The sequence below is a fragment of the Lipophrys pholis genome, assembly GCF_963383615.2.
Source record: "Lipophrys pholis genome assembly, chromosome: 13".
Lineage (NCBI taxonomy): Eukaryota > Metazoa > Chordata > Actinopteri > Blenniiformes > Blenniidae > Lipophrys > Lipophrys pholis.
Genome location: NC_137632.1, coordinates 14123028 through 14193419, shown reverse-complemented (window position 1 = coordinate 14193419; position 70392 = coordinate 14123028). Strand labels below are relative to the sequence as shown.

Genomic DNA, 70392 nt, shown 5'->3' with positions numbered 1-70392 from the left:
ATTTATGAAGTAGAATCTAATGTTGATATTTGAGGGGGGGAGAAAAATGAAATGATAAAGTGGAAGAATTCTCCATATCATTTGCAGGGCTATGAACCCATTTTTGGTAAATGTGACTACACAGCGAGCTGCTTGTCTGACGGCATTGATATACATATATTGACACTCAACTATTGTGGTGCTTTTCTTAAGGTAGAGAGCATCGCATAACCGTATCGGCTCCCAATTCTGACACAGGACGTCATCCCCTCCTGTGCAAGAAGTCAACATACTGTAGCATTAGTCAATTTAAACATGTTTTTCTGTAACGTGCTTCTTCTCATTGTCATCAGTTTGTATTTATAATGATGGTCAGCAGGCGTGAAAGTAAAACCTGGTCACACTGGAAATCACTAATGCAGGATGGGCTTTTATTTAATTAACAGCATTGGCCAAATATATTTCAAAGATATTCTGAAGCGTATTTGGATTTCAGTTGCGCTGAATTGAAAACACCTTTTTTTGCAGAAATCCCTAAATTAAAGTAACTGTTGGTACTTCTGTGTGGAAGATTTAGAGGGAACATCTATACTAAATCAACTCTAACATATCTTTTTAGGTTTCTGTTTTGTAGTTTCCTGTTGAGGTTGATCTCATGGTAAATTCAGTGTGAAGTTCCATGCTCGTGTAGAATGTATGTGTGGAGAGATTTTTTTAAATTTTTTGTTCAATTCTCCGGGTGAATTCGGCAACACCCAGTTGTCAAGACTTTAAGTAGATACAATTAATTTGTTGTGACTGTCGACAATTTTTTTCTAAAATAACATGGGGTAACAATGTACAATCATGGACATTGCAGAGTATTTTTCATCAGTTTCTACAAGATTTCAGATTATTGGACAATCATGAAACGTCATGATGTCTTCAAGGCAAAGAGTTTCCGTGCCTTTAGAAAGTGTTTTTTTTTTTTTTTTTTGCGGGGGCAGATATGGTTTATTCATCCTGTTAAAAATCAAGAATGTTATTTTTGTTTTCATTTAAGAAAAAACACTCAAGCATATTGAAATTAAAACAATAGTTTGACCATATCTAGATCGCTGTCATCAATTCTCAACCACTCAGTTACTAACTCGATGAGTCCATCTATTAATATTTTCCAGTCCCCCAAGCCGATGTGACAGGTAGTTTACACTTTGCTGTAAGCCAATGTACATAATGCTGGTAAAAGTTGTTTCTGGCGCCATTGTTGTACAAATAGAACCAATTATTTTTCTAAGATGCTGTAAAACTTGACGTCTCCTCAGTGAAAGAGACTTTGGGTGATAATATGACCACAGGGTTTTTTTTTTTTTCCTGAATAGATGTAAGACAAACCCCCAGTGCATACCTTCTGTTAGGAAATTGCATTGTGCTTTGGAAAACCTCACCGGTCAAACAAAACCAGGTCTCAGTCTACCTACGGACCTTAGGCACGTGTACAAAAGTGAAATACTATCAATGCTGCTCGAATCTTTGCCAAGCACCTGTTTGGCAGACGGATTACATTTCAATTCATTGTTTTTCATTATGTTAAAGTGCATGGTGTTAAAATAGGACTGTAATGTTTCAATGTGCTGGTTGCAGTGATGTTACCTGTTTGTACATTCTGCCGGGGTTTTTTTTGTTTTGTTTTTTGTAAGAAAAAAATAAAAAACCTTTACCAAACATAGAATTAGCATTGATTTTACTCTCAAGCAAACTTGATTAATAAGCTCTTAAGGCCTCGGTACATCTCATTGTATAGGCTTTACAAATGCGGTAAATTGTGGCCTGTCTTCTGCAACAACACCCATACAAATGAATGCTTCAAGTAGTATCTTGTAATGGATTTTCTCCCTCCTCTTTTGTCTATTTTGTGTGAAGGACCTTGCCATTGTCCGCTGATGAACATACAGTACGTTGGACCGGGGCCATTAATCTGTGGACATTCACGTAAAGAAGTCTTGACCTTTCAGATGTCTTTGCTTTGTTAAAGTAAAATTACTCTCTGAAGAGGATACAGAACAAAGAGCCTGAGGTTTAAAGGAGATGAATGGAGAATATTGACTGTCACAAATGCGAATGTTATATGGTCATCATTAAATCACCAATTCAATTTGTATATAGTTTGTTTTACTTTAGCGAATGTGATATATGCAGGTATCAAAAATACTTGTTTCTACATACAGTAGATTGCATCCATTCATTTAATAAACCTGCCTCTTTTCAGACTGGGTTCGAGGCCAGAGGATTTAGAGCCAGAATATATATATATCCATTGGTTTTGTGATCAAAAAACATCAGTAATAAATAAGCTTTGTCATGACTTTACAGTATTTGACAATGGGAACAATCATGCAGGGGTTTTCCAATAAGGACATCAGCATGAAAACTATTTAGCTAAAAACTGAATTGAAGATTATTTAAGTGAGTTGGATTTTCTCAGAAGCACAAGAATAAATACATTTTAGTTGATTCTCCCAAAAGTGGCACAAAACTGTTGGTTGTGAGTCCCAAACCCTCCCAATAGTGAACCCTGGTAATCACCACTGAAGACCCGCTTCTTTCACAGATCAACCAATAAGTGCAGAGTAGAACATAACTAACTGTACACTGACTGTAATGGTCCTGCTTCTGCTGGCCTCCTGGAAGAACCACAGGTTCAAGCCACGCAGGATTTGGTTAAATGTGACAATATCTTAAGTCAATCATAAGACCCATGAGTCAAAAGCAGCCCGCGACAGGCTCCAATCCGGCCCAGGAAAAAAACAAGCAAATTATAAACATTGCAAAGGAACCGTCACGTTTTTATTACACAGTTTTCGTAGGCATGCAAGAGGCTTTGAACATTTCACTATATATTGCAACAGAAAGTATCACACTGCTGGTTTTGTTAAAGTGTTATGTTACTATTTCACTAAACCCTTGTTTACTGGAGCATGAACACATGATTAATGCATCGACAGTAGAACCACACAACATCAGCTTCACTGTATCATTGCTGTGTGCTTGCTTGCATCTTTTGTTTTTAGCTGGTTTGCTGTGATATCATGCAATTACTTTGCTACACGGGCAAAGCTTACTTCATATCTTTCCCCATTTAGTAGTTATTAAACTTCAGCTGAACTTGACGAGTCAATCAGCCATTGGGTAGTATCAACTAGAAACTAGAAAACATGTTTTAACTTTTGAGAAAAGAACTAATAATAACTGTTGAATTGTTCATACTCACTAACTTGCATGACACTGACTGATTTAAACACAGTCTAACAATACATTAGGTTTAGACTGTCTGATTCAGATGGAGATGGATACCATTGTAATAATGTGTAACATTAATATGAAGCCAGAATTGGCAGATTATTTAGAAATTAGTTTGTGCCCGATAACTTCACCATAAAAGTCACTAGACCCTGTGCATTGTTTAAAGATGAATATGCACTTGTACAGGGGATATATCTAGGCCCACTGTTTTGTCTTTTAATTTTATGGATCAAGTATCTGCTCAATGTTGCTTTTTATTCTAGCTCAGACAACCATTCATCTTCTATACTGCTTTATCCCACTTAGAGGAAGACTACTCGACTCGCCAAATAAAAAAAATAAAAATAAATCTCAGGAAACAGTCTGTTAAACATTGCCCCAGAATATATTGTCTATATGCTGGAGTACGAGGCATTTTGCAGCGTGCGGTCCTCTGCAGGTTAATATTTTACTTCCTTGCTCTGTTTTCATCTGAACATATCCCTTTAACTTGTTGAAGCCTTCACATTCAACTAAGTCAAATTGTCTTTGCCTTTATGGTCTGGTTATTTACTCAGACATGACAAAACGAGTTTCACTGGGTTAACAGTGGGATAGTGACCGACAGCAGCAGTAGTTTTTCAGTGGAAGCTAATAACCAAATGCCGGAGAGAAAAGTGCTCGTACGTTGCTCTATTGGATTGATTGGAGTAATATTTCTGGCCTCTCTGGAGTTGACCCAGACATGAATATGTAAATCAAACTCAGTGAGAAAACTAATAGCTATCTTTCCCCAAATTTCAAAATTCCATTTTAGCATACAACTCTACTGAGTTGTTTGGACGTATACTCTCTTGTGACAAACTTAAAAAAACTGCAGTTGGTTTATATGGCGTCTGATTAGAGTAGAAAAGCAGTTTCCATTCAACAATAACGGTTCAACAGCCCCATTTAAACAGGGAAAAACAATTCCCTGTTTAAATTGAGCACACTCTTAGTGCATGTATACTGTACATTTTCCTTTCCTTCACAAAGCATTTAGGTGAATATTTCTGCAAACCATGTGAGATAGCCACCGCAGAAGTATTAACAGTTGTTGCAGAGCAGACAACACGCCACGGCTCACCACACTCTCAGCAGGGGGACCCGTGGGGGACCGACTGTGGTTTCAGTCCAGCTCATACCTGTAAGAAGCCAAACCCAGGCTGGTTAACTGGGCCTGTGAGGATAAGATAGTGGGTTTGTGGACAGGCCAAAGGGACTCCATTAACGGGTGAGATGGTTTAAAATAATAGCCCTAATGGAAGTCTTATCTGTGGCTATTTGCGGCTTGCTGTTGCACTTTGAAGGTACAACATGCTCAGATTGGAGGCCGTACACTTCGCAGCTATTTAAAGTGGAGACTCAGGGACTATCGAATAAATCTGTGACTTTGTCTAGTGACCTTCAACAATGTTACATCTTTTCCTACTCCCTGATTTTAAACATTTATATATCTAAGTCTGTTCTGTTCTGATGGATTCCAGATGTCTATTTTTTCACAGTACGCTAAAATGACACATATTGTTATTTGGTCTTTATGCATTACAAAAGGCAGCATACAAAAAGCTATAGAAGCTTCTGTTGTGTTGCTTTATGTGAGAGTAACAGGATGGCGTGGCATCAGCGTGGCAGGTCTGTGGTCGAGAAACACTTGCTATGAACAAAAGGTCTGAAAATAAAGGCCAAAGGTAAGAGTGATTGCTCAGATAATTTAGAATCTGATTTTAGCTTGACATTTTCCCTGTCTGCAGCTTGGTAACATGCATGCTGTGTCAATAGCTAAATGGTGTATAGTAATATGTATTTATAGTTGGGTTTTTTTCACTATTTATTTACAGTCACAATCGTTAGAGTGGTTTTCAAGGTGTGACTAATCCGGGGGTTTTCAGAGAGCCACAGGAGGGCAGAGAAGCAGGAACTATTTGGGAGCCAGGGTATGGCTTTTTTTTTTTCTTTAGAAGATGTCAGGATAAATATAAATAAATGGAGGGTAAAACTATTATTAGTTTAGATAAAACACACATTTTTAGATCCAAATTTATTGTAAGCATGATGGTGAATGTTATATTAAAATAAGACACATTTGCAACAGTTACAGCCTATACATAAAGACTTACCAGATATTTCAAATTGATAGCATCTAAGTAGCAGGAGGGGAAATATGTTGTAATTTGAAAAATATGAATAAGATGAAGAGTTTTGACCTCGATAAATGCTGTTGCTGTATTCCTCAAACAGAAGCCTTTTCCCCCTATTCTTCTTCAGTGAAGCTTTAATGCAAGTGAACATCCCAAGCAATTGAACACTTTACATACACATCACAGTTTGATAAGTGATTGTCTCTCTTACCTGCTTCCAATAGAGCATCATGAGAAGAAAGTCTTAACACTTTCGTGCCCCGACTTCCAACATAGTACTGTACATTTTCTGTCCTATTTCTTCGAGTGTCTCTGGTGAGCCTGATTGTGTGCTGGTCTGCCTGTCTCTTCAAGCTCTATATGTGGGGTTCCTTCAACTAAGCGAATCCAATAATGGATTGAGGCAAACGGGGGGGAAGAGAGAGCGGGGTTGGGGTGCGGTGGTGGTGGTGGTGGGGTGGGGGGGGATAATCAACCCTCTGGATGTGCCTTTCCTTCTCACTTGAGACCAAAGGAGAAATCCTGCACTTAATTGTTGAGGGGACCTGAAGTTCCAGAGCGCCTGCATTGAAAAGCAGCTTTAATTAGACGTGGTTTGAAGCCAATATCTCTGAGGGGGTCAGATGCACTACCACAAGAGGCACACACACACACACACACACACACACACACACACACACACACACATACACACACACACACACACATACACAGAGAATGTTGTACAGTACCTGTGTGTAAATGTAGCGAGCGCGCCATGGGATTCAACTTAGACATTTGTGATGTATGCTTGCAATCTCATGAGTAATTTTTTTATTGATTTTTAGGGAGGAAGTGGCTATAACAAGCTTCTCCTATGTGATAATCTCCTTTTAGCGACGAAAGCAGTGATTAGGAGGAGGGGCCCTGCTGCTTTCAGCAGTAATTGTGTAGTAATCAATCATCAATCTCCAGGAGCTGTTCTACAAAGCACTCCTGTTCAGATGCTATTTTTGACTACAGCAACAAATAATAAGGCCTTGCTTCTGATGGGGTTAGAAAAACAGACATAGTTCACTATAACAATAATCCCGTTGGCCTACAAGTGTATTCATTAATGATTATACACTGTGAATCTATGACTGGTTGACAATAAGGGCCATCATCATCGCGATGTAAAATCAATTTTCTTTTGTCTTTTTTGTGGTTACAAGTTTATGTATTTTTTTGTTACCCAACAGCAGCTTTAATGTCATTTGATCACCAGATTTCAGTTTCAATTTCATATGTCCTCTTTGATATGGCCTCCTATTTTGACCCAGTTGACTTGGAATCACTGCTGTAGAGAAGCTGCTCTACTTCACATCACATACCAAGCCGAGTAATGCCCCCGTATACACAGAGTGTGTTTCAGATCATTTAAAACCCCAACATTTGCAGGGAGACAATCGTAGCACGTGTCTTTTATGTGAAGGTGATTGTTTGCTCAGAGTTGAATAAAAAAACAAATAAATAAATAAATCAATATTGTAGCAGCAAATCACATTACAGTGAATTTTGAGTGAGGACGTTGCAAATTTGTGGGGGGCATACAAGAGCGGATCTGTCGAAGCAAACATCAAAGCCGAGGCGGTTCTTCCTGCTCCGTCTCTGATTGTGGAGATTAGAAAGGAAGATGGAAAATTAGAGAAGATTGTCTGACGTGATTGGCTGATGTTCCTGAAGAATGACCTCAAGTGCTATCCTAGTTGATTCAGACAGGGGGACAAATGCAGCCAGTGTCCTACATTGGTCTGATTAGATTAATAAATCAATTCCATCCCCACCCGCCCATCAGGTTTTGGCCAGGCTATTTTTAAGAAATGGGTTACAGAGGATCATCAAAGAATTTCTGATCTTTGACTAACATACGCTTGACTTAGGTTACATGCAGTAAACTGGTTGGAGGAGGTAATGGAAGAAAGTATTAGCTAGGAATGATGAAAAAAACTTTGTGCAAACAAAATGTGCAGGATTTAAAAAAAAAAAAAAAAAGATCCTCTCATTATTAAATGGAGGCTAATCTGCATATATTCCAATTTGGGGCACGGTGTTATACATCAGCTGCCTCCTGGTGTGTGACAAGTACAAGCCCGGACCTTAACCTCTTTTCTTGTCTTGAGCTGTCACAGACAAAGCAAGTGTGTGTAGCAGAATCCAAGAAGTGTTTCTGTGTGGCTGAAGATGTTTGAATAATTGCTCAAATGTGGGCTTCTATAGAACTCCCTTATGGCCGATCATTTCCAGGCACATGCTTGAATAGCTCTTCTTGTCACCCCATAGTAGATTGTGCAACTGTGACTGTGAACGAGTGATCCTGAAATAAATCCAAGTGGATCCGAATCGCGTGAAAATACACTGCTTTAGGAAGCTAAACAAATTTCATGAGACAAAAATGCATTCCTGTAATCAGGACTGTTACATAGGAATTACAGTTGTATCACTTAAAGACCCTGAAAACATCAATCAAATTCTAGCTGTGAGCAATAGAGCTCCCACACGAACACTCCATTTTCTCATGATGTTTTTTTTTTTTTTTCTATTCAGAGCTTCTCTCACTGGTTTGAAGTAGGCAGGGCGAACATAAAAAATGGTGTCACATGCTGTACCTCCCATAATGTGTCAACATCTGAATGACAATGAAACAAACAACCTCCGGTGTACTGTTATGAAATGAGTGAGATTCAAATTCTAAAACTTAACACTTAATTTGCCTGATTTATTTGCTTTCTCCACAAGTACTCGCAGGACAAACACTTTTGACAAAAGTTGGTTAAAAAGTTCTGTTTCGGTGTGTGGATGCAGCAATTAAAAATTCTCAGCTCATGGTGCTGGCTGACTGACTCTTGGACAGTCCAAACTAATAGTCTTATTTTTGCTCAGCAAATATGTGAATAGTCTCTTCCTCTTAATGAGGTCCAGGATGCATGGGCTGGATGACCCGTGTCCCACTACACTCATTATAAAAGTCTTGCACAAGCTGTAACTAATGTTCACCTGGCAATTATGATGACCTGGTGACTGATGGGGAAATCTTTTCCTGTCTGTCTCCCTCAAGAGGGCTGAATCACAGCGCCTCGCAGACAGTGCTTGGAGGCATCTCAACTTTACACTGTGCTGCCATGCAGCCATTCATTTGGAAACGGTTATGTCAGCCCTCAGTGCTGTTTTTAGAAGCCACCATTTGTACAGTTGGGCTTGCTGGGCTTTGACTGGACTTGGAATTATATGTGGTAAACCACAGGGAGCAAGAGGAGGGGAGGTCAGTTTCTTCTGTAACCAGGCTGAAATAACAGCATATTGATCGCTCTTAGGCTCAGACACTCGATCCAGAAATAGTTAACAACGAGGACAAACATTCACAGTTTATTTAGGCTCAAACAATGCTGCTTTGTAAACATGGAGGAAATGTTTTTTCAGTGAATATATCTGTAATATATATTGTCTTCTGATTTCTGTGGACTCCCGAGGATAAAAATACATTGATTAACATTATACAGTATACCTCCTGCTTCCTCAGCCAAAATGCAACCTGCAGTGATCACTGATTTCTTAATGATGTGATAATTGTGCTTTTAGCGGGAGAGAAATACTTCACCAAAAATGCTGATTTATCACAGTAAGCAGCGCAAAATCCAAAGGAGGAAAGAGAGAGGAAGAGGCATGAACTGTTTGTTCGAGAGGTTGTGGTATGCTGTTCATCCTGCCTCGTGTGTTTGAGAGACAACGTGTGAGTCTGGGTAACTATGGTGTGGGTGTATTCCTCCGTGGCCATGATCTTGGTAATATGATGAGTGAATTCTGGTTGCAGCTTTTTTTTTTTGTCCCCCCCTGAGATCCAATACAGTTTGCTTTGAGTGTCAGCTGCTTCCCTACAGAACGTGTTACCCTGTTAAGGTCTCAAGTGTGTGGCATTCACTGAATAAAATGTGTGCAGTCACCCATGGGATGAAAGGGGGGGGGGGGGGGGGGGGGGGGGGGTCATCAGTGGCTCATATAGCAGGTGACCCAGAACAATCACCAGTAAGGGAAGGAGCAGATGTTTTGAAAAAGAAATTAGGAGAACTGTAATATTTGTTCGGAATTATGAAACTGAGGGTGTGTCTTTGCAGCCTCTTTGCAACAGAGATAAAGGTGTAAATACCGCTTATAAAATGTTGAACTGTTTGAACCATTTTGTAACTATTCCCAGACCTGATCTAAGTCGAGTTGTAAATGGTGCGTTTTTGTGTAATTATCTGAAAAGTCATCGTTGCATCTCTGCAGTTTCACATGTTTGATCACTTGGAAGACAAAAAAAAAAAAAAAAACTGTCAAATCAGGCGAACCCTTCTTCTCTCCTCCTCCAAATTGCCTGTCTTTGTAGTACCACTAGGCAACAGTGAGTGCATCACTGGAAACGTGGAAGTGCGCAGGAGCCGAGCAGGGAAAACGACGGGAAAGAAGAATCTCAGCAGCCAAAAGAGTATCTGGTGGATTTTTACCACTAAACCATGAGAATCCAGCCGACGTTCGTCTGAAGAGACGGGGAAAGGTGCCCGAAAAGAACCTGGCAATCTGCGTCGATGCGCGCAGCCGAAAATGACGACAGTGGGACAGTGATTCTCTTCTCTCTCCTCCTGCTCGTCATTTTCTACAGTTATATGCTCGGATGCAATTTATCTCCTATGTCTACAGATCACAAAGGAGGGACTGGAAACCAAATCGTCTCTAACGCAGCGGCGAGTGCGCACAGAGAGATTTCATCCTGGAGTCTGTTCCCAGCGAATGATTACGCAGAGATCTCTGCATTTTATGGACCGCTGACGGATTTTAAACTTTCCCATGAAAACTTACTCCGTGAGTACAGGTCGACATAGCCCCAACCTTCACGGGCGATGAGTAATCCACGACGCAGCAACTAATAAACCTGTAAATCCTGGACTGCGTCTGGCGCGTTTGGATACCTTATCCTGTGCGTCGCCTATTCTTTTTTTTTTTTTTTATGGCTTCCATCTTTAGGGTTTGTGAAATACTCCGACATTATTGATATTTAATGGCTGTAGAGTGTAGCAACAGTAGTGTGTGGCGAAAGAGAACTGTACAAGTCTAACTGGGGCGAAGACATCGCACTTTTATCGCCTTAAGAGGACAGATTGCGCACGGACACCGACGACTGCAGCAACTACAAGCCACACTTTTTTTTTTTGTATTTTTTTTTTTTTTAAGATTTAAAAAAACAAACATTGAATCGTTTGCTATTTCTTTCGCTGCTGTCCTCGTAGTATGTCTGCACTTCGAAAGAAATTTGGGGACGATTACCAGGTAGTGACCACCTCATCTAGCGGGTCTGGATTCAATCAGCCTCCCCCGGAGAAAAAGAAGAAGAGGCAGAGGTTCGTGGACAAGAACGGGCGATGTAACGTCCAGCATGGGAACCTGGGTGGTGAAACCAGCAGATACCTCTCAGACTTGTTCACAACACTCGTAGATTTGAAATGGCGCTGGAATCTATTTATTTTCATCCTCACCTACACAGTGGCTTGGCTCTTCATGGCCTCCATGTGGTGGCTCATCGCCTACATCAGAGGAGACCTCAACAAAGCCCACAATGATAAGTACACTCCATGTGTGGCCAATGTCTACAACTTTCCCTCAGCGTTCCTCTTCTTCATAGAGACCGAGGCCACGATAGGATATGGCTACAGATACATTACAGACAAATGCCCAGAGGGGATCATTCTCTTTCTTTTCCAGTCGATCCTCGGATCGATCGTCGATGCATTTCTGATCGGCTGCATGTTTATCAAGATGTCTCAGCCCAAGAAAAGGGCCGAGACGCTGATGTTTAGTGAACACGCTGCGATTTCTATGCGTGATGGGAAACTAACTCTCATGTTCAGGGTCGGAAACCTGCGTAACAGCCATATGGTCTCTGCACAGATCCGCTGCAAATTGCTGAAAGTAAGTGGCTACTTTAAGTCGGGATGTATCCTGTGTCTATTTCACATCACCACTTGTTTGTCATGGCCTGGATCAGATATTTGTTCTAAAGAAACTGACACTAAAAAAAAGGCCTACACACTGACATTTAAGCACACTCCAGATTGTGCATAAGACAATGAAGCTTATTAATCAATGGTTTGTTTATTTTTCAAACATTTCCGAGGTGTAAAGGATACAGTGATGACAGATATCACAGAGAAGGCTGGCATTTCCTTGTCGTCCACCTCACCCACCCCACAACTTTTAAACATACACAAAACCATTTTAACATCCAGGAGTATTGCATAAATCTTACAGATATTAGAAGATTGTTTATCGTTGCTTTTCATTAAAGCACGCCTACCTGTTGTGTCTTATTTCCATCTCCTGATGCAGTAGGTGAGTATGAGCCCACCACAATTATTCAAAAATGAAAACCAGATTATTTGATTTGGTTGTTGTCAAAAATCTACACATTACAACTCAGTGGTACATCGTAATCATGCTGAGATGGATGTTCCTCCACTATAGATGTGTCTTTAGACTAAATTTATGGGAATTAAAGTAAAAAAAACCCATTTCTCATAGACTGATGATTGAAACTGATCGCAAAAAAGTGTGAGAATCCCACAGAAATGCTGTTGATAAGCAGAAAATATCTTGCTCCTTTCCCCTCCCCTTCTAAACATCTCTGTCTCTTTCTGTATGCTTCTTCAGTCTCGTCAGACGCCCGAAGGCGAGTTTCTTCCACTGGATCAGTTGGAGTTGGACGTGGGTTTCAGCACCGGGGCAGACCAGCTCTTTCTCGTCTCACCACTCACGATCTGCCATGTGATTGACACCAAAAGCCCCTTCTACGACCTCTCCCAGAGGTCCATGCAAACAGAGCAGTTTGAAATAGTGGTGATACTTGAAGGAATAGTGGAGACCACAGGTGAGTGGCAACAAGCAGTCACGTTTGATGGGCTGGTCTGGTTAAAATGAGAGCATGGAGTCTGTTTGCCTACATGCAGTGACTCCAGGCACTGTGTAAAAGAAGATGTACTGTTTAGGTTTCATGAGGCTGCGCGTGCATAACTCCACAACAAATTTGATGATATTGAGGGTTTTTTTTTCCAAGGTATTTATAGCTGACATCCAAAAGGACTCAGTATTGATCCGTTGATTGCATTTCATTGATTAATATGAGGGAGACAAACACACAAAGCTGCTAATAGCAGGAGAGGTTGGTATTTATAAATTAGATTTGATTAATTTTGTGCTGCGGGCACAGGGCGAAAGAAGTTTTACATTGTGCATTTAATAACCTTCTGTGGAGAAATCAGGGAGGGCTTCAAATGACCTATGAGAGTTGAACACTTAAACTTCACCTCGTCACAGTTAGGATATATATTTAGATTTTTTTTTTCTTCTTTTCCTCATCTGAAACGAATGCTTTTCCTCCGTCTTTGTGCCTGAACAGCACTTACCTCATGGCTGCTGTTCTCAGAGGGGGTAATAATTTGCTTTCTATGGTCCCTTTGGAATTAGGGAACTCCGTTTCCACAAGATGAGCAATGCCCCAAGTAAAATTCTCCACTGTGGTCATTTTAAATTCAAGCCTTTATTTGACACACTTGATATAGTGGTGCAGGGAGAGTTCCATCAGTGCTACAGACTGAATAGTGGAGCAATTGTAATGGGCTGGTTCAGAGAAAAACAGCATATGGAGATGTGACAGGGAGGCTTACAGGCTTAGACTGCAGATGGTAATTAGTGAAGACCTTCAATTCCTTATAGATAATTATGATAGTAATTTATTGTGGTTCTATTAAACTTTAATTGCTGCTGAGATTTGACACCTGACCCTGTCGCTCCGAGCGTGCAACATTTGTACAGTTTCATTTTGAGGAGAGTAGACATTTTCTCAAAAGTGGCGTACATTATTAAATTATGGTAATATGTCACAGTATGTGGCATCTGTACAGTACCAGAACAGTTTCTATCACGATTAGTTCGGCTCATTGTCAACTGGGATGATAAGCAGTGAACACAGGCTGTAACAATGGTCTAAATTTGCCTTGTGTGTGTTTTTTTTAATTGTCAGAATATTTGGATATATACGTGTGTGCTGTATTTTCAGTTAATTAGCACAAACCTGCCTGTTTACATGTAGGTTAGAGGAGAACATTTATTTATCATTATAGGATTAGTAGATATTTTTAGGATTACAGTCTCACAGAAGCATGTGTCATCATGTCATTCTTGGCGATTTTTTTATTTATTTTTTTCAAATGGGATGCTCATATTTGCACTTCACAGAAATGTCTTCTTTGAGGAGCAGTTGTTTATGTCAAGTTGGCAGGAAGGCTGATGTAGAAACAATCTATAGTTAAAAATTGATGTACAGTGAAAGTCTAAATCCTTAGACGCTTTCATTTCTGGCCAATGTAACTCTGTTTCCATGGCAACCTCTCCTTGAGTATTCAGGATTGCAGCACTGCACCTAAACTTAGGTTGTTTTTTTTTTTTTTTCTTCCTATGGTATGGGAAGCATAGCACTCTTTCAGTAAAAATCATGCAAATATGTGATGCTGAACATGAAATGAAATGTCTGTGTTGACAGCATAAACTGGGATTAGGGAGGATCTCTTCTGAAATGTGAAAAGCACACGGAGGCGTTACTGTACTGTGGAGCTGTAACGGGCAGCCCAGGTGATACGGGAGAGAAAGAATAAGATGAAACATTTATGAGAGCTGGTGGTTACAAGTGAAAAACTGCCCAACTACCCACATCTATTTTTTCAAGTCTTTTATTTTTAATTTTGTAATGTGTGAACACAGTGTCTGGAGCGCAAGTTAAAGGCGAGCTTAGAGCTTCCTCGTCACCGCATCGATGGCCTTCCAGTGACAGAATAACGCTCACAACAGGACACAGTTTATGACACAGTAACCTTTCATTGCCCCAAGATCGTCCAAAACTATTGGGCCCGTTCTCTTCATGCACAAGAGAAGAAAGCGAGAGCGTGAACACATTTTGGAGTTGCTCAATTTCAACCTCTTCGCTGTATAAAAAGAGCATGAGTTTATCGTTGTTCCTTTTGAAATCGAGCCCGAGGTCTTTTTGATCAGCACCTCAACATGAAGCACCTTCCAAGAGAGACATGTAGGATGTCTGGCAGCAGCAGATTCTCTTCTGGAGTAATACCAGCTGTGGCTTTGTGGTATTCAGTGAGTTCCTCGCGCATCTGTGGGATGATGCCGAGTTTCTCAAAATAAATTGTCTTTACGTCAGGTTGCAGTTAAATGTACTGTACTTGTTGGCTAAGCTAGCTGGGGGGGGGGGGGGGGGGGGGGGGGGGGGGGGGGGCATTAACGAGAAGCCCATTGCAACGACTTTTAGATGAGTTAACAGCACTAACAAGAGTAATGTCTCACACAGTCACAATCAATATGTGCAACACACACACCACATCATTCCCTGACAGGCGCTTTAACAGTCTCGCTGTTTACAGAGTAAATGTGTGTGTCGGGTTCTGTGCGTGCGAGCTCCATCCTCCGCGTTAATTTGCTGATGTGGATCTCAGCACAATAATACCAGTCTCAGTTACTTCTGTGTTATTTGAGCACTGCAAGTCTGACAGGTGTTTGGATCAAGACAGAGGAATTTATTCCATCGAGAGGCAATAACAAGTAATGATTGCTACCTGGACACTGGTTGTCTCTCCATGGTGCGAAATCCAACTCCTAATAAACACAAGTGGTTCTTTTAGCGGAATGATAAAATGTATACTCTCATTGACATAGGATAACTCTCCAATCTCTGAATTCAGGCACTATTATTATATCTTTCCCATTTTGTGTTCTAATTCTCTACATTTTGCATTGTGAGCTATTTGACAATAAACCTTTTGAGATTGAGCCTCTGGAAGGCTTTTATATCCGCGAAGTTACAAAATACTGCAATATGCTGGTTACAATGACAGCAATTCACTGTTTCATAATCCTGCTATTACTCCTTTGGAATGTTATACTGCTTATTTGATTGGCCTGCCACAGGCAAATTATCTTCTTTGTTATACACTTACATTCTTGATGTATTGTATAACATGCTAAATTACATGGACAACCAGCGATATCAATGAGTTCTTCACATTACTGGTTTTGCTTCGTCTTAGAATTAGAACAGTTAGGATAAATTAAAGTGTTTCGCAGACATGACACACAACAGCATTTATTGCAAAAATAATGTCTGGATCATTGCCAATATGTTGAATAAAATAAATATAAATTGAAATGATTGTAAATCTACTGCAATGATCATACTTGTGAAAATAAATAGGATGAACGGCTTTAACTTGTGTAGCACTTTTTCATTGCTTCAACAGTCCCCAAAGTGCTTTACATTGTTAGTCACATTCACCCATTCACACACGCACTGACACACTGGTGACGGCCGCTGCCATGCACGGCGTCGCAGCCATATGGAAGCTCAGTTTTTGTGTTCCGGCACAGAGACTTTCACAGGCTGCTCAGTTATAGCAGCTCTTTATTGTTCAATTTATTAGCCGTCACACTATGCGATGTAGATTTCACAAACTTGGGTGCAAGTTAGTTTGACTGCATGATGTCTGTCTCCACTGAAACTGGGACACATTTCAATACACGAGAATAACTATCTTATTTTGTTTGTCATCTACGTACACATGCTTCAGGGAATAAATCAATAAATGAAGCAAACCGAGAATCGAGCAGTTGTCGTAGTGTTGTAGTAGTGTTTTTTTTCCTCCTCAGGAATCTGCAAACAAACTTTTTTTCTTCCTTTCTATTGGTGGTTAGTTGCTCTGACTCGTAGCAGCAGTCACGCTGTCATTCCCAGTCTTTCATCTGAAACATGCAAAATCGCACAGTATAGAGGCGCCTCTCTATAAATGCTGTGGGATGACTTCTACCAAAAGTCCACAGGCGAATTGTTTGATTAGATTGCTCTCCCCTGTATGCATTCGTTCTAAAGTATGTGCTTGCAGCCCCTTTATGGTTGTGTTTAGTGCACTCACAGCAGTTGTCTTGGTTTAATGCTGAGGTATGCAGTTTCTGTTTAATCGGAGCAAAAAGCCAAAAACTTCATGGAAGTTTAGTTCAACATCTGTCAGTTGGACCCATGTCATATCTGTTTTTCTGTTGTTTCTTTGTGCTGAGCTATGTACTCAGTGCTTCAGTTGTAGTCAGGGTTTTAGAAGGTCATCTTTATCTGTTGAAGTAAATCAGCTATACCAGATTCATTTATGTTAAAGTTTTCAGTCGTTGAATCTCCTATTGTTTCAGTTAAAACCTTAAAATTAATTTGATTTTTCCCAACTTCTAAAACATTCTTTTCCACTGGTGTTAATAATCCTATTGTCCACGTGTTCCTACTAGAAAGCCAACGTTTCCTCAGGCCTACTGGGTTTTGTGAAGATTAGAGTTCTTGATTTTAGCAGCATGCAGGTTTCACCTTTTGCACTAAGTTCCTCGTTTTATCTCATAAATCAATTCCTGTTCACAACAAATAAATTGGTATTCTGGTCCTTTAAAACATCGTATTTCTGGGTGATTTAATTAAACTACTCACCTGTTGATGCAACTTTGACATAACCAATATTTTTGTCTGTCTTGATAGTCACATTAAACAGAAAGTTGCACGATGATTGGTAATAATATGCATTGAACTGGTGAAGCTCATCCGGTTCTCATATCTGGATTCCAGCTGTTGCCTATAGTCATGCTATACTGTAGAATTTAGGAAGTAACGTGAAAGAAAAGAGACAACAAAATGGTTTCACCGACAGGAAATCCAGGAATCATAGTCGTGTTCGAACTGAAGCCAAAACACCCCTTTTTTATTATAAAAACACTTTTTGTTGGTGGTAAAATAATCAATATGAGCACAGCTTTGTGATTTTCATCAGATTAAGTGACTTAAAACATTTTTTATGGACAGAATTTTGACTTTGTTCAACATACTTTGGATGAAGGCCAGATACACCCTGGACAAACTGGCAAACAACTTAAACACCCATTCAGACTGACGGGCCATTTTTGGAATCACCAATATAGTACCCGGAGTGGAACCCACACGCAGGGAGAACATGCAAACGTCACACAGAAGGGCCCCTAAGCCTTCCCCCGACTCACACGTCAGCTGTGAGACCAGCGTGTTGACCACCATGGAGGCAGCTCACCTAAAAGAAGTCCTGGTGTTTCTTGGTGGGAAATTGCCAAAATGTTTGCTGTCGTGCATCTTGTATCAAACTACGATGCACTGATATTATTTTTGCACTTTGGGTCATTTTTACTGTTTAAGCTGCAGAATGAAGGATGACCTGTCTTTGACTCGCTGGCTGATTCAGAATTACTACATGCAGTCTCAAAATATATCAGAAGTTTAGATAAGTGTTCCATTAACACCAGCAGAGCTGCTCAACACTATGAAAGCTTAAATACCAAGCCAGAGGCAATCTGTTCATTAGTGGAGCTGATTCTTGAGAGCCCAAAATAAACTGTAGCTGCCAGTAGCAGACGTTTCGATTCCTCCAGTCATGGAACTAATCAGTGTATTGTAACTAAATTAATTTTATGATTTACACAACACTCCTGTCTAAATGCCATCATGTCTATTTTCTGAAAATCCAATATGCATGTATGTAATTTCAGAACGTGCACTTTTCGCATTACAGACACAATAAGCCAAAAAGATAAACAAGCTGATGGTTTATTTGATGTGAAACTCATTTCATTACAGAAGTGAAAGAAAATCTGTCAGCACATTAATTTGCCCCTGAAAGTGTGTATAGTGTTTTTGGCCCTAACACGGTGCCGAGCACGACATTAAAATCTTTACAGTCTCTGAAAAGTGTTTTTAAATTCACTCATCAGATATGAAAAGCAATGATTCATGAGCAGAGAGTGTATCGTCAGTAATAAACCCTTTATCTGTGCAGAGAGATGAGACTTTCATGCAAATGTGTGGCGTGTGATCATGACACTTGCTGTGAGATTTACAAACTGCTGCAGATAAGTCACGTTTAGAAATGTTTCCAAGCACAATTGCCTTGCTTTTGGGGGATTTACATGAACAAAAAAAACTTGCTCCATAAAACACTCAGCTGTGCTAAAATTCATGGAGCCATTTGTAGTTGCTCAGTGAGTTTTCAGTTAGACTTTACGTCACTCTTCCGGTGGCGTGGCACATTTGTACCGCAGGCAAACACATTGTGCTTACTGAGCTTACTAATAATCTGCATGTTGAACACCAAAGTCACATTTCATCACTTGACATTATTACGGGGCAAATGATGGGTAAAATATCAAAAACACTCCCTTCCCTTCGATTAAGTCATGCATTGATTTTGATTGTTTTCACATTTTCCCTTCAGCCCCCTCTTCTTCATGCTGCTGCAAGGCTTTCTTATGAATTACTGTTATAGAATGAAAAATAGAATATCCCAGCTATCTCCTCATTTTAAAATGTGTGTAGGTGGCAGGGGTGGCTGCATATAGACAAGATCAGCTATTAATGTTTATTCATGTGTTTCCATGTGCATAATGTAGTGTGTTATTGGAGAAAACAGCTTTGAATAATGAAGTGCCTACCTGTTTGCCAAATACATGAAATTGCACAGAGTGTCTTCTAAATGAAGTCTGTGTTTGGGCTGATCTTTCATTGCTCAGAGTATCTGTAGTAAATGTTTAGATTTGCATGTACACACATAGACATATCATTAAAATTCATGAAGAAATGTTTGACTCTGTAATTAAAGATTCAACCATGAAGTGATTGGACCACTTAGTTTCGGTAAATAATATCTACTTACCTGATATGCTTTATATAAAGTCAAATGCGTTGTAATAGTTTCATCATAGCTTTGGCTAATTTCTTCTGAAATGAACACAATAAAGTGAATTGTGTACCAAATGGAATTAGACATTGTTATCGCTCTGATGTAGACTGGTAGTAAAGCCAGTCCCCATAATTAATTGGAAGCATTTATTGCTACTGATTAGCACAGTAGCCAATGTCATGGCTCGATCTGTGTTTTATCATCAGCAGCAGTAATTGAAATGAAAATTGAGAGTGTTCTGTTCTGCCAGAGGCCTGATGGTTTCAGTCACAAGGCCAAGGGGTCACAGCTCTGGAGGCATGGGGTCACCTGACGTCATTAACTCCACAGCTTAGGTAAACACCGGCGTAAGTGAAGCCAGGAAATGAGCCAGCTGCGAGGGGGGAAAAAAAAGTGAAGAAGCCAGCCATAATTCATCTCGAGCCATTACGCTGATGAGAACTTGTCGTCTCGCCTCAGCGTCGTGCTCCTTTCTCCAGCCCTGTGGGTCAAAGGGTGAGAGTGGGTTCAGAGAGGAAGGTAAATCTACAGCTCAGGTGAGAGCAGGAGTTTCCAATAAAACCTAATGTACTCAGGGTGAGGGATCAGGAGAGACGTGGTCTTCCCCGCTGAACTGAGGCGTGAAGCTGGATACCGCACAGTTCTCTTCTTAAAATACATTTCATGCCACATGTTCATTTCACTGTATTAACGCTATCTTCCTCAGCTACATGCCTTGGTGCCGTGAATAATTCAGTGGAATATACATAGATAATGTTTAATGTCACGAACTGGTGGCAGCACACATAAAGACAGAATAAGAATAGAGTAGTTAAAAGATACATTGATATGTAGTGTTTCTTATTACATTCTGTCAACGTCACCACTACACGCCTTAGATTTGTCGTTTCTATTACAGTTACATAAGGATTAATTCGCTCTACTTGAGCCATTCATTCATTTGAGCTGCATTTTACGTATGAAGGTTGCTGTAGATGTAAAGTTATAATTAACATTGTACATTTTTCATGCTTGAGTAGATTTGAGATAGCCGGCTAATACGGGAATTGCAGAAAATCGCAAAAAAGAATAGCAAATTCTCTTTATAAATTTAATGCAAAGCATCACTTCACAATCACCATGCAAAAGTACGAACTCACAATTCATGAATCTGATAGAGAGGTGCCAGTTCAACTAATCTTTAATGCTCGATTATGGCAGTGTTGTTTCATTGATAGTGTAATATTCAAATATGTTCGTTAAAGGATGACATCCTCCTTCAAGTTCAGTTCAGAGACAATTAAGCATCTCTTACACTATTTCAAAAGCATCCTTCAGGCTTGTTAAAATCTCCGGCTTGTTTCCATCAGGTATATATTATCATTTCGATCATCTTCCCAAACCTTGTTCTTGTTAATTCATTACGTGCCTTTGTGAAGGATGTTTTTATTCATATTTGGCCCGACTCCATAGATTCAAATACGGCTGTGCACACAGGGAGCTCGGTTTTACCTGCATGTTGTCTCAAGTAACAATTAAATTAGCTTTACTGATTTCACAGAAAAACAAACACGATTTTTCAAAGATTACGTGTTTGAGTTTTAACTCTTATGTGTACTGTACATACAGTAATTGCACTGGGGATGAACTCCACATAATGGGCATTGCAGTAAAGCAGCTATGACATCCTGGATTCATTATCCCTTTCAGATGAACTTGCTGGCTTCCCAAGGGGGAGCATGGTAATTGTGTCTTCAGGGATTTGTCAAGTCCCTGTTGGATAGCAATAAATCACTGGTTGAGGAGGAATTGTGGCAGGCCTGGGATAAACCTGCTCGAATAAAGCACCAATGTCGTTTTTTTTTTTTTTTTTTCTTGTCTTGTTAAACAGAATTAGAAATAACTGACCAGGTCTCAGTGGCCCATCATGTCATGAGAAGAACACCTCTTTGGTGATTAGGAGCACAAGCTGAGGACCTCATCCCAACTCTGATAACAATAGAGGATGAGCTCCATGAGAGAACATTGGATGGCCACAGCTGCGATAATGTTGTGCATGCCTGTTTAAGAGGTTCTCACCCCGAAGAAGGTTGTGATGCACTTCTAGTGTTGGTCACCGGCTGCATTGATTGGTGGAGGCTTGGCTGTCCCTGAAGTGCAGCTGAATCAATCCGTAGCGCAGAGCCACATGAACCTGTTGTTCTCTGGGCTTGTCTTCTTGCGAGGCCTTCCTCTGGGATGTCTCTTTCTTTTTCCGTCACTCAGGCATGCTTGAATTTACCGGATTAATCTGCTTTCTATCTCAAGTGACAAACTTGAAAAAAAAACACCAAAAAAACCCACACACAAAAAGCAATAGTCAAGCACTGTCAAAATTTGAGATCACTCAGGGGGTAAAACTCCTTTTATGGTCAGCCCCTTTTCCAGCTGCAGCTCCTCTTCATGAAGGAGGAGATCTAATAGCCGCGATCAATACTAGACAAGGGCTTTCACTCGGTCTGTCTGTTTTGTGGAAAGAAAATGATTTTCTGATCATTTTTAGCACTCAACATACAGTGTAATGAGGATGCATTTTTCTAACTCTCAGTCAGTGTGGACACGCATACGTAGAATGATTTTTTTCTACGTGACCAATAAGGTTTGTTTGGCCTGAAGGAAATCCATTGATTGGCATTTTGCTCAACTGATTCCCTTAACGACAGTATTCAGCACAGCCTTCACTTGGTAATATGTGCTCTCCCGGCTGTGTTAATGGCCCACAGCCATATGTTCCTCTAGCCTGCCCGACACCCCACCTTGTGTGGAGATGGTTGGCAGCCCTGCTCCTATTCCCTCTCCTTCCTTCCCTTTCCAACAGCCTCCACACTCAAGCAATTGCCTCAGCATCCAGGCTCTCCCCTCCCCCACAGCAGTGCACTTCCCCTGCCTTTTCCCTCTATCATCTCCCTTCATGTTCTCATTGCTCAGCCCGTGTTGCACGAGTGGAATGAAATCTCTGTGCCGCAAACAACTGGAAGCCACCTTCACCCGCGGATCACGCGCGGATAAAGTGCCTAATGGGGGGGGAGGGGACTGATTTCCATCTTTGACAAGTCAAACTGTGAAAAACAGGTCACTGAATGCTTCTGGATTTTTCTACACTTTACCACTTGATGGTGGTCACCATAGAAACAGATCATGAGGACTTGTGGCCACAATAGCAGTATCTGTTTAAAAATGTTTTTTTTTTTAATTGTACTAAAGATACAAGTTTTTTTTTTGTTTTTTTTACAGAAAAGAAGTGAAAATCAGTTTTTATAAGCCAAATTTATTCAGACCTCTTAAGCAAACTTCTCTCTGCTCAGGAGCCTGAGCCTGCATGCCACCTTGTAAACGATCCTAAAAAGAAAGCAATGGCATTATTGCTCCCCCGTTTAAAAAAAAAAATGAAGAACTGGACAGTTGTCTTGATTTTGTCCACATACCTCATTCTCATAATTTGGTGTTGCGGCAGAGTCCTTTCAAAGATTTCCTTGGCTGCGGCGAGTGCCCCACAATGAAACCGGCGCTCGGATAAGAGGCTGAATCTTGGACAGGGTTGTGTGACGGCACCGCGTGTATATAACGTCTACATTCTCATGCTTGTTTTTGCTAGCATTTTTCTCATACATAACACTTGAGCTGTTTTCACAGCCGTGATAGACTGTCAGGGGACTTTTGCTGTGTGTGTGCGTGTGTGTGTGTGTGTGTGTGTGTGTGTGTGTGTGTGTGTGTGTGTGTGTGTGTGTGTGTGTGTGTGTGTGTGTGTGCGTGTGCGTGTGCGTGTGCGTGTGCGTGTGCGTGTGCGTGTGTGCGTGACTGAGTGAAAGGGAGAGCCAGACAGAGACTTACCTTGGAATAAGGAGTTTATCTGTGATTTTGTCACTGAATATGAGGTTGCAAAGCGACTCTTTGACACCCACCTTCCTTTTTTCAGTGACTCGCACTGTGAGAGTTCATCTGGAGAAGTCATTTGAATAAGCCTTCATTTCCACATAGCTGTGAATTTTGAGTACCATTTGCTTGTTGCCCGTGGGTTGTTTAATCATACAATGGCTCTGATTTATTTATCCGAAAATCTCGACGGAGTCTCCTCCCGGATGATTTGATGGAGCTGAAATAAGTGGGTTTGTCCCACCACTGTGCTCTGTCCTCACTGTGTCAAGTGCAGATCTGTAACTGAGGATCTGACTGAGCCAGGCACCAAACGGATAAGATCCCGTAGCTTCTTCAAACCTGGATAAGTTCCTCATAGACAGCCAAGTCTGTGAATACCACTTGTGTGTGTGTGTGTGTGTGTGTGTGTGTGTGTGTGTGTGTGTGTGTGTGTGTGTGTGTGTGTGTGTGTGTGTGTGTGTGTGTGTGTGTGTGTGTGTGTGTGTGTGTGTGTGTGTGTGTGTGCGCGTTCGTTTCACCTACTATCAAGAAACACTGGCAGGCTGCCGCCGAGTTTACTGTGCTTTTTCAATTCCAGCCACCAAAGAATCCATTTTATCTTTGCTGTCACTCCGTTTCACTTTGTTAGACCAGAGAAGCAGCTCGCTCTGTCTTATCAAGAGAAGTGTGTTTATTTAGAGCCCCAAGCTGAGATGGCTTTTGGGCATCTAAATCTCAAAGTTTATTCTTGACACAACTTCCTGCTTCTTTGATTTTTTTAGTCCACAGACTGTTGTGTATGCCGTACAGTGTGGACAGAGTGCGGGCGCATGTCAGGTGTGTGAAGTCATTTCCAAAGTTTGTTTCATTTCCTTATATTTGAAGAATACCTGGAGACTCACTATCAGTCACGGCTGTTGTTTACATGACCAGGAAAGATCAAAATGTCACTAATTTGCAAACACTGATGAGCAAAATGTTTTTTTTCCTTTCTCAATCCCAGGTTCAACCCCGCTGAAATGTACTTTTTTTTTGTATCTGTCTTGAATTTGTGGATTCAGCAGCGGATTATTCTAATGCCATTCATGCTGTCACATGAATATTGCATATCTGGTGAGCTCGGCTCCCACAAAGAAGTGTTGGGAGAGCTTCTGATGGGATTTTACACTTTTGCCGGATTAAGATAGACATTGGTTGGTCAGAGAAGATAATACGTCCCACAACCTGTATGTACATGTAAACATTTCTGAGAAATGGAACCTCATTAAAGGAGACATATCGTGCTTTTAAATCCTTCCTTTTTACATATAAATCATACAGTTGTGGTCTATACAACGCGAAACTGCAATGCTTGGGTCTGAATTCCTCATTATTAGAGCTCCACAGGCCCCTTTTCAACCCCTTTTCTGATGTGCTTCTGAGAGCAACTCGTTTTGGGGCGGTCTCTTCAAATGCAAATGAGACACTTCATACCCCGCCTCCTCTCCAGGTTGCAGAGGTGACACTCGGTTCAACGTCACCCTGTTCGGCCATCTTTGTAGTTTGATAGAACAGATACAATTATCTAGCGGCGCAGAAACTTTATATTCACACATTATTTACAAAATGTCAACAACGGAAGATTTGTCCATCCAGCCATACATGTTGGAGCCAGAGTCGGACCCGGCGGAGCGAGATGAAAATGACGATGATGCACCTACAGAACAACGTCTTCATATGGATGTAACGCAATGGTGTGTTTCTATATTTACACTAACTTCTCCATCCATGCCCACTACTACAATACTGCCTGTATTACAACGACTATTTAACACAGAAGTTACATTATAATCTAAAACGAGCACACAGCGCTAACATATGAAGACGGTGCAACTGCTAATGCTAACAAAACAATGACAGGGACGTCTTATCATCACACTTTTTAGCGTTATATACAGCTTACCGAAGTGCTCTGTTCGTCGTCTCCATAGATAGAAGGAACTGACCGCTCAATCAGACCAAGTCTTTCGGCAAATCCTTCTTTATACTGGCGGAGGTTGCTGAAGCAGTCGTCCTTAAAGTGATTCGCGCACACAAAAATGACCTTACCCACAGATGTGGGTACATTTCTGTGAAAAATAAAACTCAACCAGGCACTTCGAAAAGGTTCTGATGCTGGGAGACGGTGTAACGAAACTTGTGGGTGACTACATCCAACAACCGAACATTTCGACTTATCCTCTCGTAACTTCGGTTGGACTACAAAATCGCAGCGAGAAACAAAAATGGCGGATTGCTCGAAATGTCGATGTCCTAATTTGGCAGTTCCGCTGAGAATACTGTGACGTCATTGTTCAAAAAACGTAATAGAGAATAGAAAAATCGAAACCGATCGCAAAATATGACCAAAACAGAATATAAAGATATCAACGGAGCACCTGAAGAGACTACTTTGAACTTTTCTGTACTTCTAAACACTCTAAATATACAACAAAATGCATTTAAGGGCTAAAAAAGTGGATTTAGCATGATATGTCCCCTTTAAGTAACTTTTATTTGCTACACTTAGTATGTTGTGTTTATCTGACAGCTTGAGTTTGTGTGTAAAAATGGGAAAAAGCAGTTAGTTGAGTGTCATTTCATGTACCTTTATATTCTTAGAAATAAATATGCCAATGAAAATATAATGTAAACAATCAGTAACATGCATGAGAAATTTTATCAAAGACTTTGGTGTTTAATTACAATAATAAAAGAAAAATATCTACATTGTATTATGTGACCATTTGATTATAAGAATAATAAATTGTTACTCCTTTTTACCACATTTGCAGCAATGCATGCCACATTCATAGTTAGTTTGAAAACTATGCTATTTGTTACTCAAAACAGCAATAAATTGTTTTAAAAAAAATAATTGAGCCACTGAACGAGCAAAAAATAAATCAAATATTGACATATTTTCACATGAAGATATTTTTATCGAGTCTGTGAACCAACATTTGGCTTAGTATGTCTTCACAAATCAAAGGAATATTAATATTGGTTTCGATGCTGGTTTCTGGCCTCCTGAGAAGTCTAAGCCTGCTATTTACTGTCGTTTTAGGTTTAAAACTCTTTAGCTGCTTAATGTTTCACTTCATTCTCCATCTAATTACTAACTGCCTATTTTTTTGGGAGCCAGGCAGGTTCTGTCCGGCACTTTGTGTTTAAAAGCGATGTTGATGAGAGTAGCGGTGAATTCAAACAATGAGATATTGAAATATACTACAACACTACAGAAAGCTGAGGAAAATGGAACTAAGACTTTTTCGTTAGTGTCTTACCCTAAAAGCAACTCTTCATGCATTGTTTATACAAATGTAGTACATGTTTGCCTGTGATATTTTTGCCCATGGTATCAGACAGCTGCTCCGACATGACTAAAGGATGCCTTGCACCACTCACACCAGTAGTGTCAAACTCTTTTTAGTTGAGGGGCCACATGCAGCCTCATTCGATCTGGATTGGGTTAACATGATGGCAGAGTAACGCGCACGTAATTACATATTCAAATGTTTCTTTTTGTCTTAATGTAACAAAGTGGATTTTTCTTTTTAAATCTTTTCAAGAAACAAATCGAAAGATATTTTTTGAAAAATTTGTGTAAATTAAACATTATGGCATTTATTACAATGCCACCTGGGGCTAAATACAGTAAAATGTAAAAAAAAACAACAACAACCCTGTCCTCTATTTGATACTATTATTTTCTCTTTTAATTTCATTAGATCCAAAAATGCGACAATTGACTTGACTTGTTTTGGTTATCTAAATCTGCTGGAGGATCTGAACGCCTCTGTGCCACAATGTTTCTCCGCAGGCTAATGTTGGCAAAAGCCTGTTGGTACTCAGGGAGCGTGATTTGTGCAGCCTTCAGCATGCATGTGTTCACAAATTCACACTCACAGTATGGCTTTGTGGTTGATGCGGCATCGTGAGCAGAGAGGTTTGGTTTTAGGGCTGTATGATCTTTAGACTCGGGTCTGCATTATGTCTGGCGCTCTGAACACTATACTGCAATCCCGAGTGATTCAGTCAAAAACAATAGTAGCTTTTAAAAAAAGATTAATGACAACATCTTTCATCTAACATTTCACACGTTGTAGTGTCATCCTGCGGGAATCGAACAGACCGGCCAGCCGGCCAGCGGGCCATGACAAGCTGAAGGACTGATAGCAGATAATTTGATTTTCTATCTATTACCATATACTGATAAAAAACATCAACAGCAATGGTAGTGTTATGATTTCCTAATTTGTTACAACAATTTCAGCACAGGCATATTTTTTTTGTTCACTCCTGGATGTAGATAAAAACATCAAGTATGTTTTTTCTCCTCATGAAGCACACAGGCTTTTTTGTAAAATGACCAGAAAATGATTTCAAATTATTTTATAGCAGGGGTGTGTTGCACAATCTCCTTTAGTACGACTCCTCGTTGAGAAAGGCCACTCCGCTGAAGATTTGAGATGTACTGATATTGCCCTATACTGAGTCACAGAGGGGAACCGATAACCATTTACTGAAATTAGAAGTGTAATAGATCCACAAAGTTACACATTTCGCTCCTAATGGGCTGAATGAGGAATCGCCTCCTCACAGATTCAAATGATGTTTTCCCCTCTTGGCTTCTCCTCCCTCCCTTTTCCTAATGGAGCAGCTTATGCATTTCTTTATTTCTTTATTTCGACCTGAAGGATGAATGAAGCTGCTTTTGTGTTGATTCGCTCTTGCTGTGTTAATTCAGGCGGAGTGGCTAGAAAGAAATAATTCAGTCAACAATTAATCCGAATCATTTTATTTTCCTTAACCACTTTGGGTTTTTTTTTGATTCAGTGTCAGAGATTTATCAGAAATGCCTACTTCAGTATTCAAGAGTCTGATTGGCATTTTAAGATAGCTCATATCTACAAATATCACAACACTCTAATGAAAGAAAATCAGCAAATGTTAATGTGATTTGTTGATTTTTGTCTTTGTTCATTAATTGGATTAATTGGCTGATTAGGATTTATTACCTGGCAAGGTGTAAAGGTACTGTACATGTAAAATGAACATACAAACACCAGTGAGAGCCGAATAAATATACACAAAATCATGAAAAAAAATAGAGCGACCCAGGACTGATGTGATAAAATGATAAAAAATGAGCAAAAATAGCATCACAACATATTCGGCTATTTCATTTTGAATAATAGAAAAATCTCCAAAACATTGACTCTTTTCACTTTATAAAAAAAAACAGAAGCAATAAATACCTGAATATTGGAATTGACTCTCTTCTGCTGGGACCAGGAGGAAACAAAAATCACAAACCGTATTTCTTTGTCAACAAGCAGAGATGATAAATGAGATTAGAGTCCGTGCGGCTGTACGCGGGACATCCTGCTGATCAAGTGGATAAGGAATCAAATCATTATGTTCCAGCTCCAGCATCTTATGCTGCATTCATGTGTCAACCAGCTGGGATAGTTACGGGTCAGGAAGGTCCAGTTTCCCAGTTCAAATGATAAAAACAATCAGCAAGGCCACCTTGTAACAACTAAAAATGTACTAATGGTAATATCATGCCAATAGTGTGATAAGGTATTTGATCCACTGTTGTGATAGTATTTTGGACAATAGTGTAATAAATTATTACATGATAGAAGCAGCATTAATGACATACAAACAGTAACGTAAAAATACTTAAATAGGGCTGCGTTTCTTGTAACTAATAGCTTTTTGTGAAGTTTGCTTATCATAATAGATGGGATAGTCGTCATACTCATTCATTGAGTATACTGTACATACTCTACTACACTCTCTCAATCATGATTATAAAAACTTTTCTTGCAACATTAGTGGCTTTATTCAGAATGGCAAAAAATATTAGATTATTGATTGTAACACACCTCAGTAGTGACTATACCTGCTGTCTGAGTTTAGAGAACAGGCAAACAAGCTCATCCTTACATGCATCAACCATGAAGTAAATAAAATGAAACTTTGCGGGTGAAACTAAGTGTCATAAGTTTTGCATGTGAGTGAAAATGAGAAGAAAAGAACTTATTTGTGTTTGGGGCCAGTGGATTTATCAATGTTCACCTGCTTCTGGCTCCTGGAATTCTGCAGGACTTCCCAGTTTCCCAGTTGGAAGCTACCAGTCTGACCATATTCACACGCATTCTGGACACTGCGAAACGAGAACTTTCCCTTCACCCAGTTAATCATCAATGCATCAATACGGTGTACTCAAAACAGAGAGAACACACCTCTGCTGCTCCTCTCGAGGTCGCCACAGAGGATCATGTGACGTGGAACAAGTTGTATACCTTTCCTGACACAACCTGACGGTTAAGAGCCTTGCTGAAGGACTCACAGTGAGCAGTCTGCAGCAGGCGTTTGTCCACTAGCTTGCTTCCCTCCAGGCCGCCACTGCCTTCAAGAACGGCAATAGATTTAGTAAATTATCGGTATTACACAAGGTGTGTACATGAGATTGTCTGAATTTGTCTTCGGGCCTCCTGTTTCCCTCCTTTCCTTTCATTAACGGATGTCACCAACACATCTGAGATGCTCTGACAACAGAGGTGTTTTTCTTCTGACTGCTGTGATATTCTACTGTTGTTCTCAACAGCATGCGCACGCACGCACTCACGCACGCACGCACGCACGCACGCACGCACGCACGCACGCACAAGACTGTTTGTTAGTAGGGTTTGTTTACGATCCTCTTGCTTTGTGTTCACTTATGGCTTTAATGCTCGCAGGATCTCGGATGGTTCACCACGAACAGAAAACAATGCAGTGTACTGTAAGAGTGATGGATGATAGAGGAGGAAAAAAATTGCTCTGCACTTTATTAAAGATGACAGTGGTAATTTGAGCTGTGGGCTCCGCTGATGAGACGTCACCAAAATGTATGATTTATTTTCTCTCTTGGCCGAAAAAAGAATGCACTTTGAGCCTCGTCTTTTAGCTTTGCAGGAGGTCGAATTTCAGTGACAGTAAAACCACTTTGGTCTGGAGCCGCACAGACGAACCGACCCCATCCTCAGTGGCAAATCCACTCAAAGCTGTTTGGATGGAGGTTGTGTTTTTTTTTCCTTCTTCTGTGATGATCTTACAGACAGACTTTTGTTTTTGTGTTTTGTCACTGTTACTTTTGACCAGACTCAGCAGAGGAAAAGGTTTATGGCTCTCGCATGCACACATTCCGACAGTTTTGTTTCCATAGAAACACTGAGTCTTGGGCAGGCGTGTATTTTTGAGTTACATAAGGGTTTGCCAGTAATACGACATACAATCTGATATGGGTATTCTCATTCGACTGGATTTCTATTTTTAGGAATAATACATAGTAACTGTAGAAAATATAACAACTGTGGGTCAAATTTTCTTGCCGCTCCAGTTTTGGGCTCTTTATGAGCACTGTGTAATGGGATCTGAATGGTTTGTGTGTCGAACTGTCAAAATGTTTCAGTTTATCTAACAGGTTTAGATTTGAACCCATATCTGAGCCGTGCTGTAGCCTTGCTGAAAGTCGAGGTGCACAGTTCATCGCTGTTGCCGTGTCTGTTACACTGTGTGCCATATGAATGTGGGCGTTGCAAAACAGCAGGTCTTTCACAGCACAATTGTACATATGGGGTGCAACCGTGTCTATAATTACACGTGACTCCAACATCAATCTTTGAATAATGTATTCAAATTAAATCTATATTAATGGCCATGCTTAAGTCTAGTGCCATTGTTACTTTTTGATGTCTGATTAGAACGTCCACATCATAGAGATCCTTTTTTGTCTTCGGTGGGCTGGGTGCCTTGGGAGGAGGGTGTAGCAGGTTGAACAGGGATTCATCCTCGGGCCTGCAGAGTTCACGGATTTCCAGAGATCTCGCACAAACTCCTACACCATCTGCACAACCAATAGAGCATTATTAATAGAGATAAGATGAAGCTATTTAGGTGTGGTGTATTAATACGTCTACCCTTTCCCACTAGCCTTTTCATTTCACTTCGTTACGTTGTTGTTATCATGCACCAGTTAAGTTGGTATTGATATTTTAGTCCAGTTTACACAGCACAGATATCCAGTTCGTAGTGAAGCATCGATCGTACTGTTCAATAACGCAGGTTCACATGATTCCTTGTACTGGCCAAGTAGCTGGTCTAAAACTTAAAGAGAAGGCATTTTACGCTTTCATTTTCACTGAATCTATTGATGTTGGCTTGTTGATGGTGACTGTGTTTTGGCTGGCGGCAGTTTAACAGGATCACTATGCAATAAGATTTCATTCACGCTTAACTCTCAATCACTTTGGCCCTGAAGTTCTCATTAGCTTTGCCCACTTTGTTCACTGCTGCACACTTCCATGTGCCTGAAGGCTTTGGGACTTGGACGCAATAGCGCAGAAGTAATACTTTGAATACCCTAAACGCACTTGATGTTCAGTCTCTTGCACATCTGTGATTGTGTACAGGGCTGTTATCAGTGAATTATTTTATGACCTTGGGAATCGGGGGGGGGGGGGGGGGGGGGGGGGGGGGGGGGAGTCACAGATGCCTCTTGTTTCGATGATGACATCCTCAGCAGCAGTGTCTCACTGTGAATGAGCGCTTATTTTAGTTTGGACCCAAATGTCAATGGTAGAAAAATATCAAGCCAGTAATTAAAACATGTGTTAATAACCGCCTGCAGTCACTGATTTCCTAAAGGATTTTTAACAAGTTTTAGCATGAGTGTCCCGGTTTTCCCTCCTTATAAAATGGCACTTCTGTGCTGAAATGATCTATTAAGAAATGTAGTAGTGATGTAAACCTCCTTTCATCCAATCATCTGCTCTCCAGCCTTATCCATTTTCAGATCAGAGGATTCAGGAGGTGATGTCTGGGTGAGGCCTGGGTACACCCTGAACAGATCGTCAGTCCATCACAGGGCAAACACAGGCAGACAATCTCACTCACATGCACACCTTCTGTCAATAGAGTCACCAATAACCTCAAACACATGTTTTTGTACGTACAGGCGGAACACGTCAAGACTAACCAGGCACATTTCTGTTAGGAGGTGGGAGTGCTAACAATGTACTTCATGTACTCACTCCCTCATGAAGTGCGAAATTAAAACTGAGTTTTAAGCTGAACGTTAACTGTGCAGACATGGATAAGCAGAGCAGTTTGATTCGCTGCTGCTGAATAATGGTGATGAGTAATCGCTAATAAGCATCCAATAAGTTTGCATGAGAAAGAATGTTTCATGTTATTTAATTCAAAACTCGTGGTTTTGCTAATTCCAATAATTTGTTCCTGAGGATGGGAGGTTAGTTTTAAAGCATGGTATTTAATCCCCACAGTGAGAGAACAATTATTCCAAATGTAAGATACTCTGCTGTCACTTGCCACATTTGCAAAGGGTGGTTGAGAGTGCACACATAAACCCAGCGCACTCGACAGCGGGCTGTTTTCTTTTCCTTCTTAACATTCAATAGACAGAATTTACCCCATTGAACCAAATCAAAGCATCGGTTATGGGTTAGGAATGTTAAAACCGCAGATTGTCTTGACAGTTTGTGTGTATTGGATTAAATTCAATTCATTTTATTGTGTTAGAAAAAGATTTAAATTTTGGTGAAAGCTAGACCTCCTGAAGCTTTTTCCTGCGGCCATTATTTCTGTGAGTTCTCCTCTCCGGCAGTTTTGATTATCTTAATCCTCTATCTTTTGTAGCTACGAGTCTAGCTTAAGGCGTGGACTGAACTGTTAAGCAGCATAAGAGGTGATGTGAGGAAGACCTTGTTTCCACTACAAGCAGTTTTTTTTTTTTTCCCTTTAAATCTTGAATTATGCCAGATAGAGATTTCTGGTTTCAAGGCAAAGGAGCAAAAAACAACAACAAACAAACAAACTAAATAAAGCTCAGACAAATCAGAGAAGATTCATTTGAGTGTTTAAATATGTGATGAATGGATGGGCAGGTCTTCATAAAATGTAAAATCCTAATAAATTGAGCCTTTTATGATTGAATATTTAGTCATTCTCATAAAACACAAACAGCCACACTTTTAATTATTTTTCAAGTTGTGCTGGAAATTGCTCATAAACTATTGCTCATAAGCGATTGTTCATAAACAATTGCTCATAAACATAGCATTTACTGAGCGGAAATTAATTCCGTTTTGTTTTTTTTCACTTGTGGGGCTGGCTTTGTAACACAATAAATGCTTATTTACTGAGGTAGTTTTGTTTGCTTTGTCATGCAAAAATGGTGAGAGTCCTGGTGAATAACATATTACTAATTCCTATGGAACAGTGCCAAGTGAATAATTAATGCAGTTCTCTGGTGTTTAATAGCAGAGTCGTTTAACATTTCGTCTTTACACATTAGCCTCCACTGTATTGATCTAAAGCAAGCCAATTAGTCGTAAGCTTTTGAAGCTCAAAGTGATTTTTTGTGTTTCTGTTGACAGGGATGACCTGCCAAGCGAGGACATCATACACTGAGGACGAGGTTCTGTGGGGACACCGCTTCTTCCCGGTCATCTCCTTAGAGGAAGGCTTCTTTAAGGTGGACTACTCTCAGTTTCATGCCACTTTTGAGGTGCCCACTCCGCCGTACAGCGTGAAGGAACAAGAGGAGGCCTTGCTCCTCTCCTCGCCCCTCATGGCTCCGTCCCTGTGCAACAGCGGCGAGAAGAACAGCTCCCTGGACTGCCTGGAGACCCTGGAGGACAATGACAGCACCACCAAGCTGCCCACCAAGCTCCAGAAGATCACAGGTCGGGACGGCCTGCCCAAGAAGCTGCTGAGGATGAGCTCCACCACCTCAGAGATGACTTACAGCTTTGGAGACCTGCCGATGAAGTTGCAGCGAATCAGCTCGGTACCTGGTGTCTCTGATGACAAGGGGGCTGGTAAGGCCTCCAAGATCAGCACAGAGCCCATGAGTAAGTCAGTGGCGGACTTACCGCCCAAGCTGCAGCGACTGGCTGGGGGAGGAGGAGGCAGGATGGACGGACACCTGCCACCTAAACTTAGAAAGATGAATTCAGATCGCTTTACATAAAGCGAGCAGCATATTTTAACTTGTGCCATCCACCTTTGTTCCCCTTCCTGAAATCCTTGTACTATTGCTAATTTATTAATGGACAATATTCTTATAATAAAAGGAACGTAGGATTTGTGCACAAGTACCTTATATGACATAGGGTGATGGAGTTGAGCACATTTATCCCTGGACGTAAGTGTACATGCTGAAATGATGAAAGACCTCTGATTTTGATTTTATTTTATTTACTTTTTTCCTTCTTTTTTAAGGACGATGTACAATTAGCACAATCTGGCATGTAAGAAACAGCGCATGTAGAACAGAATCTCAATAATTTCTGGCATGACATTTACTAATATCTTATTTTACAAAAAGAATTTCATTAGTGGATTTACAGACAGTGGAAAAATTGCACAAAGCCATATGATTTACATCATGGAAAACCTACATTACATGGTTCTAATTTGTGGTGACGAAAGGCACATACGTTTGTTTTGAGTTGATTGCTTTTGTTGTTTAATGTAAAATTGTGGCAATGTTATGTTGATTGCATGCTCCTCTTATTGACTTAGCTATACAAAGGTAATAGACAAAGATGTTTAGCCTTAACTATATTACCTTGTTTCCATTTTCATGTTTGTTCACAACTGTATTTTTGGTATTTCATATATAGACTATTTTACCATGTACAATTTTATGACTTTATTAGATGATCAAATGCAGAATATGTTGCTGGACGATGCATTTTACAGATAAAAATGCATCATTAGCATCATATGACCTATCTGCCTGGGCACAATGCTATAGGTGATTTTCACTTGCTTATTAAAGTAACACTTAAGTTGAAAGACTCTATACTCGTACTTGATAAGCACAAAACAATCATTATATACAGTAATACCCTGTGATATTAGAAAGCGTTTATGGGCATTTTGTCTTAAATTAACTGCTTAGAGCAGTAGTTTAGTACTGTGCAATCACTTTGTTCCAGTATACAACAGAAAGACAATTTACACTAGGCCTGTGTGGTCATAAATGACGCTCCATAATAATTTCAACTTAGGTGTTACTGGATAGAGTTGGTGGGCCTGTAAGAAAATCATAACCTTTGTTTTAAGGGCCCATAATATCCCTCCTCTGTGATGAAAGCAATAATATTATAATGACTATAATCTTTATATAGCCACAGGGTCTACCACAGCCCCATTCGTTCTGTTTACTGAATCCATGCCATAAAATCTGGTTTTCTCGAAATGCATCAAAGACATTGTATGATACCCAATCTCTTCAGGAATAAAGATCTGACGTACCTGTTTAGTATCTTGCTACTTTGACCAGCTGTAATGCATGCTTTGAGCAATCAGTCAATCAATGATTACCAATATGCTCATTACAGGAGGTGGCCAGAATGATGGAGGACCAGCAGCACTCCTCCCTTTCTGAACAGAGCTCACCTGTGCAGCTGCATCGACTTTAATTTTATCAACATCGACCCAACGCTAAGCACATTGAATCTCACTGCTAATACCACGTCTGATTGTCTCATATTAAAGGACTGCGTTGACATTTTGGGAAATGTGGCAGTGCATCTAGGTTACTGAAATCTCCTTCATACTGGGTTCTGTCCACTGGTGATCGATGTCCAATGTACCCGAGCTTTGATTTTTCCTCAAGCTGAGCAAAGTTAGCATTATTCTGGTTTTCCAGCTCTAATCTGCAGCTTTATGTTTAGCAAGCAGTCTCCAGTCTCTTTCAAATGCCAACATGCAGTATATGCAATTCTTCTCAGATCACATCACTCCAAATCCATCACAGATCTACCATTTATTGGACAAGTGACTGTATCTTGGTAACTCTTGCATCATTTTATGTTTACTTCTAAACTATGAAAGATTTAAGGAAACACTAGAATTATGTGCTAATCATTGAAAAAGCTATTACTTTAGTTGTATTTATTATAGTCGCAAAAAGACACTGGTATTTCCCCCCATTGCTTTTACTTCTCCTATTCCCCGGTAGTGCACCTGATTGACGCATTTATCATAGAATTATTTGGAAATATGAAATATGGTGCATGGATATCAGAACTTTGCACATAAAATTGCAAATGGAAGAGTGTTTTATTCATATTCAATATAAGATACTGAACCATATTCAGTGCAATTTATTTCAGAAAAACACTTTGCATTGTTGAGCAGCTGAACAATGCAATAATGGATATTCAATCTTTCAATATTAACAGTGAATGTTTTTTTATTTTGTTCAGTTTCACATGTCTTTGCAGGAGATTTGCCTGATATGATGTACTGACTTCATTGTTTTAAACTGTAGTATTTAAAAAAAAAAAACTAACAGGAATATATTCTGCAGCTTAAATTGTATTTAATAACACACTTACAGAGTATTTAAAATTAATATCTGATACAAATTAGGTTGAAATGATGTTTGCTCCAATAATCCAGAGATTTTTGGTAATTCTCTCAGGATCTTGGCTCATCATTGGGCCTCATTGTGTTTGTAAATGCAAAAGAGAACATTTACTCTATTCACAAAAAGTTGGGGATATTGAAATTTGGGTGAATTTAAAGGATGAACCTAAAATACACGATGACCTTTTCAGGTGAACTTCATGTGACCTTTTCTACATTTTTGAATGCAAATGTCCAACTGTTCAATGTCTGAGTGATTTTTGCACAACTTGCTCTTCTCTGACTAAAGAACTTGACGGCAAAATTCAACAAACAGGTGTTTGATCCATGAATCGACCATTACATGTCCTGGTTTATTTAGAATTGGAATTTAAACAGTCGTCCTCATCCTACTGTTCACATTTTGACATCATGACACCAAGGCCACACCAAGAGACTGGAAGAGTCACTGAAAGACATACAAGTGGACGTCCTTTGGGCACAATCCTCACTGATAACCACTTCATTGTAAACAGAGTCCTGCAGAATCAGATGATGAATGCCACTCAACTGCAGCCACACTTAATTGAGGTGAGAGGCACCAAGTGTCACGTCAGAACATTGGAAACTATTTGTATCAGCATTGTCTTCCTGCTATATAACCTGCAAGGGTACCTGAACACATCACCCTGTACAAGTGTCATTGTCTTGTCTTGAGCCAGGGAACCTTTATGCTGGACGAGTGACCAGTGGGCCTCAGTACTGTTCTCTGATAAAAGTCCATTCACCTTGAGCCGAAATTATGGCCGCCAACGATGTTGGAGACGTAAAGGAGAGCGCTATGCATCAGCCATTGTTGTGACCAGATGAGCCTTTGCTGGTGGTGTTACAGTGTGGGCAGTCATGTCTAGTCAATACAGAACTGCCTTACACTTTGTGAATGGCACAGTGAAAAGCCCATGCTACCTGAATAACATCATTAATCCAGTCACTGTCCCCCAGCCTGGACAACACAGGCTTAATTTCGATGACCAGAGAGTGGGATGCCTCAGCAGACAATAAGTCAACTTGTGAACAGCATGAGACGTTGTCACGCTGTAATTGATACTCAAGGGCACAAGATAAGTCATTGAGACATTTACATTTTATGTTGCCGTATATCCACCACTGTTGTTGGCTTTTGTTTAAAAAGATTTGTTTAAGATGAGGAAACTCCCATGCATGCTTCTACTGAGATGCTCTACTTTCATGATATACAATAATATCACTGTAGTATGAACTTCATACGTTTTCCAAGTATTTCACCCGAAAGCCAAATACTCCAAACTTTTTGTGAGCAGTGTATGTGTATATTTTTGATCTGATCTGCAGACATAGACAGCCCTGTTAAAAAGTGCAAACATTCCAGATTTTTGTGCCGAATTAATACTGAACATGTGCCACGGCAGATAACTGGACCACAGCCCTGTCGAATATCTGAGGGGCACAGATGCAAATCGTGTTTGAGATGATCCTTTTACATTTAGTGCCACATTCTGCTGAGCTTTTTCCCTCACCCAGAAATTGAAGGATAATATTTTAAAGATAGATGGTACTTTGGTACATTTCTCTTGTCTTATGGACAACACGTGCAGGCCTGCAAATTGATGTGATCTGTTTCTAAATGTGGACAAGGACTGAGTCAGATAAATGATCCCACTTCGACACAGAGTCAGTGTCACTGCGAGAAGTCTTTTCTTCTGGAGCTTTCATTGTTTGATCAGATGCCATGTAATCACTGGTGCTGTTCACATTTCACAGTGCACCCTTTGTCGCTGATATATACGCAATGAATTATGATCGTATATCATGAGCTACATTTTAAGTACTTGTGGAGATAAAGCCAATGCCATTACTGTAGGTATAAGGAGGAGTTGGGTTAATTCTGTCTTTATCCCAAGATAACCTTTTCCTCTGAGTCTCTCCAATAAACCCATGGGATGAATTGGAATATCAAAACTGCTGATGACATTATCCTCTCACTCCTTGGAGACGGGTTACAAATCCCTTTAGGCTGGCTGAAATTGGCACTTGATCTGCCAGAAAACAAACACCCTTTATTGTGTAAGCAGGTATTTATATATAATTTATTTTTATTTGAGTTTTCAGTATTGTTCCTTCACAGAAATAGCATCCAAATAATTTTTTTTTGACACAGGCATACTTGGAAGATGTGGGTGGACTGCAGTGTGAACCACCAAAATGGTTATTCAACTGTAAGAAATTGTGAAAAAAAATAAATAAGTAAATAAAATGAGCCATATTTTGATCATTTCCAACCATTTTTGACACAAATTCAACCTCCAACAAAGAATACATCTGGCATCACTTAGTAATTACAGGACATGTTAAGCACAAGTATCCTCTGGCAGCATTTTCAATTTCACTTCTTACTTTCTATTGAACACAAAGGCTTTTCTCAACGATGCCACAAATATTAAAACAGTTATCCCAGTTAGAAAACTACCAATTTATTTCTGCTTTGTTAAGGAGACAATGAGCGTAAACCCTCATTGAACATTCAAAGTTAAATATGGCACGCTGACTGGCTGTTTGAACACTTCTCTCACTTCTCAAGCCACGTCACTATGTGCCAGAGACAAGATGGAACGATATATGACACATCAACTATGAAGACTGGTGCAACATAAGACTGAACTGCTGGTGGCTTTGCACTGCTTCACACACTTAGAAAATGATGCGAATATTCTCAAGTCAGTATGATTGCTTGTTGTATTTCCCTTTCCCTTCCCTCATAACCAAACATAAGAGTTTTTATTACTGGACTCAAGACTGTGTAGGACAATGATTTATGATATTGCAATATTGCAATCATCTGGCTGAATGAAATGCATTTCGTTAAGCCTTGACAGTCGATGGTTCCTGCTAAAAGTTTTTAATTTTACCACTGACTTGAACATAATCTTAGCATAATAGCCTAAAAACATTACACAAATAATGTTTGACCTGACAGAGAAGCCTCGATGAAAGAGAAGTCTCACTATGAAATCCTATCATGGACAATTTGCAGCAGAAAGACAACATCTAGTCTCGACTTATCTTAGAAATTTAAACGAGAGCAGCATTGGAGAACAGGAGGGAGACATTGAAAGTCTGGTAGTTGAGCGAGGATTTGTTTGTTAATTGCATGGTCAATGGAAGGCTTTTGATTCAACTTAGGTTCCACATTGGGGACTTGTTTTTTTTTTTTAAATATAGAAGCACAAGTATAATTTTTTCTGTAACTTCCAATGTTCAGAGACAATGGCACCTAGGATTTTTCTTAGGAGGAATTATTGAAAATGTGGCTTCAGAAATAATGGATTGATGATTAATTCACATTGTGGATGTAATCTTTGATTTTAAACATAGCAAAGCAGATGGCATGATGTGCATTCAAATATCGGTAAGATTTCATACTTGAATAAAATATGCACGAAACGTAGAAATCCTCCAAAATACTACTTCATTACATTTAGCTTATGTCAGTACTTGTAATTCATTGCTTTCACCCTATATGGTGGAGGTATTGTGATGGCACAGCCGAGGGTAATGACATACTGGCTCTATGGGAAGTAAAAAGCTAATGCCAGGCACTAAAAGTACAAGGTTCCAAAAAAAGCTAAATACGCAACAATACAGCTGTGACTAAAGCTCGTGTTCCATCATTTATTAAAGGCTTTTCTGTTTTTTAAGCATCCAGCACTTTCTCTTTGCTAAGCTTTGCTAAGCTCTGTGAACACAGTTAATCATAGCCAAGGAAACACAACTTGAAGCAGACAGGCGGTCAGGCTTTGGAGTTCTTCACACATTGTGCATGGGGGCGTAATTAAAGTGATACTCTGCTGTGGGGTGTGTTTTAACCCTCTCAACAACCAACTAATGTTGGTGGTTTAAACCTGATTAGACTCTACAAAATGTGTTGCTTATTGTTTTCTTTAAAATGTAAATAGCCTGCACTTCCTCTCTGTGCCACTTGTCATCGAGTACACGTGACGCAGCCAAGTGTTACATTAGAATAAATCCGACCCTACATTTTTGTCGTACTGTGTTAGTCAAGTTCTAACTCAGTCCGACAATACTAATACAGCAGTGAGTCTTTTTATGTCTGTGTGTCACACTCTGCTGAACCTTCTGACCGCATTGCCAGACACATCGCAGTGAGAACTTATAATGTGAAGGCTGACAACACTGGGCAGTCAAAGTGTCCAAAACCCACTGTTGCATCCAGTTCTACACACAAAAAAAAAACTGAAGGAATTGTAGTGTAAAGAATATTTTAAAAAAAAACAAGAAAAAACAAACAGATCTTACCTTCTTCTTTCTCACCTCCGTGCGCTGGGTCGCTGAGTGTAGTGAGCGCTCATGTCACAGTGTCAAAGAAACTCCAGCTGCCACACCATTTGTGATGCAGAGGGTGTGCTGGAGGTGGGGATTGTAGACACTGTGGAGGTTTGAGAGGTAATTCTGCCTCACTAACCTCAAGACTTGGTTTTGTAGCTTCTCCTGTTACAATGATTTATTAAAAAAAAAGTACTTATATAAAGTAAAATACAACGTAGTCTTCTCAAAACCTTCTCAAGGTATCGGTGACTTTAAAATATATATTCCAATTCAGTTTATCTGCTCTGATAAGATATGTACGTTCAAACCACATTTTCCAAACAAACAATAGAGTGCATGACAATTACACTGAGGAAATTTGTATTCTTGGGAGTAAACTTATTGGTAGCATGAGTTGAAATGTAAGATAACCTATTGTAATATAAATTGTGCCCCCAAGTACCCCAAAAAACTTCTTAGCTACAGAAATATGACTTTCATTCCCACTTATCACACCAATACTCATGACCCTTGGAAAAGACTTTGATGTTTATTTTGCACATAGTTTCAAAAAAGATTTTGTATCGAAATACAGAAAATTACAGTTGAGGAGAAGGTAAAAACCACCAAAGGCTTGTAGAAGAACTTCCACTAACAAAACTAAGTGGCACAAAAACAAGGAAGACCTGAGACAAGTAAAGAAAAAGAACAGACAAGTAAATAAACAAGCAACAGGTATATATGATATGTATATAAGAATAATTACAAAAATGGGAAAATTAATATATAAAGATGAGTTTGTGAACCAGCTTTTAAATGCAATGTTGTGTTTATCTTGTACTATACTTGTGATTCTCTCCCTGGATACTTGAAATCAGAAACCTGCGTTCTTTTGCATCTTTCAGAAATTCATCAAGTGGCTCAATTTCTCCTCCCCCTCCTGTTTCGGCGGGCTCAGTCCAGGAACCCTGTGTTGTGCGCGCCGGCTCACTATCGTGGCTTTTAATGGGACATTTGATGGAACCGAGCCACAGTTAACCAAATTAGCTTCACCTGTGCTATTCCTGCTCCGACAAGTCAAAGTGTCTACTGCGGAAGCGGTTTATTCCAAGCAGTAAATCTGCTCTGCTTATCTTCATATGCAGCCGGGTGTGTGCCAAGGTAGAACAGAGGGCTCCATGAGCACGCAAACACAAAGCAAAGAAGCCGGGGCTTAGCAAGCGGTCATTGTAGTGATTGAGTTATATTTTGTTTTATTTTTTTTAACGATGCTACACACAGAGTATCATTGGAGGTGTGCTTTTCACGAATCCTCCATTCTGTCAGTAAGAGTGCAAAATGGGTGTTAGAGACTTCAGACCTGCCCCTGTTATCTCTGAGCACACACTGAAAATCCAGCAGATCTTTATTATTCAGCAGCCTGTCAAAATGAGCTCGGCTCTAATGCGAACCTGTTGGATTGGCGGCAAAATTGAGTCCTGTCACACACTTTGGCATGTCAAGTGTTTTCAAGCGGTGATCTGCTCCGGGTTGTCAGATCAGTTTTAAACCCATCCGGCCACAGAGTAAATCAACTTTTCAGGGCCGCCGCAGTCGTTTCCGATTCATCTTTGTTGGCGAGGCACCTGACTCGTGAGCCCTGGGTGTGATTTACTGGGGTGCGGGGTGGGTCAGGAAGCTTAGTGCTCACTCTGGCTCAAGGTGATCGCAATATCTGCTTCATGAAACAAATATGAGGGGTGTTACACTGTTTGCTGTTCAACGTTGCCTTTTGACACCAAACATAAATTGAAGTCAAGTTAATGCAGGAGGCCACCGCTTGTGGGAATGAAATGATAAAATTCTGAGTTTACATTGATATATTCTATGATTTATTCATAGACTTTTATATACTCTTAGTCAGAGGGATATATCAGGTAGCAAGAGAACATTTTGTTCTCAACACTGATGTATTAGACACAGTGAAAATGGGCAAGGGGAACATGTTGCGCAGGTTTGACAGGGGGCAGGCAATATTGTGATGTCTCGACAGCTGAGTCAGAGAATCCCCAAAACTGCAGCTCTTGTGGGGGGCTCCCAGTCTGCAGTGGTCAGTAAATATCATCAAAAGTCACTACACCTCAGACTGCTGCATCTTGGGCAGCAATATCAGGAAGGTGGTCATATTGTTACAGCTATTACATTCAAGAAGATCCCCCAAGATATGGTATAATTCTTTTTATTCACAATTTCTGATCATGTGACTTCACAGCATTTTCCCTTTAGAACTTTATAGTCCATTACAGATCCTCATACATGGGTGTCTTCCTGCGACAGAGCAAAGGGAACAAAAGACCAAACTGACAGGAAGATGAGAGAAGTGCATTACAGACAGCAGAGAAGAGCCAAATTGGTGAGTGGGATGAATTATACATTTGTCTCAATCCTTCCTATCCTGTAAGTTTGCAAAATGACAGTGATCAAAGTTGAGTCTGGAAGGGATGGCATTAAGGGGGAGATTAAAATGGTTAAGAGAGTGTAGAAGAGAACACCAGAGGGGGATAGAGGATATTTCTGTCTCTTGTCAGCTTCTGTCATGACTTGTTTTACATTTACACTTTCCCTCTTTATCCCTCAGCTCCTTCCCTGGCAATACAAATAGGTTTTGATAATTCGATGAGGAAACAGCTGCCGCAGCCTAATGCGGCTGGGATGGAGACCGCGCACTTTCACACACGTCTACACACAGAGAGATCACCCCGGCCCCTAAAGAGTACTGTCAGGAGATTGCAAGAAATATGGAGTGAGAAGTCACTGATATGAAATGTATCGTGCCTTATCCATCATTTTAAGTGTCTTTATATCCCTGTTATGCTTTCATTCCTTCCATTTTATTTAATTTTATTTATTTAGCCAGGAGAACCACATTGAGATTAGTAATCTCTTTTTCAACTGTGTCCTGGAGAGCTGGGGTGGGTGGGTGGTTGGGTGGGGGGGGGGGGGGGGGGGGGGGGGGGGGGGCAGCTGAGGGTCTTGCTCAGGGACCCCCAGTGCATGTTTTTTGGACTGTGGGGGAAACCGGAGTACCCGGAGGAAAACCACACGCACACGGGGAGAACATGCGAACTGCGCCACCGTGCGGTCCATGAACATCACATTGACTAATTTCTGTCACACTTTTTCCAAAGTAAACTGTAAAAATTATTTTCCAAAGCCTAACCATTACAGAATCTAAGCTTAAAACTAATCTACACTTATATTGAATTTTGATTAGTATCTACCAGAACTATAAATGGCAAATGGCAACACCCATAATAATAGAGCAGTGAAAGCTACAGCTACCTTATCCCTGACTAAATAGCATTAGCATGAGCCAAAGGTCTAGGCACTAAACATGTTCCTCATGTTATTATGTTTTTATTTTCTGAGATCCACCTGGATTTGACATCCCTGCCATTGACTCAATCACAACTACTATCTGTTCTAATACAAGCCTCCAATATCGTCCCAACAAGTTCTCATAATGTAAGATCACATATTATGTTTTTGTTCTTTTCCTTGCAAGGAGCCTTGATTTCTGTTGGCATAGTCCAATCTTAGTCACATCAGCCACATCTACTTGTAGCTCTTGTCCAACTTATACATTTCTGAAGATGTTTTCATCTTAAATGTGATGATTTCCTCATAGAAACTCACAATAAGTCCTCACAAAGTGGATAACTCTCCATAATGTGACTAAGCAAAAAAATATAGAATATTTTGCTCCCAACAACAGAACACACACACACACACACACACACACACACACACACACACACACACACACACACACACACAGTCACAACAGATGCCTTGTCTCTGGTGGATTGTATTTGTAAGATAACGGGCTGGTGTGGGCGTCTGCAAAACAGCTCAGTTTGCACCTGAGTCAAAATCCATCTCTGCTTTAGTCGCCAGCAGCGCAGGGAAAAGGAGCTGAGTAGGACACATCACACTGAGCCCACTCTCTCTGTAGAGTACTCAGCCTTTTTGCCTGATGCTGGTTTTGTGTGCGCCTTCCATTTCATGTATGTTTTAAGACTAGTACACAACCGTCACCCTTTTTTGCTGAAAATACTGCTTTTAGCCAACGGAGGATCAGGTTTCTTTTTTTTTGCTGTTAACGTAAGGCAATCCATGAAACTAGGATTCTCAGCAGAAAATGTGTCTGAGGTCATTGGTATAGTCATTTGGTTCTAACAAATAATCCGTGAGCTTTTTGGACAAGAGGAGTAAATTTCTTGATGTGATGTAAGAAAATCTGTCCAATACTGAGACAAACTACCTACCATTACCTCAGTGGCGCGATATAGAAAAAGCTACAAAGCGACCTTATCTAAATAAATGGCCGTGAGGAATGTTTCTGAGGGCTGCTGTGAACAGCTCTCAGAAACGATGACAGGATTCATAAATCCTGCCACCTTTTGTCCATCCATGTGGTGGATGCACGCTTGAGGAAAATGACTCTGCATACTCGAAGGGCACCAAATAATTGTGGTGCTTCAGGCACAGCCAGTATGACTGAAATAAAACAAGTGCTCTCTCACAATCCATGCCTGCTAAAAATAATCCTGATCAGACGAGGGTGGCGGATTCTCGGCTGCATCCTCTGCTCTGTGGCTGTGGAGGCAACTGTTTGATGAGTGTGGAGCTATGAAAAAGACATTGCACGTAACTGTATTCCTCTGTTCCTCTGCAAGCGTGACATACAGTACATGAAGGATTTTCATCTGGCGCACGGTTCCCCAACGAGTCATTTTGTACACATCCCACGTAAATATAAATCTTTATATTTGCAGGGGCAATTTGCGAGCAGTGCTTGCATTGCTCGAGCAAACTATGTGATGTAATCAAGTTAAATGCACACACAAGGATCGGCTGTGTACAGTACTGGTATTTAAGGGAAGTGTTTGAGCACTTCTATCTGTAAATTAGCAATTAATGACGCATTTTAAATTCTTCATAATGAGGGGTTCCCCATGAAACACTTGTTACCTAGCAACCGCAACCAGAACACATTGCATCTGCATGTTTCCAGGACTTCACATGTTTTAATTCTAATATACATTTATTCTGCAGGCTCCAGGTTTGTTTTTTTTATCCACCCTGTAATAAGCAGTTCTTGATTGACAGTTTCTCTCCACATTTCGCTCTGCCGGGGTAATATCCACGGTAGACTGAAGGGTGGTTTCACATGGCTGAGCAAAGTCTCTGCCCTGCTGTTGGTCATTCACTTCATCATTGTCTCTTCACTGCCATTGCAGTGTCTGCGGTGGCAGTGCAATGAATATTTCAGGAGTCGACACTGTGTTCCATTTGTTACTTTGGTTGTAAACAGTGTTGGGCTCTTCCCCAGGTAGTCAGGTGTTTACATGCTGCCAGAAAACTCTATTCACTGTACACAAACACTTGGCTGGCAACTAATGAGCAATTACAACAAATGCTATTTGGCATGGGAGCCCATTTGTTTCACCTGCTTTCTCCTCTGTGATGTATTATTAGCTAGCTATATTTAAAAAAGTGTTTTGTGTTTTACATTTATTGTTATAATATGCAATGACAAGAATACATGTATCCCAAACATGTAATTCCATTGCTAATATGTAAAATATAAACATGAGAATTAAAATCCGATTTGTGTCTCCCCACTATGATTTTTTTAAGTGCACACTCTGTTGACCATTAATAGTCCACTCTGTATGCTTTAAGGTTGAGATGCCAGCTAGTTATAACACTGAGATGTTGGACAGCCATGCATTTATAGGCTATGTGGATTTGCTAGACGTAGCACTGCATGTAATTCATAATGCACTTCACTCCCATGCATTTTTGATGTTATAGAAAAATAGAGCAGGCTTACAGCCCCCACTCTCCTTCACCACAGGAGCCCAGTCTCCCATTGGCGTTCAGCCTCAGGGAGCTGATTGGACTAAATGTTGCAGAATAAAGCACTGTTTCCTTTCCCTCTCAGTCTTCCTTATGTGCCAGGGTCACGTAAGAACAACTGCAACAAAAAAACAAGCTTAATTTTCTTCCCCTGTCATTTTGAAGGACTGGTGAGATCAATAGGGGGACATGAGCAATGATAATTAAGACAGAGATGAGCTGTGGAAGGTAAAGTCACTTTTAAAACATGTGGCTTGTGATGAAGGTGACAAAAGAGTCGGAGGTGTTCCAGGCTAATTGCCCCCCGGGGATAAATCAAAGTTTTTTTCTGATTCTGATCCTAATGAGTTGCTGCATCAGAGCTAAACAAAAGATAATTACATATACACAAGAGGAAAAGAAGAATTCTTTTGTTTACATCTCAGCAGCAAATTGATTGACTGAATGATTGACTTCCCCGCCTATTAAAACAACCCTTGAGAGGAAGTGCAGCTTGTTTTGGAGCTGATTTGCTCAAACTTACGTTTGACCCTTCTCTCCTTTCGGCACACGTCATTATTAGAGAGTGATACTGTAAGTAATAACAGGCAGAAACAGTCTTAATTGGGGTAAAAAGGGGAGCACACTTCCTGCAGGCGATGAAGTCGAATGTGGGTGAGTGTGATAGCTTTCACAGCGTTGCATTTGAAAGCTACATTCAATTATGGACCACTTGTCAGACGGAATAAATCATTCAGCAACGATAATGCATAATGCAGTCAAACAAAACTTTACTGCAAAAAAAAATATTCCCGTGCTGGGGAGATGATGACCACGGTGGTTTGGAGGGTGTTGTCTTACCATCAAATGTCAAAGCATATCAACACTTAGATGAAGAAGATAGTAAACAGAAAGCTGCCCAAGACAAAATAAGACTCAAACAATGAACTATTAGATAGCATTAGTGTTGATACTTGCCACTTCCATGATTTAGACTGCCATTTATGGACACTACAGAGGCATTTTAAAGCAAATTATACACGTTACAAGGTCACACAGGGGTTTTGTTTTCTATCACTGAAATGACAAAAAGAAGGACTGCTTTTAAAGATGTGAGCTGGAGTAGAAAGAAATGGACCTAAGCTTTTGTACATTGAAAATGACAAAGAAATAAGAAACCTCAGAAAGATGTTAGGTGTTGATGGATTGTTAAAATGTAAAGATTCATAGGTAAGCATTTAAAGACAGATCTATCTCAGAAACAAAATTCTATTTCGGTGCACTTCTGTTTTTGTAATGGATTTTACCCCCAGTACTTCCAAGGAAAATACTGCAAAATGCCCTGCCAACTCTTATTTAAACTGACAGGTAGGTCTGAGGGCAACTGTCCCCTCAAGGACAAACATCCGGCATCTGAACCTGGAAAGCTAAGCTGCTGTAAAATACGAATGTCACACACAGCAACAGCTTGTTTACAAAGGTAAACCAAAGATCATCACAACGAGGGGAGTGCAAACGGAAAGGATCCAATCTCATAATGAGAGTGTGTGTGTGTGTGTGTGTGTATGTGTGTGTCTTGGGAATTCACAGACTTTTTATTTCTAATTAATATTCTACGTCAACATTAATTTTAAATCTGTCAAATATTTTTCAAACTTGCCTTTCGCCAGATTATTTCACAAAAATATCACTCAAATACGGAAACTGAAAACTTTGCTCAAAACTCAGCGTCAGAAGTTGTTCGAGAGTTTTCAAAGCTGTTGCTGGCATTGCTGTGTCATCAGTTGAGGGAATTATTCATTCTGGCTCAGCTCAAAATATGCTTACCATCTGCTCCATTTTATTCCAGTGCCCAACGTGTGGCTCATGTTTAATGTATCTGTGCTAATGGCATCATCTGCGTACAGTACAATGGCCGGCTCGACACGAGGATATCAGCGAAAGCAATGAAGGAGGGGACACCTAGGCAGTATGAATAACTTCAAAAAACCTTTTATCTAAATCATTTGCTCCATTGCCTGTGACGCTGACAACACCCGTGAATAATTGTCCTTCAGAAACAAATTAAAGGCCATTACCATCTCGCTGCTTTGCCATTTGAAAGGCCCGTTATCAAACATACATATGACATATTAGTAACATATCAGTACTTTGACGACACTACAGACATATTTATGGCCTATATAAATCCTTTGCGAGGTCAAGTGTGACTCACTCTAATAAGATTATTCCCTTGAGTAAGATACGCTGGACATATGGAAGTGGAATACGTAATGGGCCTTTCAGGCACATTTGCTCATGCATGTACGTGTCATATGCTATATAAAACATGAAGATCAACACATGCACCCACACACACATACTGTACTTTAAGTTCATTTTCAGAGAAACATGTTGAAATTACAAACCAAGCACAAAGCACCCGAACCAAAACCTTGCAAACAAGATGTCTGAAGATACTGCGTTTGCTGGTTCCCAAGCAGACAGTGACCTTCCTCTAAGAAGGCACTAATTCTCACAGCACAGGAGAAAAACAAACAAACCAAAAAAAAACCTTTTATCTCAAGGTTCAAAAATATGAACTCTCTCAGCCTCAACTGTACCAGCAGCATTGTTTTAGCTCTATTTCCTCTCAGGAGTTATATACTAGGTTTTTATATACTATATACTATATACTATATATATATATACGTATATGTACACACACACACACACACACACACACACACACACACACACACACACACACACACACACACACACACACACACACACACACACACACACACACACACACACACACACACACACACACACACACACACACACTCAATATCTAACAGGTGAATTCCTATATGTAAGACCATTGTGATCATTAACCATTTCTTGTAGTCTTATTATTTTTCTAAACAAAATCTCGATCTTCAGAGGTCGTAGCCTGCCCTTTGCCCAGTGTCAGCTGGGATTAGCTTCAGCTTCTATGACCCCTGTCTGGATTGATTGATGGGTGGTTAGATGGATAGGTGGATGGGGGTGGATGGATGGATGGATGGATGGATGGATGGATGGATGGATAGAAGAGAGCCAAATTTATCCCAGACTCACAGATGATTGAGGCGATTTCAAATGAATCAAGAAACACAAACAAGTGCAGTAAATTAAGAAGAATATTGTTGATCCAATAAAATGAGAAACAGTTTTTTACTTGTTTTCTGCAGAATTTGTGACCAGAGAGATGACGTCATAGTGCGTAGACAGAAGACCCAATTGCACAAGCAAGTATCCAACCAAAAGGGATTATACATTTCAGACGATGGGAAAACATACTGGCAAAACGATGATCGAAACTCATGGTCACAAAACAGGTCAAATGCATGAAATGCAGCGAATGCAACTAAGCATGCTGATGGACCAACAAAGACACGCGCAGAGACAAATGTGCTTCGACACAAACCAGGAGGAACGGGCCTGGCAAGACGCAGGTGGAAACACTGAAGGGTTAATCAGAGAGAGCACGGAGGAGCACACAAGGCTGGACTCACAAGATGTGGGGGGGGGGGAGAAAGTGCCCATGAAAACACATCGGGAAAACGCAACTCATGAATGCTTCAAAAGGAACAGAAAAGCAGGACTGTGACACATGAAGCCACGAGTACAACCGAATCCTGGGTCCACCATCCTTCACCCATGCATGTTTTCATTACTTTTTCTTTGAAGTTATGAAACACAAATAGCCCACTGCACATTACAAACAACTTGTGAGTAGTCATAAAAAAATACATGATTGCTTTAACTAAATCATACCAGTAAAAATTTACAAAAAAAATGACTAGGCTGTAACTGAATATATTTCTTATAGCGGAACTACCTTTATCTAAGTTCATGACTACTCTGCAAAAGCTGAGTTAAAATCTTTAATTGGAGACAGAGCTGATGAACACTGATAAACTATAATATTATGAGTTTGAAAAGAATTGAATTAACTACACCGTAGTTCATGATGAGTGTTTGTTCCTCTGTTAATTCAGAGTCACGGGATTGAGTCCTTCTATGGCATTGCATGTCATCGTCCACTCTGATCCAGTTTCATGTCCTTTAGTACATAAGTGACTTGAAATGTTTTGCTCACACTCACACACGGTTCTAATTTTAGTTCAAATCTTATGCATCTACTTTCACATGAAAAAAACAACTCTTAATACAGAGTATAAATATCCAATATTCCACTGTCAAAAAAGCCACAGTACTTTGTATTCTTGCAAATATTTGGCTCTGGACGCATGAAATATGTGTCGCCAAACCCTCAGCAGGACGAATTTCAAATGCACTCTGTGATGTGCCAAGCCAATCTTTCAATTTATCGCCTAATGATAGCTACTCTCATCAAAACATATTTGAATGTGTGTATCTTCATTTGTGATCTGCCGCCGAGAAATGCTGGCTGTGGATGATCAGCCAGTAGGGGCCACATCAAATGGCTCCAGCTTTGAGGAAGATGAGAGAGTAGCATCGTCTTAATCTTTTGCTCCCAGAAAGGGCCTTCGCTACTACCTTTAATCACCTCGCTGCAAATTCTCACTGCTGGCTCATGCTTCTTTATTCCATTTGATCCTCGCCTAAAGACAACCACATGGGCTTAAAAGTAACCGCAGTGGACAGCTGAGGTGGCTCATTAACACGAGACATGCACAGGTCTAGGAAATGTGCAGCCTAATGGCTTAATTAAGACACGGTGCAGGATTGCAGTTAAACCTATTATGCTGCATATCCACTTCCCTTATTTGACCTGATGTGGTTTAAATTTCTGATCTAATCTCAAATAAAAGGATCATTATTTTGCAGCACTTTTACAACATCTGGCTGCTGCGTTACATATACAGTATGCATATATCAAGATAGAATATATTATGGATTCCCATACTCATTTTGTTTTCCTCCTTTCTTCTCATTTAAACACCGATGCCAGCAGACTAATACCCACTATATTGCTTACCAGATTTCAGGAATCTACCTGAGAGATCTTATCACATTGGGGTAATACCTGTTTCGGGTTTCTTCCCTTTTGTCACTAGAGAAGAGGAAGACTATCCAAAGGCTTAAATAATCTAAACTACAGAAAGAAGAAAATGCACTGTGCACTCTTAACATCTTTCATTTTACATGGCACCTAACACCTTGCCCTGTTCATACATACACAAGAAGCAAAAGAATATATGGCGACTATTCGGGGAAAACAGAGGATCTTCTCAGTGACACAACAAAGCAGAATTCTTCCCCAGGTTTTGCTTGGTGTTTGGCTTTGGTGGCAGTGAGCATTATACAGCAAGGAGGCACAAGAGAACTGCGAGAGACTGTCAGTCTGCTGTGAAGTCAGCCAGATGGGAGACAACATCTTCTTCACCGCAGGGAGAAGCAGTGGACAGAAACAGGTGAAAAGAGAGAGAGGAAGAGTAACAGAGAATAAAGAACCAAAGCAGAATTAGAGGAGCTCTGTGCAGGTGACATAGGGATGTTGGATGTAGTAGTCAAGCAATTTTGGGGCTCGGTTAACGGATGAAAAGAATAGGAGCTCTCAGCAGAAAACAGGAATAATGCAAAACAATGAGAAGAGGTGAAGCCAGCACATGAAAACATGTAGTATTGTTGGACTGGCTCAAAATATTTACACCAGTTAATTAGAGACAATGACAGCCAGTGAGACAAAACTCTGAAGAATCCTGTTGTGCACGAAAGGATGTGTCATACCGGTGGTAGGATCCAAATATATCACCAAGGATAAAGGTAAGATGATGGAGGTGAGGGAGATGAGAACTAAAAATATAAAAACATAAGGGCACTTGTACTTTAATATCACGCCAAGACCAGAGCTTTGAGGTCTACATGCCAACCCACATACAGACAGTTCTCCCGAGTGGTGATTTAGAGAGAACTCAGTTGCAATTTCACAAGGCAGCAAGAGTCATGATCTCCTGTCCTCGAGAATATATACTGTCTGTCAGCCACATGATGAGCAGCCCTTATATAGACCATCAATTCCACTGCCAGACTCAGGCAACAACAATACATGTAATGCCAAGATTCATCACCTGCTAACAGATAACCTTTCTCAATTGCCCCTGCCCTCAGCTTGCACCTTTCCGAAGCCCTCCTCTCCCAGGTCGTGCTACTGAGATACTGTTGTATTCAGTTCTACGTTAAACTGTGTTAAACCTCTGCACCGAAATATACTGGAGTGTATGTGCCGCTGTTGCACAGTCACATTGACACCTGATGAGAGGTTCATCCTGACAATGAGGTCCTTCAGTAAAATGATCCGTACTTATTAAAACTCTCTATCAGACATGGGGTTCGGCTAATGTAATTGCCCAGGTCAAAGTCATTCCTCAGCAAGATTAAACTATCATTTTGGGTAAATTCAATCTGAGCAATAAGGGCTAATCAGTATTTCCCCAACGAGCAGGAATCCTGACATCCCAGCTTCATGTTTATTCTTTAGTCATAGGGAGACATGCATGGAAAAAGCCCTGCTGTAACCTGCACTTAACCCACCGAATCCACACCATTTTCTTGGCTGTCCACCAAAAGAATAGAGGTAAGAAAATGACCGTCTCAAATTCGCCATAAATCTTTTAACAAAGCTTACATGGAAATAGCAAAGCAGATTATTAAGGGTGCCCATGAGATGGGGAAGTACTGTACAGTACATTCAAGAGGCGTTGCTAGGAAACGCTACTGCTGGGTGAGTCAATGAGCAATCCACAGGCTCTAAGAGGAGCTACAATAGAAACAGACAGCCTAGCAGCCACACAATAATCTCAGTCCACATGGTCATTGCAATTATGCTAATTAATATCATCCTCACAACCACTCCAACCAAAAATTCGTTTTGTTTTTTTTGTGCAGTCCACCTTTTTAAAAGCCGAAAACTGCATTGCAAGAAGAGGTTTCTTATAAGAAGATGTGATGAGATTACAGGTGAGGCGTCCACCTGTGAAAATATAGACCGTTGGAGTTAAAGGAAAGACAGAAATAAACGCAAAATGTCACATTTTGATAGAAAAAATAAAGTTGTTATGACATTGTGCATGAAATAAAGGTCAAGCAACTGTCATGTTCAGTAAAACGCTGACTTCCATTCTCACTGCTGTCTTTTCTCCACTTATGTAACTTGCCTCCGTTTTGATGGTAACCAGCCTGTTTGTATTGAACATGTTGCCTCCTAATTGCCATATATGCTCAATAGGAAAATGTCATGTCACACAGATGTGAACGAATGTTAATGCACAAGCCGGCCCCCCCACAACACACACACACACACACACACACACACACACACACACACACACACACACACACACACACACACACACACACACACACACACACACACACACACACACACACACACACACACACACACACACAACCCCTGCGTGGAGCAGATAATGAGTCACATATAATGACACACTGCTCTCCTGTCAGATGAATGCTGTCAGGTGCAAAAGATTTTCCATTTTGATGTACCGTAGCGAGTAAGACCACCTCGCTCGGTAGGTGCTGCGGAAAAACGACCTCATGCTGTTCATACTGTAGACATGGAAGGGATTTTCAAATTTACAAAGGAACTATTCAAATTATGTTGCTCTAAGAAGTCGTAAGTCTTGCAAGAAGAGTTGATAAATGTCCTTTACCTAGCCATAGGCTTCACATCAGGACAAATTGCACTCATTCAGCCTATGTTATGCTATTTATGTCTCATCATATTGTATTGGGCTTAAAATGTGGCTGCTCAGTCATGCTCTTGAGATAGTTTAGAAGATCCAGTATCGAACATTTGTCGCACTAGTACTTATACTTTAGAGAAATTGTACTCAACTACAAGTAAAAGTACTTCTGAACAAAGCATTCTTCCAAGAAATGGCTCAAAATAAAATTTATATATGTTTATTTGTGTTTGCATTTATTTTTGCAATTTCTTTGAATTTTGTCTGACATAGAACAAACTTACAAGCTACAAAATTATGCAGATCAAAAAGTTTGACGAAAATTTTAAAAGTAGTGAAATAGCTTCATGGCGAAAGTGGAACTCAAGTCTGATTAAAAAAAAATTTGATACTTGAAGAAATACTTATGAATATGCAATTATCCAGAAATGCAACCTCATCAAGATAATGGGAGTATTTGTGAGACTTTATGTTGTTTTTTTTTAAGGATATTTTCAAGCAAATGAGATTTTATTCAAACCCTTTTGTTCAAATCAAAGCTAACACACTCAAGGAAGATTGATAAAAATGGACTAAAATAATGTGAAAAATGAACACAAAGTGATGATCTAATTGACGAACACATGGAGGCAAAGTGGATGCAGGATGTAAGCATGTTAGTTCAATGCATTTACATTTAAAGTGACAGTGGGCTTATGCAGTTTTAACCACGGGTGCAAAAAGAAAACAAACCTACTAACCCCACAATTCTTCTTTGATTTGATAAAATGTCATTCATTCATTCATTCATTCATTCATTTACTATATTTTTTACAGTTAATACAATATTCTAATTATTATTATAGTAACAATAAAAACCACACCATAAACTGTAATGGTTATTATTATAATAATAATGTGTCAACAAATGACAGAATCTCTGTATAATATCATCAGCATCATCATCATTATTATTATTATTATTATTATTATTATTATTATTATTATTATTATTATTATTATTATTATTATTATTATTATTATTATTCAGAGATTCTGTCATTTGTTGACAACACCTTTTCTTTGCTTAATAGTCAAGATAAAAATGTATAACGCCTCCCCTATAACCTTTATTGAAAACAGAATTCAATACGTTTTGCTCATCAGACAACAATTTCAGGGACATTCAAATTAAATTTAGGGATGATGTTGGAAATGCTGACGTCAAAACATATGGTTTGGACTGTAGGTTTGCCGGTCGTATTACAAAGACAACAGCACCATCTAAAGCACATATCAAGTAATGTCAACAATATTTCAGAGTACAGTGCTGATCCTCCTGTTATTAAAGTAACAATCAGAAATTCCGATTAATTTGACTCATTTTGTCTTTTCCTTTTTGTTGGATCCATTTTTACTCTGAAATGTTCAACTTGTGTCTCAGGCAGGATGTTTGACAAAAACACAGGAGCTCTTCGTGTTGAAGCTGCAATAGACTCATGTAGAACACTAAATGCAGCTTGTATTGACTTCAGAGCCTGAGTCACCATCGATTATTTTCCTCTCCAGCCCTGCAGACTGTCTGTGCTCTCCTGCATGCACTTAAAACTTATCAGGCATGTCTTTTCCACAATTAGTTGTTGCCATTTATTTCATTCATTATGGGACAGATTTAGTAAAATGTATTGTGCAGTTGAAACATCTTCTAATCGACCTCTGCTATTAATTATACCTTTGGAACTATGGAAAACCTTCTCAAGTTCAATGATCTCATGGCCATAAATCCCAATGGACAGTGGATGAAGTCAGGGTAAAAGTTACCAGTCCAACACAGGGAAAACACAGAGAAACACACAATTGCCTGTACAGGCAATTTAGAGTCAATATTTAGACTCAACACATGTTTTTTGACTGTAGAAGGAAGGTGATGTGCCAGTTCTGTATTGAACATAATGCCATGCGACTCTCACAGTTTACTGATAGTTATAGAAGGTACCATTCCTGTAACATTGTACATGCTGCATTATGCTGTGATTGTTCCATATCTGACCTAGTGTGTTCAAGTTTGGGGAAATGGCAGTAAGACAAACATCCAGTCAATATTTATTTTATAGAAAAGAGCCTTAAGAATATTCAGCGGGAAACAAATAAAAAAAAAAAAAATTATCTATTATTCTTTCAATTAATATTGTTTACATTTCATGACATTAATACTCAGCAAATTATGCATCAAGCTTATAGACAAACGTTGCTAGTTAATGCCCACAACAAAATAAAAGATGAATAAAAATGAATCAGTCTATAACTTAAAAGGAACAGAGATCTTCATAGAACCAAGATTTAGGAACAAATTAATGATACGGTGCATTTCTGTAAAAGGGGTCAATTTATGGAACAATCGAGGCAAGGAATCTACTTCACATGCAAGGTTTTTTAAAAGGTAATTTAAAAAAAAGCATATTATTCAAATACAAAGAAATGAAGTAAGAATAATATATTGTTGTCATGATAGAAAACTCTGATGTAAGGGGCTTTATAGTTATTTTGTTCGTTGTATGTTTTGATCCTTATTGTGAACTGAGTGTGGAATATAAACGGGCAGATTAGATCAACTCTCATTCTTCCCTCTGTTTCCTTTCCTTCATAAGTTTGTAAACTTGTGTTTCACACAAACAAAACTAAACAGATGTGAATACTTTTAATGATGTTTAAAGGTGCTGCTTTCAAACAACAATGTAAACGATGTACACATGAAAATGTTTTTTTTAATTTATTTTGGTGACAGCGCAACATTGCTTGAAGCATCCTTATTCAGCCAAAAATTGCATTACAGTAAATGTGCAGAATGTGCACGTTATCTCAATACCTCAGAGGATTTTCTCACCCATACAGCAGCTTAGTGATGGACTGGTACAGGACGTACCCTGGCTGGACTGGACTCTTCGTTTTTTCCAAACAGAATAAGACAAAACACACAAATGACCAGCGCAGCAAAAATCAGCGGAACTTTATCTTCAGTTGCAAGTGGCTGGAACACGGTGCGAGTGCATACTTCAACTAGCAGAGGTTATGTCAGACAGTTGGTCCAAAAGTTAGTTGAACTTTTAAAACTCAGTATATTGTGATGGACTGCAGTGAGTATTTCCTGCCTTGACTCACAGTCAGATGGGATTGGATCCAGAGTGACGTGAGCATGAGTTGGATAAAGCAGTATAACAGATCGATGGAACAAAATGCAATAAGTCTACAGAATGTAGCTGAATCCATTGGGACAGCGAGGTTATAAAACACCTGTAAACATGAAACGGTCATGGGATAACGAAGGAGTTATCCGTTTTGCATAAAGGTACAGCTGCATATTCAGTTTCCTACAATCCTTTTAGTGGCTTCCCCACCGATTGACTGTCTCAATGCGCCGGAGGGTTGCACTTCTGTCTTGATGGAGAACATGAAGCTGATACTTCAATATTGTTTTCATATTCTCCACGCTGTAACAACTGCTGTGATTATTTTAATCAGCGCAGTTTTTATAAGGGGGTTTCTCCCTCTTTCATCATACTGGATACATCTGTCGTGCAAAAAAAGATAAAAACATGTTTCCCAAACTGACACGCTGGTAAAGTTTAACAGCCAATCTCTAGTCAAAAAAAGACAAAGACAAGAAGCAAAATACAAAAAGAAAACACTCTTCATGTCAGTTTTTTTTTTTTCTTGTTGAGAAACGATGAAAAGGGAGTGACATCACCATTCCTACAACTGCGAAAAGAGTGAACACCATCCTGTGAGTGTCACTTCCACAGGCTGGAGTCGTAGTATTCCTGCAAATATATTTCCAACTGGAAAAATATTTCACGATGTTCAAAAGAAGTTTTTTCACTGAATAGTTAAATAGAACCAAAAAACAAAAGCAACAAAAAGCCCTTTAGTCCCCAACCGTCAAGAAAAGAAACCTAAAAAGTATTAGGAATAAAGTGAGAAACAATGGTTTAATATTTATTATAATATTATCAGTGATTGAATAATATTTGTACAATCGTATGAATTTTACTGGCTGAAGATTCTTAATATGGTTATAACGTTTTTTTCATTTACTTTGCTGGTTCGCATAACAAATGATTGATTGTTTCCACTTAATGCTGTGACTGTATACGTATTTTTGATGTTAAGATGTGATGTAAGTTTAGAAGAAAAAACTTCACTTACATGAAAATAACAATAATTAAAAATAAATAAATAAAGGTCAGACAATGACGACGGATCAAAAATCATTAAATTGGGACACAGAAGTTCCAGATCAGATGTGTATAATCTGAGCCTGGTTTGGGGCCGACAGGCGGATCCTGTCTTATTTCAAATCTCTGACATTTATGCTCTTCTGTTCTCTTTTTGCTGTTTAAGCATGTGGTGCAATCAAGCCAAGATATAAAGCGCTTTCTAAAGCCTTCAGAAGAATGACTGTGGATACTTTTCTGCCAAAAAGGGGGACGTTTTAAAGATCACGAGATGGTTTGAAATAATTGACTCTACTGGGGGAATAAGTATTAACGAGCTCTAAAGCTTTGAAACGAATGTTGATCTATCCAGAACTGGAAGTAACTGCAAGTTCACATGATGACATGCAAATAAAAGTCTCCAAGAAATGTTATCACACGATATTCATCTAGGTTTCATAACTGCTGGTGGCAATGTAGATGTGGCCACCAACAGAAAGAGATCACACTGATGCAACATTACCTGCATGGAAGATGTGAAGGAAAAAGCTTTTGCAATCAAATTACAGTTCAAGCAAAACGTTCTGCTCTAATAAAAAAAAGATCATTGTTTTCCTGCAGAGGAGCAAAAGTTATCTATAGAGTCAAGGACATAACACGTGTCAGCAGGAGACACATATTTCCGAGACATTTTGCATATTGCAAGTTAAATCTAAATCTTATACAGGGTTTGTAAACGATGACTAAAACTGGGACTTCATCGTTTGGCCCGTATCAATTTGAATATAAAATGCTTGTTCTAATGGCATCATTCATTGTCCGATTCAGCAATAGACTGTTTTAGGCATAAAATCAATATATCAAACAATATTATTACTTGTTATGATATCACGATATCACTTCAATATCGTTTCCTCTAATAAACTATGGTTTGTCTTTAATACTGACAGGTTTATATTGTTTTCTAATATATATTGTTTCCCTTTTTTTCTGTGGTATTGAAGGCTTTTGTGGCAACATCAAAAAAATAAGCCCGCGGATTTTTAGTATAAATAAATAAATAAATAAATAAATAAACAAATAAACAAACACATAAATAAACAAATAAATAAACAAATAAACAAACAAATAAATAAATAACCAAATAAATAAATAAATAAATAAACAAATAAATAAATAAATAAATAAATAAATCATGGATATGTACTACCTTATGTTGTACCACCTGCTGAAAGAATTCTGGCTTTAATTGATCATAAAGTTGATCTCATGGAAGACTTTTTCAATGTAGGAGATACTATGAAAATATCACTTTTTAAATGGAAGAACTACTATTTTGTGTTTGACATTTTCCTCAACTGTCTCAGTTATTGTTCAGGAAAAGGATAATTTACCTTAAAGTTTAAGACTTAAACGTTGAATTGGGCAGAATACTTGGAGAACATTGTCATCTTGTGGCCTCTGTGTGTTGGTACAGCTGATCCCGGAAAGTTCAGCTTTGTTGTGAAAGTTAGAACAGAATAAAATGGAAAGAGATTGAAAATCCTTTATTGATCCCAGAGGAAAATTCTTTAAAAAAATGGATGAACATTAGTTAGTTAAATTAGTTGATTTTCTTTAGTGTGAAATTTCAGAATTTTCCTTGCTCATTCAGACGAAATCGTTCTTAAATAAATAAATAAATAAATAAATAAATAAATAAATAAATAAATAAATAAATAAATAAATAAATAAATAAATAAATAAATAAATAAATACATTTAGAAGGGGAAAAAAAGGCATCAACTGAACGTATGAGTCACTCGCCATATTAATCTAAAAACCCACTTCTTCATAGCTTCTCGTTTTTGGTACAACAAAGACAGATAGAAAATCTATCTTTTCCCAAATAAAGGAGTTTTATCCGCAACAAGAACTCGTCAAAAACTGATACGTGTCTGGACTTCTTTTTTTTTTTAATGTGAAAGGATTTATTTGACACAGGAAGTTGTGCTGTCTGAGGTCAGTTTGGCAAACCGGCTGAGGAAGTGTGCAGAGTTTAACTGTGGCCTTGTTCTCGTCACTTTTCATTGGGTTGTTTCCTGAATGCACCGGTCTCACTGGAAGATAGTTCTCTCCGACCTCCCAGGAACTCCGTCAGGTGGTGGTGTTGCTGCTCCCGCCTCCTCCTGCCTAAACAGCAAACGGCGAAAGAACTGTTAAGTTAAGTATTTAACATGGCAGCGCCTTTCACAGCACTCAAGGACACTTCACAGAAGTATAAATGCACAAAAAACAAATACAAGAGTTAAAAGTAAACAAGGAAATTAGGTGAATATGCAGCTTGAAACGTCACAAGGATGTGTGGGAGGACACTCCCAGGGTGTAGCCTATCAACTGACTGCTCTGCACTTTAATTGTTTTATTATAATCTGTTGTTGAGTGATGTTAAGCATGAATATAATAATATAAACATCCAGCTGCCAAAACAGCAGAAAATATATCAGTACTCTGCATCATTTGTACTGTACATTGTTAGGTATTTATCACAGTATTCAATGTAATGGTGCATGTATATATTTTTAGTTAACAGAATACCAGTACTCCAATAACAACATGTAAAAGCTACTCCTTACCGGGCGCTGCTGGAATGAGACTTTCCGTTTCTTTTGTTTCTGGAAACCTGACGCATGTGTCTTCGTTTAGTTAGAATGGCAAAAAAAAAGACTTGTGGTGCGAACAGACGGATCCTTGGCCTGGAGGTCCTCCCAAGACTGGAGGAGGGACACGTCCTCAGACTGGAGGGGCTCCTCCTCAGACTGGAGGGACTCCTCCTCAGACTGGAGGGACTCCTTCTCACACTGGAGGGTCTCCTTCTCACACTGGAGGGACTCCTTCTCAGCCATTAGGATCTTGTTCTCAGTGCAGAAGGTTTCTTCCTCAGCCAACAGGGTCTTATTTTCAGCACAGAGGGTCTTCTTCTCAGAATTGAGGGTCTTCTTCTCAGACTGGTGGGTCTTCTTCTCAGACTGGTGGGTCTCCTTCTCAGACTGAAACGGGGCTTTAGTGTTCTTCTTCTTTCCGTTTCTTTTGTTTCTGGAAACCTGACGCATGTGTCTTCGTTTAGTTAGAATGGCAAAAAAAAGACTTGTGGTGCGAACAGACGGATCCTTGGCCTGGAGGTCCTCCCAAGACTGGAGGAGGGACACGTCCTCAGACTCGAGGGGCTCCTCCTCAGACTCGAGGGACTCCTTCTCACACTGGAGGGTCTCCTCGGACTGGAGGGTCTCCTTCTCACACTGGAGGGACTCCTTCTCAGCCATTAGGATCTTGTTCTCAGTGCAGAAGGTTTCTTCCTCAGCCAACAGGGTCTTATTTTCATCATAGAGGGTCTTCTTCTCAGACTGGAGGGCCTCCTTCTCAGACTGGAGGGCCTCCTTCTCAGACTGGAGGGCCTCCTTCTCAGACTGGAGGGACTCCTTCTCAGACCGGAGGGTCTTGTTCAGCACCAGCAGGGTGTCCTTCTCAGCCATCAGCCTCTTTCTCTCCTCCACCTCCTGCTGGAGCCTCTCCTGCTGGAGCCTCTCCTCCAGAGCGCTGAGCCCTGCCATCCTGTCCTCTTCTTTTTGGAGGTCTGAGCTTTTTATATCACCCCGGTTTTGGGAGGTGTGATTTAACCTTGCAAGAAGACCCTCATGTGTCCTCTGGAGTTCCGAATATGTGTGTTCTATGACATTGAGCTGCGCCTTCAGCTCAGCCACTTCTCGTTTAATAAAATTATATATAAAACCATGGTACATTATGTCAGTAGTTCTGATTGAGTTAAAGTTTAAAAAAAAATCGTTCCCAACAATTACAACCTGGACCGAGTTTGAATCTACAACGAATGAGTTGAGTTCTTTTAAAAAGGCATTTGCATCAACCTATATGAGTCATTGAAATTGATTTGATTGATTTGATTTGACTGTACTTATAATGTTCATCTCAATATTCTTCAATCTTTCTTTCAAACTAAATGTTATATTTGTTCATTGCACAGTGAGCTGCTATTCCAAGTGAAGTCCACTAGATGTCAGCAACCTCTCAGGATTAAAATAAAACAACCCGCAGGCTTTCACTGAACGCACACTTCTATCTTTTCTTTTCTTTTTTTAACTATAATGTTGAAATATCATAATCATAAGCTAAATAATTTCGGTTTTTTTTTTTTAGGTGATGACTTCATCTTTATAACTTCTGTTCTGACTACCTTTTGTAAAGCCACTACAGCAACAAATAAGTGCAATGATTATTTAGAGTAAAGCAGTCGCCTTTAAGCATAAAATAATTAAAGGTTGTCTCATTAAAAACCTCTCATTATTATACCGATTTATATATGTCAAGTTGATATCCACTCGCTCTTGTAGACTGCTGCAGGATCAACCAAAAGAGGGAGACATTGCATTACAGATGAATGAACTCCAGACACTTCGTATGCGTCTGTAGGAAACATCCACATATGTGAAGAGCCTGTTTGCATCCTTCCAAACTCGATTCAGCATCGCGTTAAAGTACAAGTATTTTTTATATTTTTCCTCTATTTAAAAACCAAACCAAACAATACAACAATCAGACTTTGGCTTTTGTTTTTCTGAAATGTCTTTGAAATATACATTTTTTTGCTCAACAAATTTAATTAATAATCAATAATATTAATAATAAGAAATAATAATTCCAGCAATGCATATAGTCTGAAGATAGCAATGGTGTCAGGTTCTTGCCTGGCTGTCAGTGTTGGTGGGCCGGATGAGCTGCAGCTCCGCACTGAGCGAGGCTCCTTTCTGCCTGCTGGAGATCTTACACTGGCTGCTTGAGTCAGCCCTAAGCTGCTCTCCCCACGCAGGGCTCCCTTCACCAGCATTCACCTAAATCTGTCACACAGATTTGACACTGCGTCACTTGGAGTGCACTCTGAAATGACATGTATATAATGTGGAATATTGTGCACATTTACAGCCTGGACTTCCCTTAGAGCATTAACGGTTTTTATGTGTTGTTGATTTTTTTTTTCTACCCCCCCATCCCCCCCCCCCCCCCCCCACCCTCTTTGTTAAATCTCCTGCAGGAAAAAAAACAAACAACTAAAGCTCAAGTTTCTTTCTTTTTAAGATAAAAATGATAAGAGCTTGTAGTTTGTTTTTAAGGTGCAAACATGTGTTTTATTGTTTAAAGCTGGGTGACCTAAAATTGAGGATTTACTAGTTAGATATAAATTTAGAAATATCCTACTTTCACATGTAAATTGTTTATTTAATCTGATTTGATGGCCAGTTTACAGACTCAGACCAATAATTATGTCTTCACATTTTAAATGCTTAGTCAAAAATGTATTCTCCAACGTTTGGTTCATTTAGGCCATAAACCTAATAACACAAATCAGATCAAATTAGGCTCATAGCTGTTTATGCATGACAAATTACCCTAAATGCTGTCTCATATCTTTTTCCCTGTGAGAAAACAATTTACCCTGATCTGGTTTTTAGAAGAAATTAATTTCCTCTTCCTTTTTCAAATTGCTACAGTTGAAAAATGTAAAATAATAACCTAAAATGTTGAAGTAGCTAAATTAATAAGAGAAAAAATTGCATATTTTGAATTTGCGTAACGTAATGCACATGTGCAATTTACAGAATCAGTGGATTCTATCTGTCTAATCACTTTTTTTGCCTGAATGAAATATTTTCACAGACGATGTACAGATGTAATATTTGGTTTTATTATCTGACGGCATCAGTCTCCATTCAGCAGTGTGTATTTACACTGTTTCTCATTGAAAGTTAAGTGGGGTTTTTTTCCCTCCATTTTTTGTGTAGTGTTTCCCTTATGCATTCCCTACACAGAGAAAACAATCGGTTTCTATTCTTTCGTCTTCTTTTTTTTAATCCTTCTCTTTTTGAGGAAATCCTGTTCAATGATAAAAAAAAAACCAAGACTGTAGACTTGAGTGCCCATCACCCTGGGTTCATTTCCTTCCCTCGCATGGCTTTCGCTCTGTCGCTTTCTTCTGCAGTATTTACCGAATGAAATGGTTGCAACTGGCAGTGGTGGCCAGTAAGGAGGATTTTCTCTCCCCAGTCGCTGTGGCTTTGTCACTTTGCACAAAGTGACTTGAAACTGGGTTGTTGTTTAGCCTTCTGTCGGCATAAAGTTTCAGGTTTGAAACTAAGACATTCCACCAAGTACAGTGTAATGTAATGATGGTTGTCAAAGGAAAATGGAAGCTCAAGGTATATGAAGTTTTTATTTTTGCATTTGTTTTTTTTTCTTTTGAGTTTCTAATTCTGTGGCGTTTGTGAGCATCATCATGATTCACATATCCAGTTGTAAATAAGGAGTCATGGATGTCTGCACCTCTTTGAAAAGAAAATAGAGGTTAAAAGTCTGCAAAACAAGTTAGCAACAAGAATCCTTCTCGTCCGCAGGTAAAGAGTTTGATTAATTTTTGACCTTTGGAATATTTTTGCTCCACCCATGCCTGCTTTTCTCCTTATTTTTTTTTTCCCCACCCTGAGATAATAAGGGCGTTCTGTGCGGTTTCTAGCTGAGAATTAGAAATGGGCATGTTGCGTGCGCATGAATTGCAGACATGCACATATCTAATCCGTTGCATTTTAGATTATGTGTGAAGTCCTGCATTTTGGTGTTTCCAGATACTTTTCTAACTCTTAAGACCGAAAAAAGTTTTTGGTCTATAAATAATAATGCAGAGGATGCTTATTTTCCTCACACAGGTGTTTAGAGATCCACTCACTGATAAATCATGATTTGTAAACTTTGCCATAGACAGCAGTGACAGGTTTCCTTTGATAATGTAGAAAAATGGGGAAAGAGAAGGCTAGGTTTAAGTAGAGCTGTGATTTAGAGCAGGGAGATGCAGCATCTCTCCTTTCCAGTGGAGGCCCTCCTGGGTTTGATTTAATTCTCTCTTCGCACTATTAAAAAGGCCTTCCACTCTCTTCACTGCATGCACCTTGCTGTCATAACTGGCACAAAATCATTAATCAATGCTGCTTGTAGGCAGTGCGACTAAGGCCTTTCACAGTGTATATTTTTCCATTATTGATTGTGTGTGTAATGCATGAAGAAGTACAAAGATAGGTGTCCTCCTGTGTTGGAATGACCATATTAGGCCAAGATACGAGGGAACCTTTTTTTTTTTTCCCCCTACTCCAGCGAGGAAGTCCCATTACAATCATCGTTCATGCTGGGAAGGAAAGTTTGCTCTTAAAATATTTTCTGATTTCACTTCGGTCTTATTGGCCCACTGGACTCAACGGTGATTCTGCGCTGGACGTACGACAAGCAGATATTTGGTGCAATAAACTGAAAGGCAGTGAATGTCAGTGTTCCCCTTTGTTGTTTAATTTATTTTCTTTTCAAAGTGAAGGGAGGTGTCCTTGCTGTGAGAGTTAGTCATTGATGTGGCTATAGTTAGTCTGTCCCCTGCTGCGACTGTCTGTTGGAGACGCTGCTTCCTCTTCCCCGCTTGTTCGTGGCATCCTCTGCCCTGGATGAACACCTCGCTTGGTCTCTGTGTCTGCGTTGTGTGTGTGTGTGGGGATGGGTTCACTTGATCATGAACAAAAGACAGACGTGTGGAGAGTCCCTAAGCTCGGGGAATAAAAAATATTGACTTCATCATGTTGTAAGCTGTAGAATATTGCATAACTGCTTATTATACTACAATATTTCCATTCATTTTGCCTTTGTATTATAGTGTAATCATTTTCAGAAGATAATAAAGTTGTAAAAATAAACAATCTATTGTTAGGAGCGTGCCCGAGAGGAGCAAAATCAAAGTCTTGTTTTCATTCTGTACTTTTTGCAAAATAGGTTTACAGGATCTCTTGTATTGCATGCTGGATATTGTCCTAAACACAAGCTGCTTTCCCCCCCCGGGGGGTGCCAGAGAGCTTTAGGGAGGGGGCACAGCAGGAAGAATTCTAGAAGGGTCATGGGGACGCCTTTTCCCAGAATGATTTTGTCCTTTTTAGCTCTTGACAAGAAGCAGTGATAAACAGAAATAAATAGGGTGTAAATGTATTATTCTCGTGAAACACACATTTGTCTGAATTTGTGATGAGGACACATGTATAAAACAAGCTTCAGTTCAGAATCTATTTGCAGACTCAACATAAATAACTCCCAGATTTGAAATTAAAGAATTGAACCAACACAAGAAGAGTTATGCTTTTTATTGCCATTAAGAGTTTTGAGGGGGGTGCAAAGTGATTTAAGCTTTCTAAGAAGCTATATTACACTGCAGTTTTTGCCAGTAGAAAGGAATATACTGTGAAAGAAATGGGGTATGATTGTTGGACGTTGATCGTATCAGTTAACAGCTGCCATTTGTTATATTTAGAGTCATAATGAAACTAAATTGTTTTATCAACAACCAACTAATGGGCTTATCAGCAGTTGACAAACCCTCTGCTCAATAAGCTTAAGGTAAATGGAAAGAATCTATTACAGGCTGAGAGCCCTTTATCTCAGCTGTCTTAAATATTGATGTTTACAGTAATTTGTCCCCATTTTCTATCGATTTCTTGTTTTGCTTCCAGGTTGTGCTGTAAACAGGGTAAATAATGACAGATTTGAGCAGAGCTCACCCCGGAGAGGAGCAGGAACTGAATGTCTGTGCCCCTGACACGTCTCAGTCATCAGCTGAGGTTCATGTGGACTGGGCACACCGCAGTCACTTTGGCTCTCGGTGAAGGCTGGGTCGGTGGCGGCCTCACTCAGAAGCAGGTTGGGCATGTTGTCGATGCGACAGGAAGTCCGGATAAAACCCGAAGAGGCTGATCGGAGCTGGCAGGGGATGTGTTCCTGCTAATTGTAATTTATAAGTCAGACAGAAGGAGGTGTGGCTTTTTGCAACAGTTTCACTTTCAAAATAATAAACGGGGGGGCCACAAACTAAAGAGTCAGAAATGCAGAGAGATGTTTACAGTTTCTTTTCCACAATGTGGCTTTTAATGTTTTCCAGATCTTTGAAGCAGCATTTTCACAGACACTGCGTGAGGTGAGCAGGGAAGCTTCCTTTCGCCTTACGCACGTCCCTAACATTTTAAAAGCATGCATATTCTTCCACCATGAAAGAATTATTTTTCCACAGCACCTAAAAGGTTTCGACTTCCTTATTTATTTTTAAGATCTGTCCCCAAAACTGTGATGTCCTTCCTGGGTTTTTATCACTTCTATATCGCAGCCTGGAATGCATTGCTAAGCCAAAGCCTCCAAGGGCTAGCATATAGCTCTCTCTGCAGGCTTTGTACAGGATGAAGAAGTCATAATCCTCAAACAGACTTAAATTCCTCCAGAAAGGCTCTTGATCCTGAATCCACTCATTTTCTTCAAACAACTCGGCCCAAAAGAGAAGGGATATTTGGGCATGGCTGCAATCCTTGATTGAAATCTGCTACGAGTGGACACAGACACATGCACGTCCACACGTGTGGGTCGATACACATGCACACACACACACGCACACACACACAAAAAAAAAAAACCCAACACATATAAAAGTGCACGCACATACACCTCCCCAAACGTCACCTGCTGTTGATGAGAGCCTAGACCTGGTTGTTGAGAGGGGGCTCTCTGAGCTCTTATTAAAAGGTAAACTTCTCTAAGGCCAGGGAATCATGTCAATCACAGGTTGTGTTTTCGCACCAAGCCCAAAGCCTGCTCTCTCCACCCTGTCAGACGCTGTTATCACCCTCAAAGCCATATCAGAATGCTGTTTGTTCTGCGCTTTAGTTTCACCCACACAGCGGATTCAAAAAGGTACAGGTCTATTTGATAGTGTATATTTCATTGCCGGAGAGAGACTGTGTTTGTCTTGCCGTGTTTGTCAGCTCATATTTGAGCTGAGGGTTCCTATTAAAACTAAACACCATATCAGAGGAATATTGCCACTGCCAGGTTCTTTTAAATCGCATATTGAGCCCATGGAGTGTGGAAGCAATTTAGTTGTAGCATAGTTTATAAGTGTGTCTGTGCTTGTGATGTTTCTATTTACTCTTGATTCTCATTTATTTACACACAGAAGCCTCCCGCTACGTATTTCATATATTGTAGTAATTGCTTTAGTTATATTGTCCCTTTCCAATTCACTAAAAATATTACCTTGTTTGCAGTGTCACTTATTTAATGAATCCCTTAGTCGCCATGGCTAGTTCCATTGAGTGGAATTGATCAAGTCCTCAAAGACCTGAAGACATAAAACTTAAAAACTTCATGGACTTTTACTGTTTTACTTTGTACATTCGATCTGCTGTATTTTGAAGCTTCCTGAGGTCTTCCTGTGAGACAAGACTCGTATACCATTAAACAGCAGTACTATCACTGAAGGGTTTTCTTAAAAAATTAGCTTAACTTACAGTTTCTTATTATAAATTTAAGACAATCGCATTTAGTTTTCAAATATCTTACTGTTTGGTAGAATTTTCCAAACCACACGGTGTCTGTTAGGTGGTGTGCTTTCTAGAAAGGCTTTTAAACCAACATATTGATTTTCCCTTAAAAACCAATTTTATGTTGATGCATATATTTTCATATTAGTGTGAATTAATACCCAGGTTGCCTGCTGGATCATACCAAATCACCCTCTATGAATAACGACAACAGTAGTAAAGCAGCAAGAGGCTCTTCTAGTCATTAGTAAGTTTGCTGGACAAACCGCAGGATCTAACACTGTGGGTGGCTGGGGAAATAAAAAGGTACTTACGCTAGTATTGACCTTGTTGCTGGACCTACTGCTGTTTGCTCTGTGGCCGGCCCTCCACAACACACACACACACACACACACACACACACACACCGACACATGATTTTGCATGCATGTCAGACAGAAAATACAGCAAGTGATGTAAGATGAAATCACCATTGGGGTTTGTTTTTTTCGCAGCATTGTCAGGGCGTCTGAGCCACGCTCATCTTGCGGAGATGGTGCAACAAATAACAAAGTAATTATCGTCGCATGAACAAACTCGGTTAATTTTTCACTGAAGGCACTTTTTACTCCATAAATGCATTTTTAGTTGTCCCTATAATGCCAAAAAACAATCAAAACAAAAGAGAACACAACAAAGAAAGAGAAAAAACTTAAACGCGTTAATTAGTATTGCAAATGGTAGGGCACTCCTGTCTGTTCAATGAAACAGTCCAAGGAGGTTTGTGGTGGAACGCCATGTAAACAACCCATTACTGCAACTTGGACTGATTAACATATGATTGTAATTCATCATATCATGTGCAGCTGGTGACATCTTGCAGTAGCATCTATTCCATGTTGATACATGCCTTCGGTCCCTTTTTGACAACTCAAAACAAACAGATTGCAAGCTGTCGCTACATTTGCGCAAAGATGAATGGAGAGAATGAATCGGGAAATCAGGTGTGTCAGGTGATTAGCACAATCATGCCTGAGATCCTCGTGGAATCACTGGAACTTAGTATGTTTGAATAAACACCGACAGTGAGGCAGACTGTGGCACTTTGAGCTGGAACCATGTGAACAGTCAGCATTGTCGCATGTCTTACAGCTATTACGGTGTACGGTCTCCTGTGCATAACCTAGCGCTGCTCAGATGGGATGAACATTACACAGCGGTGTTAAATT

General features: G+C 39.8%; 1 protein-coding gene across 1 annotated transcript; it reads left to right on the top strand.

Annotated features, from left to right (window-relative positions):
- The first annotated feature begins 9818 nt into the window (after positions 1-9818).
- kcnj3a (potassium inwardly rectifying channel subfamily J member 3a) lies at positions 9819-35500 on the top strand. Its single transcript, XM_080478992.1, has 3 exons — positions 9819-11381; positions 12120-12336; positions 33607-35500. The coding sequence occupies exons 1-3, from the start codon at positions 10704-10706 to the stop codon at positions 34200-34202; spliced, it is 1491 nt and encodes a 496-aa protein (XP_080335118.1). The 5' UTR covers positions 9819-10703; the 3' UTR covers positions 34203-35500.
- The last annotated feature ends 34892 nt before the right edge of the window (positions 35501-70392 follow it).

Bases quoted from the DNA above. Each gene is read 5' to 3' on its own strand.
- kcnj3a (XM_080478992.1), top strand. From the start codon at position 10,704: ATGTCTGCACTTCGAAAGAAATTTGGGGACGATTACCAGGTAGTGACC. The intron at 11,382-12,119 runs GTAAGTGGCTAC...ATGCTTCTTCAG, and splicing joins TCCGCTGCAAATTGCTGAAA to TCTCGTCAGACGCCCGAAGG. The intron at 12,337-33,606 runs GTGAGTGGCAAC...TTCTGTTGACAG, and splicing joins AGGAATAGTGGAGACCACAG to GGATGACCTGCCAAGCGAGG.